This window comes from Callospermophilus lateralis, chromosome 4, assembly GCF_048772815.1.
Source record: "Callospermophilus lateralis isolate mCalLat2 chromosome 4, mCalLat2.hap1, whole genome shotgun sequence".
NCBI classification, from domain to species: domain Eukaryota; kingdom Metazoa; phylum Chordata; class Mammalia; order Rodentia; family Sciuridae; genus Callospermophilus; species Callospermophilus lateralis.
The window spans coordinates 5,333,134-5,404,954 of record NC_135308.1 but is presented as its reverse complement, the minus strand read 5'-3'; the positions used below and the strand labels follow the sequence as shown (position 1 = coordinate 5,404,954).

Sequence of the window (71,821 nt, the reverse complement as noted above, 5' to 3'; positions counted from 1 at the left end):
GTCCCATCCCATGTCTGCACTATGCAGATTCGCCCACAACCTCACCTCTCACCTCCATGGCCTCACACAGACACTAGTGGTCAGCATTGTTAACAGGTGACACAATAGCTGTGCTCCCATCAGCCCACACCTCCTGCTCACCCTGAGTCCAGGAACCTGTCCATAGCCACTCCACAACACCTTCTTTTTTTTTTTTTTTTTTTTTTGCAGTTGTACATGGACACAATGGCTTTATTTTATTTATTTGTTGTGCTGAGGATCGAACCCAGTGCCTCACACATGCTAGGCAAGTGCTCTGCCACTGAGCTAAAGTCCCAAACCACACTCTGAAGTGGATGACAATAACTCGGTTTGGAGCCGGCAACACACTTGGAATTGTTCATAAATGCAACAAACATTGATCACTATGAACTGAGGGCTTGGATCCTGATTATTGGAAGTAGGATGTGGAAAAAAAGAGTAGTCCAAGAAGACTCCTGGTTTTGGTTTTGATTCTAGCTCTTTTGGGAGCTCTGTTTGGTTTTTGCCTGACACAACTTTAACGTCACCATTTAGAGGTGGGGAAGCTGTAGCAAGGCTCCGTTAGAGAAACTCTGGGGATTTAATTTGAAGTGCCCATTAGATACTGACATGAAGATGCACAGAGGACCACCAAATATACACTCTGGAATCGAGAAGGGCCCGGCTGGAGGTATGAGGGGAACCATCAGGGTAGTGGCTGTGTTTAAGGCCGGGAGGCCAGGTGAGCCCACCAAGGGGTGGGAGTGGACAGAGAAGAGCACGCCGATTTCAGTTCTTCTGGATAAATACTGAGCAGTGGGTCCTATGGTGGTTCCCTTCCTAGACTTTTGAGAAACCTCCGTACTTATTTCCATAGTAGTTGTACTAATATGCAGATATTAGAGGAAATTGTTATGTGTATATATGAATATGTCACAATGAACCCCATTACCATCTATGATTATAATTATACTAATATAAATAGCTTTTTAAAATATACATAGATATTACTCAAAAGAAGAAATACAAATTGCCAACAAAGTTATGAAAAAAATTGCTCAATATCATTAGCAGTCAGAATGCAAATAAAACCACAATGAGCATTCACTGCACCCCAATTAGAATGGTGATTATCAAAAAGAAAAACAAGTAGTTTGGGGCTGGGGATGTGGCTCAAGCGGTAGCGCGCTCACCTGGCATGCGTGCGGCCCAGGTTTGATCCTCAGCACCACATACAGACAAAGATGTTGTGTCCACTGAAAAAACTAAAAAATAAATATTAAAAAATTCTCTCTCTCTCTCTCTCTCTCTCTCTCTCTCTAAAAAAAAAAAAAAAAAAAAAGTAGTTCTGGAGAAGATGTACATGTCATGGGGTGGTCTGAACCCTTGCACACTGCAGGGGGAATGTAAATTAGCACAGTCTCCATGGGGAACCGAATAGCTTATGCAAAACCTAAAAATATATCTACCACGTGACCCACTATCCAAGGGAAGTGAACTCTCTGTACCAAAGAGACACCTGCATGCCCCTATGTGTGCTGCACCAGAACCAAGAGTTGAGATATGGGTCCACCTAGGCATCCATCATGGAGGGAGGGATGACATATACATGGGACAGTATTCAGACATAAGGAGGAGCCATATTCTATCATTTGCTGCAAAAGTGGTAGAACTGAGGGGGATGATATGAAGTGAAATAGACACAGCAAGACAACTACCTCATGTTCTCACTCATGTGGGGGCTAAAAACAGTCACTCTGAATGTGAACTAGTGAGTCCTAGAAGTCAGGGAGGGGGAAGAGAAGAGCCAGAGAGAGCTCATGACCAGAGTCCAAGGGCGAAGGCCCGGCTCTGGTGTTCCCAACCAACCAGGCTCAGTCACCCGTCCCCACATGCAATCAAAGAGATGAGCTGTGGTGAAGGGTAGAAAAAGGAGTTTGAGTCAGCATGGCCATGAGGGGGTCGGGGGGATATGGGGATAGTGACCAAAGATCTGTCCTCGGGGGCTGGGGAGCAAAGGCCAGGGCTGGGGCCTGCATGACTGCAGGGCTCGCTCAGGTGGTGGAGTAGGCCAGCCTGGTCAGGCCTGCTCTGGCCGATGGGTATCTCGACACTGGCTCTGTGAAGCTCTGGACAGGCATGGTGGCTTGAGGGGTGATCTGGTTTCCATCCTGAGATCATGGCTCCTCTTTGGGATGCAGCAATTGCTTGGCTCCTGCTTAGGATGGTGATCTTGTCATGGGGTGGTCTGATCTGTGAGGCTCCTGTTGCTTAGGGATATTGTCGGTCCTTGTCCTAAAGATACTTATCAACCAAGCCTGGTTCCTGGAATCCAAGGTGACTGCAGAAGAAAGTGGCTCAGAAGAAAAGAAAAAATTTAAAGAGGCAAGTGGAGTCAGAGAGGGGCAGGATGGAGCTGGTTAGGCCAGCGTGGGAGAGGAGAAATAAGTGTTCGACAGCACAGTGGATCGACCACAGTTCATGACGGCCTATTGTGTATTTTATAGATAACAAGAAGACAGCAGTTTGGGGGCTCCAAAGCCAAAGTAACAATAATGACATGGGGACATCTTTTACCCTGACCTCATCAGTACTGTCTATGCCTGTTGAAATAGCACACTGTGCCTCATAGCTGTGTACAGTTTATACAGCTTTATCCAAGGTTTTACAACTGTTTGAATTAGGAATGTTAACCACCCTGATTTAATCATTACTGTTTTGTACATGTGTCACATTATCCCACTGTACCCCATAAACATGCAGAGTCAGGATGATGGTAACAGTTGGTAGAGTGCCCTGTGAGCATGGTTTCTCCAGGGCCTTGGCCCTGCCTGGCAGGAGGCCGTGGCAACAGGGAGGACTCAGGTGTCTTTGCTTCAGCCTCCTCAGCTGGGGATGGCAGGAGATGGACCCCAGCTGGTGTCGCTTCCCTGACCCCCTGGAGCTTCATGGAGACAGGTCTCACGTGGAGCTAGGGGCTGAGGGAGGGTAGGTGCAGCTCCCAGCCACAGCCACGTCCCGGAGTCAGAGGGAAGAGAAAGTGGCGCCTGTCTCTAGGTGTCTGCCCAGAGCTGCAGCTGACGGTGGCCAGGCTGGACGCAAGAGCAACAGGTGCCCACCCAGCTCCCACACCAGGCACACCTAAGCGCATGACACAGCGCTCTCCTGACCCCCTTCCCAGAGCACTGCCCCTTGCCTTCCCATGGAACCCTTGACCCAGAATCCCTCCTTTCTGCTCCCATATTTCTGTGACCAGACCCTGGCAGTAAGAAGCTAGGGGAAGCTGGTTCCAAGTTCCAACCCTGACCCATAATGTCAGCAGGGGGGTCACCATGGAGAAAGCTCTGCCCCACCTCTCATTTCCTTCTTGACACACAGCCTGGCGAGGTGAGGATGCCACTTCACAAATGAGGCTTGTGAGGTGAAGGAGTTCTGAGCAGGAACCAGGAGGATGGAGTGCCAGCCTGGGACTGACACTGCAGAGGGAGCCTCTCAGTCTCAGAACTGCGGGAAACCCGTCCTTTGAGGAAAGGGAGCATTACTTTGGGAGCCAGTCGACAAAGGGCACCAACCCTGGGAAGCACTTGGTAAGCATCAGGGTGGCTGGAGAGCTGGCCTATTCTGGTGTTTCTGAGAGAGTGTTTCTGAATGAAATCAACGTTTCAATCAGTGGAGTTTGAGCCAGGCAGGTTGTACTACCTAACGAGGGTGGGCCTCACCCAGGCAGTTGACGGTCTGGGTAGAACAAAGACTAACCTTCTCAGCACAAGATGGAATCTGCCAGCAGACGGCCTTGGGACTCTGCAGCTCCTCCCTGGGTCTCCCTGAGTCGACAGCCTCCTCCAGCAGAGTCCTCACGCTCTCACATCACATAGGCCAATTCCCTAAAATAAAGAATTGCTTCTCTTTTCCTGAAGAACCCAAATCTGAGCAGGTGATAAGGAGGACCCACTAAGAGAGGTCTCCAGAGAGCCCCACAGAAGTGGGCTGCAGCTGCCCCGGCTCTGAAGGACTCCCAACCCTTTTGAACAGGCCCCAAGTGAGACAGACCTGGAAACGCTCTTGGCCCCCGACATTCAGCCACGGGTTGTCGCAGAGGATGGGTGCACACAAAGCAGACCACCAAAGCCTGAAACCCTGCCTGTACCTGCCCGGCCACGGACACACAGAGGCAGAAGCACACGGTGAGACCAGGGCTAAGTCCACAAAGCCCTCACTGTAATGAGGACTAAATACCCGAGAAACCTGAAGCAACATGGAAAGCAGGTTTTATTTTTATTTAGGAGGGGACATAGGTAGCAGGCTTCTCCAGAGAGAAGGGGGCCCAGAGCAGGGTGCCCTCAGGAGGGGAGTGTCTTGCTCCTGTATAGACCCCAGAACCTTCCCACCTCTCTTTCCTGTCCAGGTACGTGCCTCAGGGCAGGAAGGAGCAGCCCAGGGGACGGTGGCTTGTGCTGGGAAGTGATCCTGCAGGTATTAGCAACCAGTGATGACCCTCTGCCCTCCAACACTCATTATCTACACAGATGCCTGACCTTCTGCCCCTGCCTCAGTTGGCTGAGGAATGTGACATTTCCTGTCCCCTCAGGCCAGGTGGGGCTGCAGGCAACGAAGGGATGTGGGAGTCAGTACAGTGGGCTCATCCTATAGAATTATCCTCTTAACCTCAGCCCCCACATCCTCATCTATTTTCCCCATACAGAGGTCGGGGGTGGCAGTGGAAGAAGGGACTGGAAGGGACACTCATGAGACAGTGACGGGCAGGAATCACAGTGACTGGAGTAGAGCCCCAGACACCACTTCTGTGGATACCACAGGATGAGTGGCAGGACCCCTGCAGCCTGGCTGGCCAGTGGCCTGCTGAGAGGAAACACCCTCTTTCCATAGAGTGTCCCTCCTGGCTATGGCCGGTGGGTGAAATCCAGAGGATGAATGTGACTTTCCTGGAGCTGGTCTGCCCTGCTGGTGGGGCCTGGCCAAAGGAGACCAGAGGAGCCAAGCGGGCAGGGAAAGCAGCCTGTTGCATAGGGGCCGAGGCCACTCACTGTCCTGGGCAGATTAGGAGAGGACTGAGAACAGTAGGAAAGCAATGCTTAGCAACCAGCCAGGTGTGCACCCTCCAGGGCTGAGCGTAACTGCTTACAAAATCATATCCAAGGTTACAGTGTGTTTGACAAATGAAACCGAGGGGGCTCCTGTCTTTGTTTTACAGGCTTCAAGAAAAACTGGGCCAAATCTTAGCGGACAAAGTTCTGCAGTAAACCCAATGAATGCAAGGCAGGCACCCCTGAGAATCTCTGGGTGGTGGGGAAGAGAACTGTGGGGGTTTGGGGCTGTTCAACAGGGACCCGAGAGCATTAGGGCTGGAGAACAAGGGGGAGAGGAAGGAGACCCTGGCGGGAAGGTGGGAAGGCAGGAGGGCGCTACTCTGCCAGTAGAGAGTCCAGCAGCCCCAGTGTTCCCAGGTCCCCTGGGCAGCAAGGGCTTGCAGAAATGGCTTTTCATGCACCACCCAGGGGTTCTGTTTGCTTATGATAGACCTCACTGAAGAGAAAACACTTCCAGAAAAAAAAAAAAAAAAAACAGGGGGTTGCATTTTGTGCAGGGTGAGAGATAGGGGCTTAATTTCACTTTGCTGCATATGGATTTCCAGTTCTCCTAGCACCATTTTTGAAGAGGCTATCTTTTCTCAAAAGTACATTTTTGGAGCCTTTGTGTAGTATGAGATAACTGTACTTAGGAGGGTTTGTCTCTGTGTCTTCTATTCTGTACCATTGGTCTATTTTCATGCCTAATTTTGTTACTATTTTGTTACTATTGCTCTGTAGTATAGTTTAAGGCCTGGTATAGTGATGCCACCTGCTTCACTCTTCCTGCTAAGGATTGCTTTGGCTCTTCTGGGTCTCTTATTTTTCCAGATGAATTTCATGATTGCTTTTTCTATTTATATGAGGAATGTCATTGGGATTTTGATCAGAATTGCATTAAATCTGTGTAGTGCTTTTAGTGGTATGGTCATTTTGACAATATTAATTCTGCCTATCCAAGAGCAAGGGAGATCTTTGCATCTTCTAAGGTCTTATTTAATTTCCTTCTTTAGCATTCTGTAGTTTTCATTGTAGAGGTCTTTCACCTCTTTCAGTAAGTTGATTCCCAAGTTTTTTTTTTTTAAGGCTATTATAAGTGGGGTGGTTTTCCTCATTTCTCTTTCAGAGGATTTGTCACTGATGTACAGAAGTACCTTGGAGTTTGGGGTGTTGATTTTATATCCTGCTACTTTTGTAGAATTCATTTATTAGTTCTAGAAGTTTTCTGGTGGAATTTTTTTGGATCATCTAGGCATAGAATCATGTCATCATCAAATAGTGATAATTTGAGTTCTTCTTTTCCTATTCATATCCCTTTAACTTCTTTTGTCTGTCTAATTGCTCTGGCTACAGTTTCAAGAACTGTTAAATAGAACTGGTGAAAGAGGGCATCCCTGTCTTGTTCCCTTTTTTAGAGGGAATGCCTTCAATTTTTCTCCATTTAGAATGATGTTGGCCTGGGGCTTAGCATAGATAGCCTTTATGATGTTAAGATATGTTCCTGTTATCCCTAGTTTTTCTAGTGTTTTAAACATAAAGGGTGCTGTATTTTGTTGAATGCTTTTTCTGCATCTAGTAAGATGATCATATGATTCTTATCTTTAAGTCTATTGATGTGATGAATTACATTTATTGATTTCCATATGTTGAACCAAACTTGCATCCCTGGGATGAACTCCACTTGACCATGATGCACTATTTTTTAATAGTTTTTGTATTCAATTTGCCAGAATTTTATTGAGAATTTTGGCATCTATGTTTTCATTACAGATATTGGTCTGAAGTTTTCTTTCTTTGATGTGTCTTTGTCTCGTTTTGGAATCAGGGTGATATTGGCCTCATAGAATGAGTTTGGAAGTGTTTCCTCTTTTTCTATTTTATAAAATAATTTGAGGAGTATTGGTATTAGTTCTTCTTTAAAGGTCTTGTAGAACTCGGCTGTGTATCCATCCGGTCCTGGGCTTTTCTTGGTTGGTAGGCAGAAAAAAAAAAAAAACACAGGGGGATCCATGAACCTTGCAGCACCTACCCCATCTGTCCTGCTGAGTCCCTGGTTCCACAGGCACCTCTGTTCTGCAGAGCAGGCTGGTGCAGCGCACCCTGGGAAGGGCGGTGTTCCTGGCTCCTTTCCTTTCTCTTGCTTTTCTTCATTTCTCTCCCTTCTCCCTTTTGTTCTTTCTGTTTGCTAGGCTATCAACATTTTAAAGGCATATAAATAACTAGTCCTATTTTTACTGTTGCATTCAACAAACATGAATTATGCATGATATAGTCAGAAGAAACATAATTCAGAGAAAAGAAAAATAATCTTTGTTTATGTTGTTTGTGGTGTTCTTTCAAAATATGCTGACAGGCACTACCCAGAGAGTCAGTCCCTACCCTGTTTGTAACTTGCTGTCCCCCTCAGTTTGACTAAACCACTCTTAAGCACTGTTCAGGAAACATATGACATTTTTGACAAGAAAACTGGTGAAGTTATTTTATTATCTGTAACTTAGATCTAAAACTAAGCAGCACAAATTTTATTTCCCTGAGTTAATATTGTTAAACTGTAAGTTTAAAAAGAGATTTGATAAATGTCAAAATGATTATAAAGTAAATTTGTACACTGCAAACTTTTGGACGACATTAAGCTAACCTTAAATGTCATCCTCCTGCCTCTGACTTGCAAACAGATCGTATGACCCTAAAATGGTGGTGATGGACTGGCCTCATCGTGAGCCGGTGAGGAAGAGTTTGCAAGCCACCCTACCATGTGCTGCGCCCAGAGGGCTGGTGTGGGCCAAGCTCCGGTGGGTGCAGGTGGCACCCCTCCTTAGTCACCTTCTTTCTCAGTTTGGTTTCTAGATTCCTCAGCTGGGGCTGCTGTCACAGTGGGTGTCTAAACAGGATCTCATTCCTCACATTTCTGGAGCTGACCGATTCCATTCTCCATGATACAGATGGCACCTTCCCTCTGTGTCCTCACAGGGTGGACAGCAAGAGGGAGCCACTTTTGGGCTGGGGATGTGGCTCAAGCGGTAGCGAGCTCGCCTGGCATGCATGTGGCCTGGGTTCGATCCTCAGTACCACATACAAAGATGTTGTGTCCACCGAAAACTAAAAAATAAATATTAAAAATTTCTCTCTCTCTCTCTCTCTCTGTCTCTCTCTCTCTCTCTCTCTCTCTGTCTCTCTCTCTCAAGAGAGAGAGAGAGACAGAGAGAGAGAGCGCCACCGTCTCTCCTCATAAGGACCCCAAGCCCATCATGGAGTTCCACCCTCAGGTCCTCATCCGTCCTAATCACCTCCCACTGGAATTTGACAATCCCACATTGGTCCTGGCAACGTCACCTCAGTGTGGACTGGCGAGGAAGAGGTCCAACCCACCAGGCTGAGGGCTTCAACGTGGCCATTTGGAGGAGACAGCTCACTCCTCAGCAGAAGCCCTCAGGGTCCCTTCACCAGATCCCACAGAGACCGGGAAAGAAATAAAAGCTTTGTGTCAAATCTGGAGATAAGACAGTGATACTCTCTTCCCTCCTCCGCAGCTACGGATTCAACCCAGGCAGAGTGAAGCTCCCCACATCCGTTCCTCGGCCCCAGGAGGCTCCTGGAGTGTCGGGCCCCTCAGGCAAGGTAATCGTGAACCCCAGTCACCATTTCGTTTCTCTGTCATCTTGCGCAAACTCCTTCTGGCACTTTCTTTTGACGGAGCAAAGGCTTGTGAACCACGCTTCACCTGCTGAGAAGGGTGCCTGCTGAGCTTCCCCCCAGCTCCTAGGGCATATCACAGGCATGGGCTGTTGCATTGAACATTTTTAAAATCCAAAGAAACATCAGAACAAGGTCGGTGTTCCAAAAGTGCACTTGGACTTGTTTCGTCAGGCATGGTGACACACACTGACATAGAAACATGTCATGAAGGAAGATCAACGTTCATTCCCAAAGATCCCTACAAATCGGAGGCAGGAAAAGCCATGCAGGGCCCAGGGGTGGGGGTCCAGCAGGGTCTCTCAGGACAGGGGGAGGCCAAGCACTATCCAGAGGCTTTCCTGGGGTTCAAAGCAGGTAGGGGCAAGTTGGACTTGGATAGTCGACTAACCTGGGCAGGTTCTGGGCTCTAGGGGTAGCTCCTGGTTGTCTGAGACTAGCTCGGGGGTGGTTTAGGACCAATGTAGGAGAGTTTGATGGAGGAGGTACACGGGGTTTGCCTGGGAGGGTTGATTTGCATAGCACAGGTGGGCTCACAGGGCACTTGCTTGCCATCTCTAGGAACCCATGGGAATCTCTAGGGATCCATGGGAAGGAATTCCCTCCAGGATCAAAGGCCCAAATACCAGAGCATGGAACACAGAGAAGGTGAGAAACTATAGTCAACACCGTCTGAGTAGGATATCTTCCTCTGCCGGAAAGCTTCCTGTGGGAGCCGCTGAAGATAGTTTTTACCTTTTCATCCTGTGATTTTGTTAACACCAGGGCATAAAAACGTCATCCCAAACTTCACTGATCAATTCATTTCTTTTCCTCATCATTTACCATCAACATCATTTACCATCCAGACAACGGACCCAGAGCCTGGAATGCAGAAAGATGCTCTATGTTCTCATGAAATGCTGCCCGGTTTCTTTTTTTTTTTTTTTTTCAATTGGAAAAAAAATTCATATTTTGCAAGAACTCACTACATAAAGTGACAGAATTCCAAAATCAAATTGCATGAAAATATACATTGCAATTTCTTTGTACAATAGGTGAGAAAATCTCTAGTATTGAAGAATAGAGACAAAGAAATATGAAGGACTAGGGAGAAGGATATGAGGGCAATAGCATTCCTAATAGCAAACTAGGAAGTAGGAACCTCGTCGTGGTGCATGCTTTATTCATCCAAACTCAACATTAATCAACTGAAGGGCAAAAATAAAACCAAACCAGAATTTTGTATTATTTGGGGTAAATTTCAGTAAGTTGAATTTAGAATCCACTTTTTTTTTTTCTTTTTTAAGTTCTTGAGATAATGTCTAGGTTCAAGAGCTCTCAACAGCCAGAAAATGTCATGCCTTCATCCAATCCAAGAGATGGGTGCAACTAGAATACAAAAAGGGACACAGCACCTGGTGATGACCAGTCCTCTGAGTCATCATTAAAAATCAAGTCATTGCTCATGAAGTATTTCAGTATTCGAACCAAATCACCTGAGAACTTTCTAGCAGATGGAAGAGATAAAAGCAAAGAGGACTGTCAAAGAAGATACAAAAGTTTAGTAAGTGACAAGGGTTAATGGAAGCCTCAGTGGTTTAAAGGAAATTAAATGGAAACTTTTAATCCTAACTGCTTTTCATCTGACATGAAAAGACTTTAAGGAGTCCTTTTAAACTGATAAGAAGCAATGAATAGAGAAAGAAAACCTGCTAAAATCTTTTTAGAATTTACACGATTCTTATTCTGTCTACTATCAGAAAGCAATGTTTGGCACAAGGTGTATTTGTGGATGTACATGAACAGCACACGTATTATCCGGATCATGTTGTGCTATGTACACATCTTTACAATTCTTCCTGAAGGTTTAAACAGTTCGTTAGAATTCAAAATGCGTAATCATCTGTAGGCTGGCACTTGTTAGGCTCTTGTCAGCATTGGCATGTTTTCTTGCAGCCCAGTTCCAGCCAGGGTTTTGCCAACTTGTTACAACAGATATCCAGCAATACAGGTGGGTTGCGTGCAGGAAAAACAGTGCTCTGTTTCTCAATTGAAGACCCTGAAATAAGTGAAATTACCAGCTGCTGAATAAATGTCACTCAAAAGCAGTCTCTTGGCTTTTTCTTGCACAGCGTGCAACTTTCCTTTTAAATTCTCCATTTCTGTCTTCCCTCCATTCTTTCGCAGGTGACTCTCCATTAGGGTCTGCCAGCATGGAAATGACACTAATCATGGTGGTTCCCACAGTGTGGATAGGAAGCCAGCGTTCCTCTGGCTTTTCATAACCACATTTATCCTCCCCAGGCTCATGAAGAATAGAAATGCAATCGTCACCATTTTTATCAACATTTGGATGCCAGATTTCTGTAATGATTTCACTTTAGGAGGCCAGAGGGGATAATCTTTTGGGAAAGTGAGATGAGCCTTAAGAACACCACCTTCATAAAGTGTGTCTGGGGGACCAACAATAAGGACTTCCCATGGATACAGATCATAGTCACCTATTAAACCTGCTGGAAAGTCTTCCACGGGGTTTTTGTTGAGTTCGCCACGTGGGGCCCAGATGCTCCTGCTGCCCCAGGGTCTGGGGGCCTCCACCACACCTGAGCCCCGGGACCATGCTGCCTGGTTTCTTTCAGCTAAGGCAAACAGAAGGGATGTGTTTTTGTGACAATCTGTAATTCTCTTGAGATAGTTAGGCCTTAAGGAGGCACCCACCCCAATAGAGGGCCACCCCACTCCAGTTGGACAAGGCCAGTGGTCTTCTCGTCAAGAAATTGTAGGTCACTTTTCCAAACAAAGGATGTTAACTTGTGTGATTTTAATCTCTTTGCCCTGGGACAGGAGAGCTTACAGGTCTAAGTCATGGCCTCTTCCTCAAAGAGCTGCTGTCCACGGGGAAAATAAGGTGCATTCACCCCAAACAATGGCAAACTAATGCAAGACAGTGCATCACCCAGGGCAAAGCTCTGTGCTGACAACAGGTAAGAGGGGTTTAAAGAATAAATGTGTATAGGAAGGGAGATTTTTTTTCATAGCTAGAATGCACTAATAAAAACACTGTACAAAAACAAAACAGCTAAAAATGGGAAGATTGTAGTGAAACCCTGTAAGATGAATGCAGCTTGGTCAGGCAGAGGTGGAGAGGAAGGAATTTCAAAGCAGGCCCCGTACCTCCTCACAGGGCAGGGTCTAGCTGAGTAAATGAATGTGTTCCTTACGCTTGGCCTCTGTGCCAGACATTCCTCAGAACTGGAGATACAGCGATTGACAAAACAGATAAAACTCCTGAGTGCACCAGGCTCACATTTCACTGGATTGATAATCAGATAAGCAATTAAGAGGTATGTCTGCCCAGGTAGCCAGCCCGTGTCTGGGTCCTGTGACCTGTGCTTCTTCCACATGGCAGCCTGGAGCGTGGCAAACCCTGTCTGCACGGGAGCCATCTTGTGCCTCTTATCACATTTCAGTGACTTGCCTCCTTCACTTAGAATTTCTACTTACCCTCCTTAGGTCCTTACCACAGATCCCAGGAGAAGGGAATTCAGACTCTCAGCGCTGAGTAGGAGAGAAGAGTCCGAGTAGGGGCTGTGTGTTAGCTTTCCATTGCTATGACAAAATACCTGAGAAAGTCAACTTATAAGAAAGAAAGATTCATTTTGGTGCATGTTTTCAGAGATTTCAGTCCATGGCCCTGTTGCCAAAGGCAACATGGTGAGGCAGAGCACCACGGGGGGGAGCATGTGGTGGGAAAGGCCGCTCACATTATGAGAGCCAGGAAGCAAAAGAGAGAGAAGGGAAGAGGCCAATATTCTCCTCACGGCACACCCAGTGGCCTAACATCCTTTCACCAGGCCCACGTCCTAAAGGTTCCACCACCTCCCAATGGCACCCTGGGGGCGACCAAGCCCTTAGTGTGGGGGGGTTTGGCAGACATCTAAGCTCCACACCACCGGGGTGCACGCTCTAGTCTTTGATCCCCTCTTAACTAAACATGGGTTACTTCCTGTGGAGAAACTCAAAGCCTCTACCACCTTCTCAGCCTCCAGGACCCACCAAGGCAGCAGGGTGACCGTGGCTGTCGCAGCTACTCTGACACCCCTGTCCTTTGCAGTCACCTCAAGGCCATAGCCCTTTTGCAGGACTTTCCCGCCTCTCTCCTGGACTTGTGCCGGGCTTGCTCAGGCTGACCGTGTTGCTCTCACTCAGTCTCCTGCTCGGCACACAGTTCAGGTTGAGTCGTCGGCACAGGTCAGTGGGCTGGCATGTCTGTGGATAAGCCTGAACAACAGCTCCTGCCACAGAACGGTCTGCTCCCCTGGGTCTTCCCCTCGTCCCATTCTCTAGTTTAATCATAGTAGGAGTGACGATCCCTAACTCTTAGCGATGCTTCTCGGAGATGGATTTCAGCGGTGGCATACACATGTTCTCCCATCTGTCCTTGGAACAGTTCTACAATGCAGGCACTTGGATGATCTCATTTTACACATAGAAAAAAAAAAAAATCCAGACTCAGAGAAATTTCACGTAAATTGCCCACACTCACATCTTGAAAGTGTTTGAAACTAAACCTGTCTGTTTCCAAGGCCTCGTTGGGTCAGATACAGCCGCGTCTGGGTGTAACCTGCTTAAAACCCGTGGACTTCAAGGATTCCCAGAGCTGAACATAGGTTGAGGCACCTTTTCCAGAAACACTTCCTTCCCCCAAACAGAAAACACACGAGGTCGCCCTTCCTTCCAGGTGATGTTTCCGTACTAACCAGTAGCTCTAGATGAGCTGGTTGGGGAGGGTTCCAGATGACTCCGTCTTCATGTGTGAGAGCAGCAACACCTACACTTCCTGTCTCTGCCTCAGCCAGCCGTCGGCCCAGCAGAGGGCCTCTCCAGCCCTGTCCCCTCAAGTCACAGGAAAGGCAACTCCAACAAGACGTCTGATCAGCAATCTGATGACCACTAGAAGGGCCTCACGTCCCTGCCTCGAAAAGCAGGAATTGAAATGTTGGTTCATTCGCTCTTCACCAAGCATCTTTTTCTGGGTTCTGGAGATAAAACTGTGAAAAATAAAAAAAAATAGGCCTTTTAAAAGCCTGTAATAGACTATAATATTACCAGAGCTGCCTAATGTCTCTCTATATATATCCTCAGCCTGCCCCTCCAACCATTTTCCATACTTATTTTTAAAACAAAATCTAATTGGATTATATCCTTCTCAAAACCTTCAATAGCATCCCAAGGTCCTTAGGAAACATTCCAGACTTCTGAAACGGCTCACGAAGGGCCCCATGAAATGACTCTCAGCCCCCTCCCGTGTCATGTCATGCTGTGCTTCTGGACCACCCTGGGACAGTGCCTTCTCTCTCTTTAATTTATTCCTCTGCCTTCACCTTGGCTCAGCCAGGTCTCTATTGGCCAACACTCACGGAGCCCTGTGGATGTCACCCTCGATATTGGAGGACAGAGGAACGTAGTAACCTCGGAGGCCTACTTCCTCCCTACAAATACGTGACTCTCACTGTGGATTGCCTGCCGTGATCTCTGCAGACCCCTCATGCCTGCTCTCGACTGTGCAGTCCTGAGAACTTCAGAGATTAAGTGTGCTCAACCACTGCTGCTTGTAAGTTGTCCCCAACAAGTCCTAGCATATGTCTGGACCACACAAAGAACACGGTGCGTGCATGCAACTCTGCTCCACAGTATTCCCCAGCACTTGTTTAAATCTTCCAGCCCCAAGTGGCTCTAACCTCCGTCAGCACCGGGGACTTGGACTTGCTCACTGCAGTCCCCAAGTCTAGCACAGGGTCTGGCATTAATGAGAATCCGTCAGTGTCTCCCAGATGAAGAATCCTCCTGCAACAACTTCAGAGACACTCTAGAACAGCACGTTCTACCACAGTTGTTCTTGTGTCTTTTCCTGCAGCTAGACTAAGTGCTGGAATGGCCCAGATGCAGTTTTCAACCACTTGGCATTGTTAACAAGGCCAGCGAAGAAAGTGGTTTTTAAACTATGTTCCATAGAGTTTCTCTGGTGGGGAGAAATGAAGTAGAGGTTTCCTAAAAGGTTATGTTTAAACACAGGTTTCTGCAGCCACGGTCGATACATAGATAAATAGATAGATGATGATAGCCCTTTTAAAAATCAACCATTGTTCTGAAATAGTAGTGGGACTGTGCACTTTTCCCTGACAGACACCATATTTCACAGTATTACAATGCCGCTGATAGATTGTAGGCCTCATAATATTTTTTTCCTTAATTTGGTCACTTCTCAGATTTTCATTCAATTTTTTAATTTAAAAAACTTTGAATGTTTTTGTTGTCCGGGTTTGTGAGTGCCCTAAGAGGTTGCTTGAGCTAACCAGAGGCAGAAGCAGGAGCCAGTCTAATAGTCCCTACAGGAGGCTGTGTATGTCCATCTCCTGATGACAGTGTGGAGGCCACATCTGCTCATCTCCAAATCCCCGTGGTATCTAGTAGAGAACTCAGTAACTAGGAGTTTAGTAAAAAATCATGAGACAGCCAGGCATGGTGGTGCACACCTATAATCCCAGCAGCAAGACACTAAGCAACTCAGTGACACCCTGTCTCTAAATAAAATATAAATTAGGGCTGGGGTGTGGCTCCGTGATCCAGTGCCCCTGAGTTCAACCCCTGGTACCAAAAAGAAAGAAAGAAAGAATTCACTTGGCCAAAGTGATAGGGTGGTTTTCAGCAGAAATTGCAGAACCAAGATGGCTCAGGCAGAGAGGGTGTTGTTTTACAGTTGGAGAAAACCTGACTAGGCACCCAGCTATACGCTTAAGTCCCAGGTATCCACGCAGCATGGGGAACTCACTCTGCTGGACACGCAGGCCCAGGATTCCTGTGCTGCCATGGCCCTGGGCCTGTCCGAAGGGATGGAGACCTCAGACGTGGCCGGGCCTTAGCTCATGGGTCTGCACAGCACCCCAGTGAGGCCTCTGCCACCCTCATTCACCTGGGGAGCCACAGACATAGGCCTCCTGCTCCCTTCTGCAGGCCCTCCACTCACCCCCTTGGGCTGGAATTCACCAAGAGCTGTGCCCTCCCTGTCAGGAAGGGCGGAGGAGGCTTTATATTTGTGGGAATTTCAGCCAGTGTCCAGCAGTGTCCAGGACAGCTGGAGGACATGCAGGAGTGGCCGTCCTTGGAGCCACGGCTTGGCCTCATGCTTTAACCTACCCTGGTCCTTAGATGCCCGCTGTGACTGCTTAGCGGGAGGGCGTGCTGGGCCAGGGAGAACCATGGGCTCCGTCGGGCCCTCCCTCCTCCCCCTTGGGCCTGTGCGTCCACTGCACTCCTTTCCAAGCCCCCGCCTCATCTCAGGATGCGTCCTCTAGGCCCATCTGTAGCAACTGGCCCAGACCTTGTCCCCTGCCTCCCCAGGGTCCCGTCCTGAGCACCTTGCTAGGTCCCCTGGGTGGAGGACAGGCACCAGTGAAGCCTAATGCTGGGACCAAGCTGAGGACAAAAGGAAGTGGCAGCCATGCTGGTGTGCGCCTGTGTGTGCACACCCATGCACACTCAGAGAGTGTGTTCACGTGGGCACAGGTGTCTTGTGTGCATGCGTGTGTGCCTGTGTGCTGTTGCTCTGGGGCTGATCTTCAAGCTCTCCCCTCAGCCCCCCGAACTCCCTCCCCGTTCTGTCAAGGATCTGCTCAGCCCCTGCTCCGAGATGCACGCGACCATCCCCCCTCCACACCAGGCCCCCTCCTCTTGTCCTGCTTATGTTTTCCACATACTTTCCCTGCCAGATACCATATTTCACATACACGCACGCACGCAGGGTTTGTGGGTTCTTCCACCCCATCTCTCCCTTTATGTTCATCTTATCTGATACAACAAAGGCTCAGGGGGAAGGGCCCTGTTCATTCTGAGGTGCTCAGACCCTGTGAGAGGAAGCAGAGCAGAGGCCCTGGGGTTGTGGCCAGGAAGCTGAGCTGGTGCAAAGGGGAGGCCTGGAGGGCTGTCCTCAGGGCTGCGGCCCTGCATCCCAGAAGTCACCCCCTCAGGGACCTACAGCCAGCGTGGCGGAGGCCAAGCCCACAAGGGAGGCTGAGAAACCTCCGCTCACTTCACTAACGCTCTCCACGTCTCTCAAGAGTCCCTCACATTGGCAAACTCCAGGCGCACACCAGAGAGGAGTAAGAAATGGCACTGGGGACCTCCTGCTGATCCCGCAGCCAGGAGGGGCAACCAGTCAGTGCCTCTGAACGAATGGACAAATGAACGAGGAATCGTGGATATCTAAACTGGGTGAAATGATCTGCAAATCCTAAAGGCGATGATTCCAGCAACTCAGGAGGCTGAGGCAGAAGGATGACATGTTTGAGGCCAGCTTTGGCAACTTAGCACCTGCCACAAAATAAAACTCTCAAAAGGGCTGGGCTGCACAGCTCCGTAGCACACAGCATATTCGTGTAAACACGAGGGCACTGTTACCAGCTCACACAGCCTCCCAAGCAGCACAGCCCATGTAAATACTGTGACTTGTCATCCATTTTATTTGTGAAACTTGGTTGATGTGCTTAGCTTCTGAAGGAGGGCAGAGCATTGTGCACAGAGCCTCCACCTGCCCTTATCTCCCTCTGTGGTGGGCAGGCCTTTGTTTACCCTCAGGGCCATCTGTAGGTTCATTTCCATTCATCTCTAAAACCCACAAGCACAGCCAGGCACAGGGCAGAGGCTCGGCAGCTGTTTGCCAAATGAGTAAAAGGAAAGAGATCTGTGCAGCCGGCTCCATTATCATCATTGTGATAAGATTGAGCCTACGAGAAATCCCATTGTTCTGCCCAGTGACACACTGAGGACGTTCTGCCAGAACCGAGGCACAGGTGGCAGCTTACGTGGTCGAGACCCCCATTGAAATGGGGTCATAAAGTGTATCAAACCAAAATGCACAACCTGCCTTCTCTCCCAGGCTTCTCAACCTCTGCTCTACTGACACTTGGGCAGAGAATTCTTGGTCACGGGAGGCTGTCCTGCATCCGAGTGTGACTAGCAGCATCCCTGAGCCCCACCCAACAGAAGTTAGTACATCTCCCCACCAGTAAGGCAGCCAACGTCTGCAGACACTGCCAGGTGCTCCCTGGGAGGCAGCACTGACCCCAGCTAACAGCACTGTTCTGACTCAGTGCAGGAAGCCGGGGGCAGCAGGCTGGGAGGGGAGAGAGTCAAAAGGTACAAAATTTCAGTTCCGGGGACAGGGCTCAGGAGATCTATGGTGCAATGTGGTGACAGAGTTACTAACAATGTGCTATGTGCTTGAAAATTGCTTAAAGAGTAGATTTCAAGTGCTCTCACCACGAAACAATGGTAAGTATCTGACTTAATGCACCTGCTAATTAGCTGGAGTTCACCATCTCACCAGGTACACCTATTTCAAAATGCCATGCGGCATCCTAAGTGTGTAAGATTACTTGTCAATTTAAGAAATGATATTTTAAGAATAAGTTCAGTTAAATCTGTTACAAACAAGATTTTTAATGCCCATTAAGCAGGATATATTGGATAGCAACTTTCCGTTTCCCAGAGCGGGGTCTTAGCCCCACTCATTGAGCACTGAGCCCTCCCTATAAACTATTCTGAGGGTTTTTTCTGCATTAACTCGTTACTCTGTCCTCCACCCCATAACCTCAGCCCTGTCACTACTTCTCTTCAGAGAGAAGAGCCTGAGGACAAACAGTCCCTGGGAAGTGGACCAGCAAGCCGAGGAGTGAGGCCACCTTGCACAGCCAGCGCATGGAGCACTGTGTTAGATGAGATACCCGGTCTAAGTCGTCAGGACCCACGTACTTTACATTTATGACCAACTTAGAGCCCATTGATCACTTGGGGACGTGTGCGTGTATTGTTTTTAGAATGGACGGGTTGGGTACTTTGGAGTCAGAAGCCTCAGCTCAGGGGACATTGCTGGGAGCCCAGTGTGGGCCATACTATGTACAGGTAGGAGGAATCCAAAGTTGTCTCAGATGAAACGCCACCTTCAAGGAGGCTGAGGGGCTGGACAGGGACGTAGTGTCCCTCCAGCAGCACTGCTTAACAGCATTCAGTCCTCATGCGTCTCCCCCAGGAGGTGCTCTTCTTGCCACCGCTTCACACACGCTAGGCCGGGTGATGGGGAGTTAAGTGACCGGCCCAAAGCCACCAAATTCCTCGGGGAAAGTAACAGGGCCTTCGGCCCCCAAGTCTGGAGGCCCATTCTGCTGAACAGAGCTGCCACACCCCATGCCCCAAGTCAGGATGGGTAGCAATTCCAGGATGCTTGACACTCTCTTTCCTGGATCTTAGATGCAAATGCAGAGCAGGTAAAGACACAGGAATGACTCGGTGCCAACCCATCTCTTGATAAACGAGCCCAGGAAAGGCCCTCATTAGAGACTGGAGCCCAGTCCTCTAGCATGGCTGTGAGTGCCCAGCAGCACGTGACACTTGCATAGGCAGCACCGATGTCACCATGACTAGAAAGCCTGGCCCACAGCCAGCATGTTTGCTGCAAAGACTTTCCAAGCTCCCAGGGACCCTGGACCCAGCCTGGCCTGCTGAGGCCAGCAGGCAGGGCACAGCCCACTGGGGTGGGGCTGGCTTGAGGAAGTGCAGAGGACTTGGGAGAGACTGTGCACCCCTTTTTCCTGCTACAAGAGCTGTTTCATTGCCATTTTAAAATGCTTCACTCTCAATATTCAAAAAAACAAAACCCATTTTGATTCTGAACATGTATAATGGAAGTGATAAACCTGAGGCTCTCCTCACTCTCTCCCGAAGTAGAACCTTCTTCTTGAGGGGCCAATACCAGTTTCTTTTTTCCACCTGGACATGTAGTCTCAGCATTTTCCAACTGTGACTCCCCAGAGCATGAACCTCCAGCTTGAACCCGAGACCTGTAGTTTTTTTAAGTCTGTAGGTGGAGGCTGGACAGGATTCTGTGCAGATTTGGGGCAAGGCCTGCCTCCTGCCTGCTCGAGGTGCTCAGCTCAGAGGACCTGTCCTGGCCAGGGCCTGGCCGGCACTCAGCCTTCAAGTCGACAGCCTGACTGAGCTCCAGGAGCAGCATTTCGGACACAAAGGCCACCACTTCCCCCTGTGAGGGTCCTTCTCCCCCCACCCCCTTCCTACCCTGCTACTCCTCACCTTTTCCTCCTCTCCTCCCCACACTTGTGGAAATACCCTGGGGCCAAAAGCCAGAGATGCAGCATCCACACTGCAGAACCATGAGGCCCCAGGCAAATCAGTCCACACTGCTGAACTGTTTCCCCATCTGTCAATGGAGAAGTGGGACCCTGGATCACCTTCAGTGGCCACAGGAGAGCTTGGCCTACAGAGCTTACACAGGCTGAGCAAACAAGCCGGGCTGGTGGCCACAACAGGCGGCTGTTAGAGGACACCGCTCAAGAAACAAGGGGCACCTGAGGACGATTTTTCCAAGCTGCAGTCAGCGGAACATCTTGTTCATTGCTGGAACATTACACCTAGCAGGAGACCTGGCACGGACCCCCACAACCAGCTCCTCATCCTGTGAGTAAGACTGGGACCCGTGAAGACAGGTGTCTCTGAAGTCACAAGTAGCTGCCAAGCTTTGGTTTTGTGCCAACTATCCTCACAGGTTTAGTTTGTAAGAAATCCAAAGAATACCTCACCTTCCTGTTCCAGGACAAAGGTAATAAGAAAGGAGTTCCTATAATCCAAAGCCGAAGAGAAGTTCAAAATACAATAAAGATTCAAAAGGAGGAAAATGTCATGTCCGTGGGGAGTCAGGAAGGTTCACAGACCTTGACAGACAGAGTTTCACCTGAGAGATGAGGACAGGGCCTCCAAGCCAGGGGGCAGAGTGCCCAAAGGTGGAAAGACAGGGAGGTAGCAGTGGGACCATGCCAGGAGGGGTTTGAGATTTCCTCTAGAACAGCAAAGAGTTTTCCAGGCTCTGGTTGGTTGACTGATGCCTTTTCCAGGAAGAGCCAGCCATCACGTACAGTTCCAATTCATGATTCCCAACCAAACACAGCTTACAAACCACCTGGTGCAAACACTCTCCCATTGGAGGCAGTCATTCACCTCTCAAACCAACGTGTCACTGGGCATTAAGTGGGATTAACAGTACCCAGCTCACAGAGTAGTTCTGGGAATTGACTGTGACAATAGCTGTTCAAGTGTTTGGCCGAGAATGGTCTCTTTACCTGAAGATGACAACAGTCTTCTCCAGTAGAGACTTTTTTGCAATATAGACACACCTGCAACGAGGAAGTACATTCCAGAATTATCTAGCTGAAGACAACTCCATGTCACAGGTTAGAAATTTCAGGGGTGAAAAACAGTAGCTTGCCAGAGCTATAAGGCCTGTCCTCGAAGCTGAGCCAAGAGCCCAGGTCTCCTGGTCTCAGGCATCCTCCCTCCTGCCACTGACTTCTCTAACACCAGAAGGTGACTAAATGTATCTGAAATAGACATTTCTTCTCTGCAGCAGATGTTGGCCCTTCTTGCTATGCCCCAATGTTACTGCAGTCCTAGGCCACAGGACTGACTCTGGGGGTCCCAACAAGTCAGAGTTGGCCACTCACCCCAAACAACAAATAGAAAAGTAATGTAACGTGCAGGAAAGGAATTTCAATCAATAAAGGCCTATTGGAAGGGCAGAGTGAAATCAAGCATCTCAGTTATTTCTCTGGGGTGTTGATATGAGCTCTAGGTTTAAACAGAGGAAGAACTGGGGCTTGGGGCGAGAGATATCCATAATCAAATTATCTTGGCCAGGTTGTGGGCCTGCCGATCGTTATCTCATTGCGGGTTCTGCCAGGTGCCCCTGAGGATGTCCTCATGTGGCTGCAGGGTAGTCTCTGTTTGCTGCTCAGGATATTCATCTATCAGGCCTGTGATCCTGGAAGAGGGCAATTTGGTTCCCATGGGAAGATGCTACTACTAAGGAGCCATCTATTCATGGGACTATCTGCCACTTTGGGGGGGGAGTCTCAGAATGGGTGATCTGCCTGCAAGGCTCCACTGTTTCCTGAAGGTATAAGGCAATGACTGGAGACTTCTAGGTGCCAGTTTAGGGTCTGGAGTGAGACTTTTAAAAGCTGGTGTTAGGCATCCCTGAAAACAATGAGACTATCTTAGTTGCTCTTATCTTGGTGTTCTCAGGTCTTGAAAGGAGATGAAATTGGGAAAATTTAGGGCTATTACACCTTGTATTACCAGTTTTCACATGAACAATTTTAAATGGTTAACATGCTCTGTGCTGAGTTAGCTAGAATCTGAAGACAGAAACAAGATGAAGGCAGAGATGCCAAGCTTTATTCTGCTTTTAGTTACCTACCAGACATCCACAGGACCAGTGCTTTTAGCAAAGGCATCCTCTCTGAGTCCTGTGACATGGATCCCCCATCCTTAAGAGTTCTGGGCACAAAAGTTGGAGGTGATGTCCGCCAAGTCCTCAAGCTCCTTTGCTGCTGAATTGCCATAGAACAGGGAGAACACAGGCACAACCCCGGGGGGAGAAGGTCACGATGTGTGGACAGGACCTTGCCTGGTCTCTGGCAGTCATTCGCCAACTCCCCACCACCACCACCGAATGCACAACTAGTATGAGCTGTTGGGTGTCATTTGAGCATCTATGTATCAATGTGGAGATTAGGAAATAAAGGCTCAGAGAAGTTGGACAGCGGACCAAGAGCATGTAGCGGGGAACCTGCGGTCTCGGTTTCTGCAGTTCCTCCACCCACCCTGCTCTCGTGAATGTCCACACCCCGCACCCACTGGAGTAAGCTCTGAGGTGCTAATGTCTGTGAGCACTCTTCTGCCCACACCCCCATCCCATGGAACACGTTTTTGCCAAAGTGCTTGTTCCCCCGTCAGCTTTCACAGCACCACGCTGCTCTGGTTGGGCCCTCCTGGTGTCACCACGCTGACATTGCAGCCACTCGGGTATTCTTTGGCCCTCTGGCTTTTCACTGTGCACCCTGGCTCTGGGGAGCTTCCTGCACCCCTTGACCCTCCTCAGGACTGGAAACTGTCCCCTCTGAGCCTCCAGCTTAGCCTTGAGCTCCAGGTTTACATGTCCCTGCCCAGGTGGCCCGTGCACTTCTCAGGCTCCACCCAGCCAAGGTTCCACTTGTCTCTGGGAAACGGCAGCCTGGTCCACCTGGAAGACCCTCGCCCACTCCTCTCCCTCCATCACCCTCCACACCAGAGGCAACTCTTTTATTCCTTCCAGGATGGAGCTGGGCAAGCTTCCACCTCCCCCGCTCACCTCCAGCTGGCCTCCTGTGGTAGACGCAGGCAGTTACCTCCTACCTGGGCTCCCCACTTCTCCTGACATCTCTTCCAAATCCGTCTCCACAGTGCAACCAGGGATCTTTCCAAAACATGAGTGGGACTGTGTTACTCTCTTTCTTAAACCCTTGCCATAGCTGTCCAAGTGGATGACTGGATGAACCAAATGTGGTGTGTATGGTGGGTGAAATACAATTCAACCTTCAAAGGACAGAGACTCAGCTACATTCTGTGACACAGATAAACCCTCTAGACCTCATGCTAAGTGAAAGAAGCCAATCACAAAAGGACAAATACTGTATGATTCAGAAAGCAGACTAGAGGTTTCTAGGGGCTGGGGAAGGAGGAACAGGCAGTTAGTGCTCAGTGGGCACAGAGCTTCAGTTTGGGAAGAGGAAAAATGATCTCAGACGGAGGGTGGAGGTGTTTGCACAGTAATGTGAACTATTTACTTGATGCCATTAAACAGTGCACCTAAAAATGGTTAGCATGGTGGATTTTTTGTTGTTATTTTGCCATAATATTAGGCAATGATTTCCCATCATCCCTGGAGGAAAGCCCCAAATCCTAGATAGAGCTTCCGAGGCCCTGCTGCTGAGGCCCCCATTTATTGCCTCTCTCCCCAGCAGCTCCTTTATCTTGCAGCTCTCACTAGGACCCCCTGCGTCTGCTCCTGCAATGGAGTGCCACTGGGGCTCTGCCCACCGCTTAAAACACACACAGCCTCCTTCCCTGCACTCTCTGTGGCTGAACTGCTTCTGCTCATCTTCCAAACCTCAGCTCCAGAACCCCAATTCTGAGGGAACTTGTCTCACACAAGAGAGGATGGTGGCTCTTGCCTGGTACAGATGCTGTGTGTGTTCGTCCTCCAAAGGATTAGCCCTCGAAAGCCGTCCAGTGTGCACCCTGTGCTAAGAATAGAGCTGTGTCTGCTCTGCCATGTGTAGGGCCAGCCGTGGCACTGACAAATGTCCCCAGCATGTTTGCTGGACAAATACAGTGGCAGCCTGGGCTTACACCCCAGAGCCCAAGTCTGCTCTCTACAGGACATTGACCCTCAGGTGACAACATTCAGTTGGGATACAGAGAAAAGCAGGCCAAGGGAAGGAGGGTGAGGTGGATCCATCCTGCTCACCCCAAAGAACCTACAGAATGTTGTAACCCAAAGAGTGATCACAGGGCAGCTTCCCACCACCAGCCTCTCCACCTACTCTGGACCCGTGTAGGGTCAGGCCATTTGGCTCTTCCTTCCCACGAGATAATTTCCATCCTGAGTTCTACCCAATTCCAAAGAGGCTTGGGCATCAACCTATGCTCGCTCTTGGCCAATATCATCTTACCTCATGCCCAAAGTAGTCTTCCATTCTTCACAGGAGGAAGGAGACTCAAGAGGCTCAGCACCTGTGTGGACTCCCACTCAGCCTCCACAGCTCCCTCTGAACCCTGCTGCCTCCACAAAGCCTTTCCCAGTCAAGTGGCCTAATCCCTCCTCCCCCACGGCTCCCAGAGGGCTTCTAGAGCCAGAGTTTGGTCCAGCCATGGCTGTGGCTGGCTGCTCCTTTCTACAATGCCCCACAAACCTATGAGCTCCTGAGGTCCCAACCCTTCTCTGCAACCCCCCAAATCTAGTCCAGACCTTTCATATGGAAGATACTCTTGATGGCATTAGTTGAATAAATAGATTAAGGGCCAATATGCCTGGCCACTCGAGCCAGCCTATCTTTGTTCTGTGAAGAATGGTAAATAACTCACATGTTGCCCACTGGGAAATTGCTATCAAGTTGGTGATGAGATGAAGTGTTTCCTTAATTTAAGAATACCACGGAGTGCAAGATGCCCAGCTTGTTACGCATTTTGAGGGGGAGGATAGTGGCGAGCGAGAACACAGCAATCATTTACAGCGATCGTGAGACCCACTTGACTTCAAAATGACAACATTGAAAAAGTGTGCGTTTTCCATATTGGAAATGCACAAAGGCACGTGAAAGCACACAAGGACATTGCGACTGTTGTGGTCACTGGAGGAAAGTGGTGAAGGATGGGTGCTGGTCCCCTGCTGGGGTAATTCCCGCCCAAGGGCTGTTTTGTGTTTTGTGCAGGTGCAGCAGAGGGTTCTCACGGGCTGCCCGGGGTGGAGACTGGGCCCTAAGAGACATAAAATTCCCCCTCTTCTTTTAAAAGGGAGGAAACCGTGGATGTCTGGTGGCCCATAACCTGTCCATGCCCAGGCTAAGTTCTACCCAAGCCCGGCTCAGGGTTGGCCTCCTCCCTCTTCATCCAGCAGCTTCCCATCAGACCCACAGGCTCCTGCCAGGGCTCCTGCTTGGGCCCTCCCCAGTGCTGATGACCATGGCTTCTAGCGTCACTGGTTTTTCTCATTTCTGGAAATCCAGTGAACAAACTGTGGGTAGGAAAGAGCTGGTTACAGCAAGAAGTAAGTAGGTTCTGGTGGAGCTGGGGGTCACACACACAACACTGGCTTCGCTGCCTGGAGGGCTCACAGGCCTTTTACTTCCCATCCGGAATAAACCAAATGAGTGTATCCCTTGAGCTTCTGAAAGGCTTCCAGCTGCCCTTGGTTTCAACAATGTCACCACTAAAAACACTCAGAGGACTGGGCTGCGGCTTACTGGTAGAGTGTGTACTTGGCAGGCACCAGGCCCTGGGTTCCATCCCCAGCATCCAAATACATGGAGGGTAGATGGATCGATACATAGATAGATAACAGATACATACTTACATACATACACAGTCTCCCCTGGCAGGCATTGAGCAAAGGGCAATAATAGTTTAATGTGATTTACAAAAAAAAAAAAGTGTGTATCCCCACAAACCAAAGGCTTGAAGGACCCTACGTGTGCTCAGGTCCTGAGACCCCAACAAATAAGGACCAAGCCCAAAGGTGAAGAGTGACTTCAGGATTCTCCAGGCAGCACCATCCAACCCAGCCTGGGTGGAGCGACCCAATCCCAGTGCCAGGACAGGTGAGTCACTGTCTGTTTACCTGGGAGCTCAGTGAAACCTCCCCTTGTCCCCTTTTGGGTTCATGCTGTGACTTTGAAGAGATCTGCTTCACTCCCCGCCATCATTTTGGGACCTGTAAGACATCTGAGGATGTGTATGTGGAGATTCCTTTGGCTTTTCCTTGGCCACAGAGAAGCGTATTCAGAAGGCCTGACACCAGCGACGAGTGTGTGTATAGCTCTTCAGGTTGAAGCAAGGTCACAGCTTTGGCTGGTGCTTGGCAGAACCCCTGAGTCCCCACAGAAAACAGAAACTCTGGGCAGCCCCTGGTCGAATACCTTCCAGCTCAGCTACTATGAGGCTGTGCCTCTGGTTGGCAGTGAGTGACAATTATGGGCGTAACCAACCATACAAAGTCGACACTCACACTGGAGGGCCGCTTCCCAGCAGGACTCTCTCCTTACAGCTACCTGCAGAGAACAGATGGATCCTGTTGTATAAATGCTACACTTTACCAGATGTTTACATGCCAGTGAGGGACACTGTCCAACACTCTGTTCTGGTAAAGAAACTAGGGACTGTGACACACACTAGGGGGTACTGGGGAGAAGAGGTGCAAGCTAAAAGCACCCATCCACCTCTTTGCTGTCTCTAAGGCTGACCCCATTAAGTAGAGGAAGAGGATGTGAGTGCAGAAAAGAGAGCAAGGCCACCAGTCAGAGCGTCCCTGAATTGGATCACTACCAACCTTAGGTTGCTTCAAAGTGCGTTGCATGCTTATGCAATTTGCTTCCGTGAATCAGTCAGAATGAACTGTAGGAGTATATCATTTTCTGTTTTGTATTTCAGAAAGGATTTGAAATGGAATATTCAATGTCTCCGAATGGAATTTGTTTCTCAAGAAATCTTCGATGGCATTTGAAAGCACCAGGATTCTGGAGAGTCACAGCGCGAGTCTGAGCTATCTGCATCACATCTGTGGGGTACACGTTTAGCACACACTCCTGTATCTGAAGTATGGCCCCGAAAGCAACCATGAATGCCAGGATTCCATCGCTGGCTGGCTCTGCATCCTTCTTCCTCAGGGTGACATCCCTTGGGCCACATGCCTATTCTTGGACCCATCGTCTGTGACTGGAGGAGGGAGGACCATGATTGATGGGGCTGTGGCTGCACTGGGAAATCACCCTCAGACCAGACGCTCCTTCCCAGGGAGATGGAGCCTGTGGTTCCAGGCAGCACTCATTAGACTCCCTTGATTGCAGACAAGCTTGACCGTGGCAGTGAGGGGAGGGGACAACAGAGAGCATGGCAGAAGACCAAGGGTAACCACCCTCCACACTCTGAACACTAAGCTCTGAGAGGCAGGAGCAGCCTCTGCCTCATTCACAGCTGCATCCTCCAATCCCGACACTCACGTAAAAGTTTGCTAATAGAGAACCCTTCTCCGTAAGCTATTGTCATTTTCACTTTATAAATTAGAAAACTGAGTCTGAGAGCAGTTTGCCTAAGTTCACCCAACCAACTAGGACAGAACCGGGAGCCAAAGCAGGCCCAGACGTTTTTGTGCACGATGTGCCATGAGCCACTCTGAGATAGCGGCCACTTCTTGCCAGTGGTGGAAAGAGAGAGCTGGACCACAGGGTTCCTGGGTTCCTGGGTTCCTGGGAGTTGGAGCATGCTGGCAAGTGATAATGGCAAATGTGTCACCTTCCTGAGGAATCTGATGGCTTTTGGTTAATGCAACCCAAAGATCAAGATTCTTTTCCAATATCATTATTCTTTCTGTTTGTTATAAAGGTAATATATGTTCACTGTCAAAAAAATGTTTAAAAAGACAGTATACAGAGCAGAAATTGAGAGTCTTTCCACAAGATAACCTGAGAGATAATGCATATATGCCCATATTTTTAACATAAGTGGGTTCAACTAATATATGTGAATTTATAATCTGGTTTTGTACTTGTGTAGAGACTCACCTGCTAGCAGAACTGGAGCTCATTCTTTCTGCTTGCACATTTCTTTGGCTCTTGAGGGCATAACTCAGAGTCCAAAAGTCAGAAAGGAATGGATTCTAATTTTGCCCTGAGAAATAGGTCAGAGCGCATAAGGGCCCATGTCTTCCACCTTTCAAACCTGAACGCGGGAAGCAGGGCAGGATGCTTTTGCTGGTGCGTCTGCATCCTGGGTCTAGATACTGGGGCAGCACGCTGCATGCAGGCTGATTCATAGCTTCCTGCTGGGTGGCTAAAGGCTTCTCCTGGTCCAGAATTCCTGGCCCTAATTTCTTACCAAAGACCAGGTAGGTGTCCTCAGCACCTTAGTAACTGACTGTCTCAGCTGATGCGTGGAGCCAACAAAGAGGAGAGTGGGGAGACACATGAGGAGATCGGCAGGGACAGGAGCCTGCACCTGACCAGGAGTTGGTGCTCAGAGACCATCCTTAGTGAGGGGAGTCCCTGAGAATCTGGATACAGAAGTGACAGACCCCAGGGTGAGTAGAACCAGCAAAATGGGTTCACCCCTTGGAAGCCAGGGTAGCCCCATGGCCCTAGATAGAAGGACCACATAACTTAGTCCGATCGGTAGTAGTGACTTTGTTAGGATTAAACCAACCAGAGTCCTTCTAGGGAAGACATTGCAGAAAATCATACACAGCACGTAAGATGTTAAAGCTCAAGGTTCCCAGGAGGCTCAACCCCAGACCTCATTCTTTAGACAACTGAAACCCTGAGAAAGGAGGGGCTTGTTCAAGGTCCCAGAACTACATCCTAAAGCCAAGACAAAGCTCCGGGATTCAGCCTTTGACTGAATGCTCACTCTCAAGTGTCAGAAGAAGTCACTTGGGCAATGGTGCTCTGAACCTTAGACTTCCTCCCCATCCACCTGTGTGAAGAATTAGTCCTGAATTAAAGCAAATGGTTTTTGCACTATAAAGGGAAGACAGAATATGAATAGTCCTAAGACACTGAAGAGAAAGTTCAAGGAGAAGGTTCAAAAGCAAGTTCAAGATAAAACAATGTCCCTCAAAACTGAGCACTGGGGAGCAGAGGGCAACGGTCCCTGAGAGATGGGAATGCAAGCAGCAAATCCCTTCAACTACCCCAGCTTACTGCCACAGACAGCATCCATCCTGCAGCACTCCTAGACACACCTGCAGAGCTCCCTGAGTCAGGAGATGGAGATGAGCATCCAGGGAGACCAACAGGGTCAGAGAGCTGTGACGGAGCACTGTGGAGAGGAAGCAACTCAGATCCGCTGTCTGAACAGCCCAGGGATTTATGTGAGGGATCAATCCAGGACCAGAGACCACCAGAAGGAGAAATTGTGCCCTCATCAAGGAAATATTCACAATGTATGGCCTCTAATCTAAAATTGGCATATGAAGAAGAAAAAAAAATGACCCAGGATAAGGAGAAAAATCAACCAATTAAAAGTGACCCAAAATAGACACAGGTTTTAAAAAAGAAACAATGTGTGATAGGAGGATAATGGATGGAAGAAGTCTTTCTAAGTATTAAAAGGAAAGCAGAAGGCAAAAAGGAAGAGCTGAAAGTATTTCTATTATAGTAAGCAATTCTATCCTGTAGACCAAACACAGAGCACAATCCAGGCCAACAGAACCAGGAGGAAACATCTACATGCCTGACAGAGAGGCTCTGAGTGCAAAGAACAAAAACTTCTACAAAACCATAAAACTAATGGCCTCATGCAAAAATTGATCAAGAAAGTGAAAAAGCACATGAAATGGCAAAGAATCCATGAGGTGCACATTCCCTCTGGACCTGGGTCACTGTCCCTGTTCTGCTTCACATTTCCACAGCTGCTGTCTGCTACCATGGCCACAGGCCCAGGTATAGGAAACCTTCCCTCCCACCGCAGTGTGTGACAATGACAATATTGCCTGCTGCTAAGACACACCTGTCCTCAGTGCCCATGCTCCGTGTTCATATCCATTTTCTTATCTAGTAATCAAAAGCTACAGAAGACGAAGATGATGGAGAATGGAGTGACCTGTCATGGATAATCTAGGATTTGATCCTAGGGATGTCCGACTGTCAGGTTTTTGCTCTTTCCTTTTCCTAGGTTTCTTTACCTTGGCATGACTGACATTTGAGGCCAGATAATGACTAAACAAATTCTGACCAGTATTAATGGCAATATGGAGAAATGAGTGCAAGTCTGTATTTTTTTTTTTTTGCATGTAATTGTAAATTAGTACAACCGTTTGAAGGACAAGTGAGCAGAATTTATTAAAATTTTAGATGTGGAACTCCTTTAACCTTTCAACTAGCAAATCCAGCCTAGCAGTTCATGCAAAAAGTCAGTATCACCTCTGCATGAAAGCCTTTCATGAGTTGTCCCAGCCAAGATATTCACACTGCCAGCACTCGGTAATTCCCCTTTGTGATATTCATCATCATAGTCAAATAGGCTTACCATCTCTTCTCCTTAAGAGCAGACTGGGCACTTACCAAATTACTAATATTTGTTTGTTATATAAGTTAGTACAGTCTTTTAATAGCAATGGATATTATACTGATTATTTTGCCACCATCACAATAGGTAAAAGAAAAAAATCTAACATCCATTAGTAGGAATATAGTTTAAAAGTACTCTCCTGGTCACCTGTGAATCTTCTTTGGAAAAATGTCTATTTATCAGCTTTTGAATCCAGTTTCTGCTGTGTTTGAATTCTTTATATGTTCTGGATACGACTCCCTGAGATTTGCAAATAATTCCTCCCACTCTGTTCACTGCATGTTTTTTCTCTATTGACATTTGATGACATTTGATGACATTTGATGTGCAAAAGGGAGGTTTTTTAATGTTGATGAAGTTAGATTTGTCTATTTTTTTTTTCTTTTGTTGCCTGTGCCTTTGGTATTGTATCCAAGAAACCATTTGGACCCAGGCTGTAACCTGAATGGACCTCAACTTAATAAGACTCCAGTCACAAAAGGACAAGTATCCGACAATCCCTTTCACATAAGGAACTTTTAAAAAGATCCAACTGCTAGAGACAGAAAGTGGAACGGTGGTTGCCAGAAGCTGGAGAGAGGCGGAATAAGGAACTTCTGTTTAATGGGGGCAGAGTTTTTCAATGTCTTGTTGGCTGCAATATGGAGCTCGGGGAGCTGATTAATGGTGGCAGCAGGTTGTTCACTGTTTGTCAGTATTTTTATTGTGACTGAAATTACTCATGGGAACAGGACACAATAATTATTGCTAGCACAATGGAGAGCAGAAATGATAAGAAGTAGAATTTAATTAGACCTTTGTGATTTGAGGTTGTAGTGGGAGCTGTGGTATGGAGATTAGCAGTTAGTTTTAGGATTGTCTTTTCTACTCAGATTAAGTCTGGGAGGGCAGACGCTAACTTTTGGCTTGTGGTAAGGTTTAGATGAGGATATAGACAATGTATAGTGGTTGGGAAATAACCTAATAGGTTTGAGAATTTAGATTTATTGGAGTAAAATTTAGTTTTTAGGATTAGGGTGAGTTAATTTAGTTCTATAGCAATTGTGAATCCTAGAATGGTAATTAGTACTGCTGTAATTTTTAGGTGCAGAGGTATCATTAAGATTGGTGTATTTGTGGAAGGAATGTTGTAATGTCATGTCACGTAAAAAGTCTGTAGGTGGATGGTGGTGGTGAAGGTACACCTGGAAGTTTACTTACTGCCATGGCACTGCCCACTAAAATGGACAAAACGGAAAGTGATCATGTGTTATGGACATCCTATCTGAATTCAAAATTTGTATTTTTAATTGACACATAGTAATTGTACATATTTATGGCATACAGTGTGATATTTCAATACATGTATCCATCTGTCCAACCCAGGGGCTGGCTTGATTCCCTCAGACATGGCCTGTCCTTGTGCCGAGGACGAGATGCATTCATCGCAGCATCGTACCTGGCCCAGGGAGCTGCTTGGTCAGGCTAAGCCCTTCATTTTTCTTCCTTCCAGCCCTGAGAAACCAATTCCAAAATAAAGAGCTTAGACTCTCTGAAGTGCATCTGAGTTGGGACAGAAGCCACTCAACCCCACAGTGAAAGGACTGGGACCTGTTTAATCTTTAACAGGCAGGGCCCCAAGGCAGCTGCTGCCCTGCACAGCCCCTACCCAACCCAGCTTCCCTCCCTTCTGCACACCCAGGTCTCATGCCCCACAGGTATGACAATACCAAACACCTACAGTTCTGCTCCAAGCAGCACTGGCAGTGTGGCATGTGGGACTCGTCCTCGTGACTAGCAACCAAGGACATGACATTGCCTATGGTCAAAGCCAGCTGTGGGTGAGGGAGCAGGGGGCCAGGTTGCATGACGTGCCCGCTGTTCCTGGGATCTGTACAGTCTCAAAACAAAAAGAAACGTCCATCATTTAAAAATGTGCCTTTTCTCCCTGAAAAAGAGCAGTGCATATATTTGGGCCACAATAATGATTACAGTTCTCCAAGAATCAATAAGGAGTGTGTGGAGAGTGTGGGCTACGTGTAGCTCCAAACCGTAAATATGAAGCCTGGAGTCTGTTTACAGACATGGTAGGGTGAGACTTGCTGTTGATTGTCAAACTCTGGAGAGGGGCATCAGACAGGGCGCAGGAAGGAGCAGGTGGGGGGACAGGAGGTTGGGCTGCTGGGAAGGGTCACCCAGAAGTGCAGATGCACTTGGATGAGTCTGTCCTGCTCCTGTAACAAACAGGCCAGAGGCTTAGTCCACAGTTCTGGAGGCTGCAAGCCCAAGATCAAGCTGAGGCGTACTGGGTTCCAGGGACAGCCCTCTTCTGAGCACAGCCACACTGGGGACGAGGGCTTTGACAAGGGGCGGACAGGAGGGTGCACTCAGTCTGCAGCAGCACTCTTCTGTGCATTCATTTCTCCCCAAACTGGACAAAGCCCAGGGCTCACACCTCAGCTGGCGCCCTGGCACCACGCACAGCTTCCTCAGGCCCTGGACTCTCCCTGCCACGTACCCACAGGAGCTCAGGCTCTTCTCTGTCCCCAGCCTTGGAGCCCACCTCTTTTCTCCTGCAGTTAGCAAGTGACCTCGTCTCACACTTGAGAAGAGATGGGTGACCCAGAGAGGAGCATGGACTGTGCCTCTAGGCCCCATCTCCCCACTGCCGGGCATTGGGGGTGCCCCTCCTCCCTCCATCACGGCCCCACCTGTGAGTGCCCTGCCAGGTTCTAGCCCCAGGCTCACTCAGAGTCTTGGCTTCCCACTGAAGCAGAGGTTGTGTTCAGGGTGCATGTGGCCCTCTGGGCACAGTGCTGGGTGGCCTCCCATCCATTTGCCTTGCCCTGGGCATGTCAGCTGTCAGGGATAGCTGAGCTCCTCAGTCTTCTCCAGGGTCCAGGGAAGAGCCTCTGATCCCTGCATATCTACCATTGAAGGATTGGGGTCAGGCTCCCACTCCAGAGTTCAAGTAGCCAACTGAGAGTCAACTGGCAAATTAATCACAGCATCGTTGACATTCTGTGGACATAGCCTAAAAATGTCTCCAGGTTCACAGCAGTAAAGTCGATCCTGAAAATCAGGTTCATATTTCCTGCATACCGATTCCATTCACTCCCTGGACATCTAGGCACACCCTGAGCACATGCTGTGACCACCAGTAGCATCCTGAGACTTTATGCTTCATTATCCAGCTTACCCCACAATATTATCACCTAACTAGGTAATGTTGACCCCATTTTGCAGGAGAAAAACATGAGGGTGCAGAAACTGAATCCAATAGGCCAAAGCCAACAGGTAGTAAATGGAACACCTGGGGCCATCGCCTGGAGCACCTAGTTCTCTAAGCTCAGTGCAACTGCCTCTCTGGGTGCCACAGTATCCAAGAGAGTGCGAAGAAAGGAAGGAAGAGAAGGAGAGAAGAGGGGAGGCCCCACAAGAAGGGCCTCCTCACTACTCCAACCTGAGACTCGCTCACCCTCCCCACCTTTTGCTTCAGGAACCTTGTGTTCCTCGGGCAGCTCTTTAAAGTTCCTGCCTTCACCCCCATGGACTCCCTCTGAATTGGCCAGCAGGACCCCACATACACAGCCAGGTGCAGGCCAAGCCCTGGGGCCAGAGCACTCCTGACGTCCTGGGAATAAGTCACCTCCAACCACCTGCCAGCAGGCTCCCTGTGTGCCCTCCAGAGCCCCTGCCCAGCTTCCTCCCAACTCCCTCTGCTCACCTGCCTCCCAGGCAGCCTCTCCGGGGAAGCCACAAGCAGGTGATCTCACTGCACCCCTAGTCTATGGCACAGAACAGACATTGGTCTTGGAGGCTGAGCCTCAGCCTGAGCTGAGACCCAGCAATGATTCTCTGAGCTGATCAATGGCCTCTTGATAAGCTCCTCTCTTGCTTAACCAGCCAGAGCCTGTTCTACGACTCACAAATTAGACCCCTAATGAGACACCAGGAAAGCTACTCCCAAAATTGAAATGAAGACCAATGAGAAATAAAATGTTTTCTAAAACTTCACATCCCTGAGCAGTAGAGGCTGCTTGGAGACTGGGAACACCACACCCCTACCCTGACAGGCACAGCTCCTGGGGTCTATGCACTGCCCTCTAGGGCCAAGATGGGGGATCACACCAGAGAAGCCACAGTTGCAAATCCTGGGAACCCAAGTCCAGATGGAAAGTCCAAGTGGGTATTGGCCCCTCAAGGAGACCTTCTATATCAAAAGAGAGATGAGAAGCAACTTCAGACTGAGGAGGAATTTTTATCCTTGCAACCAGATCATCTGCTGTCCTAAAAGGTTGAAGCCAGAAGCCACTCTGGAGGCACGCCATTAAACCCCAGGGACAAACAACAGCACGGAGCCCACAGCCATCAGCTTGGGCTTCGGGTCTCCGGGGCTCCCTGAGCCTTGTACTCCCCACAGGGAGTGTGAGCTGCCTTGCTGAGGACCCCCAGGATTCCTATGCTGAAGAGCAAACAGGCTGGCAGGAGGCCCCGACTCCAGGTTTCAAGGTTGAGAGTAAAATCCAGCCACAGCTGGACAGAGAAAATGAGCTCACATGACTTGCATTCTACTGAGGGCAAATGAGAGGAAGGTTAGTGATTAGAACTTCACTCTGGCAACACCTCCCTCAGGTCATCTATGAGGTTGTGCAATCCCATAGCCCTATATATACAGCTCAAATGCAGGCATCGGAGCCTCTCGCTCAGCCTCCAAGGAGTCTCAGGTCTTGTGCTGCACACGGGCCCAGCCATGAGGTTCCACTACATCTTGGTGCTGATTTTGTCTTTCCTCTTCTCACAGATCAACCCAGGTAAGACTTGGAATCTTCTGGAAAACCTTGCTAAGGTATGGGGAGCATAGGAATCACAGAAATGAAGACAGCTGCATCCATGTCATGAAGGGCAGCAGGCAAGAGAAAACCCAGGCTGAGGGTCTGCAGTGGGCAGCTGGAGGCTCTGCAGCTGTCCTGGGCAGCAGGGGAAGGGGGCCCTATGGTCTCAGGGCTACTCAGACACAGTCCCCACGTCTCCCAACCCCATCACTGTCCTGGGCATCTGGGGAATGCCCTGTGTGGAAGGGATTTCTGCTTCCCTTCACCAGGCTCCTCACACTGAGGGGCCAGCTTCCTATCCAGGGAGACGCAGCTGCCGTGCTCACCTCAGGTCACTGGGTGAGGCTGCCCCAGTGCCCTGCTACAGGCAAAGTGCCACCACCCCTCCCACCAGGACAGCTCAGCCAGTGCCTGTGACTCACCTACTGTGCAGACAGCAGGAAGAACAGGTGACTTTCCTCCTTCCCTAAGAAGGCCTGCCTTCCCCAGGCTACATCTCCCCCATGAACAAGGGGACGCTTCCAGGCAGCCAGAAGTTGCTGGCTTCTCTGGGACAATGCCCAATGTCCTTGAGGTGAGAAAGGAGACCCTCAGGAGGAATCAAGGACTCAGGATCACCCCTGTCCTGTCCCAGGGTTGTGAGCAAGACACACTGCTGAGGTCAGTTCCATTACTTACAAATGGATCCTAGGACAGAGAGAAGTGCTGGACGCTCTCCAGGAGCCCTATCACACAGGCCAGGCCTTTATTCTAGATAGAAGACTATTAGGGCCAATTAGGCCTTCATTTCCCATCTGAAGCTGGGCATCAACGCATTCTAAAGGCAGTTTACTGTGCTGCCAGCAGAGACCCTCAGAGAGACACAGAATCGATTTAGAGAGTGGAAACCTGTTTTCCTTTAAAGACTGGAAAATACCAGAATATACCAGGTCCCAGGAGGACCTGCTGGTTCAACCTTCTCCTTCAGCCAGGTGTGAGGGTGGTTTTACTGATTAACAAGGAGACATTCTTTCTCACATTCCAAACTCAAAACAGTTTAAAGCAGATTTTTTACCAGAAGAGTTTTATGCTCATCTTCCCATCTGAACAGGATCATGAGCACCTCATTCAAGGCACAGGGCTGAGCGGGCACAGGGCTGAGCGGGCACAGGGCTGAGCGGGCACAGGGCTGAGCGGGCACAGGGGGCAGTCCTGACCTCTCTGTAACAAGGCAGCTGGCAGAAAGGACCACACAGAGGACGCTCAGGGACTCCCCTGCCAGGCCCCTCTGCACTGGGCCTAAACCACCCAGGACTCCTGTGCACAGCCTGGCAGGAAAGGAGTTCTCAGCTCACCTTCTACAAGGAGCAAAGAGCAGAGCCACCCCCCTCCAGGCAGGAGCCAGGGAGGATCCGAGGCCCTGGGGGACCCACAGGCCCAGCGCTGCCTCTAAGGAGCCGCAGCTGTCCCCACAATCCCATTTGGCCGCAGGAAAGGACACTGCTTAGGGCTCTGAGCTTTGTCCTCGGGAGGGGTATGGAGAGGGGGAAGAGCTACTCCCCTGTCTGCTCTGCACATTATCATGCAGGTTCCCCTCCTGTCCCTGGGTCACTCTGCAGGCAGCGCTTAACCAGGCTTTGCTTCTCACTGTGGGCACAGGCTTCAGGATTTTACTTGAGATAGATAGATAGATAGATAGATAGATAGATAGATAGATAGATAGATAGATAGATAGAGATATATGATATATCTATCATATGCATATTTGTAGTGTAGGACATGAACTTTGGGTCCATTTGGTTCACTTTTTGAATCCAGGCACTGTGATGGGTGAAATCAGCTGGCTCACAAGTCCAGCACCTTACACACGAGGGTTAATGTTGCCAGTTCTGTGGTCCTTGCTCCACGCCCACTGTCCCCAGGCTTGTGCTGCCTGCCCAGCTTGGAGTTCAGTGCAGAGACTTAGGTGCCCCACCACAAGGTGCTGATGCTCTGTCTCAAGCCATGGCCCCGCTGAGCTCACACAGTAGATCCTGTTTCTGGAAGAGTCCTTACTAAGAGTCCTTAAGAGTCCTTAGAGCTAGCCTGGTGCGCCAGGGGCTTTTCACACTGGGGAAACCAAGGCCCATTGACCCCACGGGTGCAGAAGTCCAAGACTTGTGTCCACTTTAACACTGCTCCTCTCTACCAGAAAGAGACAACCTTGCCCACTTTCACCTTCTGCCAATGGTCTTTCCGTGAACACAGCATGAGGTCAGGATGACAAGACTCCCAGCCAGGCTTTGGAAATCAAGAGAGCTTGAGGCTTGCCGGGCTGACTGAGCCAGACTTAGCCAACAAGGACCGTGTGCAGGCACAGCCCTGGGAGTGGGGAAGGGCAAGGAAAGCACAGGCCCTCCAGGTCGGCACCCTCCATTCTGGAAGCACAGGAGGCATGGAAAAGCAATCATATGTGTAGTTTTCCTGTCGTAAATACACTTTGGAAGTCTGCTGAGCACAGTGGTCAGAAAACACAGAACCAGGAGCTGAGCTGGTCCCCTGGTATCAGCAAAGGCTTGTCTGAGGAGGCTGAGATGAGGAGGAGTAAGAGAAGCAATTTTGCTGAGCGTGCTGTTTCAAATTTTAATTCCCTTTCAACATTTAGAAACCAAGACCTGTGACATAACCCTTAGACTGTTATCTGCCCGCTATACACAAATCCGGGGCCATATTTCTTCCTGACAACAGTGAACTGCAGCTGAACAGGGGCTTCAGGTCCAGATAGCACCCCCATGTCCCCCCAGACCCACCATGCCCTGCGGCCTTCCCTGCCTACTCGACGCCAGCAGTGATCTCCCTGGCTGGATGAAGTGCACCAGAAAGGTCAGAGGGCAGGGGTGGAAAGAGTAGGTGCAAAAGCCCCACGAAGACCACCAGTCGACTTAGCCCTGTAGTGCCCCGTGGGAACAAGCCACCAGCCCCCAACCGGGGGGAAAGAACGTGGTCTCTGCCCCATGCCTGGGGGTCAGCAGCTCAAGGGCTCGAACCCAGGCTACCAGCCTCCAAGGGACTCCTCAGGGTCTCTGCAGGTTCCAGGTACACTGCGTGCTGAGAGGGACCCATGAGGTAGGGACAGGAATCCCAGGACCAAGTCCTGAGATGGCCTGGGGACAGGCCCAGTGAGGCCTCGGGTGCTGGCTGGACCCTAAAGGGTCTCCACTGGGGAAAGGGCAAGTTATAAATGGCATTTTAGAGATTGGTGGTCTGCAGTGACTAGAGGCCAATGGAGCAAGCTAGAGTGGGGGCAGGCTGGCTGTAGGACCTTCTGTCGTCACTGAGTCGGTTTCCCTAGCGACTTCTGACTTCTTCAGAGGCCACCGCTGTTGGCCCTTTCCCCACCTCCTCCTGCCTTTGCCTGCAGGCTCCACACTCTGCCTGCTGCCTTGGGTACATTTCCTACCTTTAAAAAGGCAATACCCCCAGGCCTCAGCCTTCGGGGGCTCCCATCTCCACCCTTCCCTGCCTGCACTTGACAGTCTCCTCCCAGAACCTCCACCGCCTACTCCTTCTCCCTCTCCCATTTCTGGAAACTGTTCTGGGAATCCTCCTGCTGAGGCCTAGGGATCCCATCTAGAAAACACAAGCCAGTTGTATGGCTTCCCACGGGGGCCCTGTGTCCCCAGGACAGGCCAAGATAAGGGCCTGCGCAGCCACAGGCACTGCAAAGCCACCAGCCAGGACAGAGCCATGGAAGGCACTTCATAGCTGAGGAAAGCTACTCCAGGAACGTCGTGTCCCTTAATGTCCCAGATCCTCTGCCACATGGGGCCTGCTCTCATGCCTGTTCATAGACCTTTGCAAGCCAACCCTCAGAGAGGTCCACTTTCCAGTAACCAGCCAGCAAAGGACCTGGGCTCCCGACTCTACATTCTGTCCACGGCTTCCCAAAGACCTCTGCATGAGTCACCAAGCTCACTGACCTCTCTCAAGAGCAGTCTAGGTGGGAAGGCCATTGAAGCTTCCACGAGTCAGAAGGTGTTGCCAATGATCGGCAGATGCCTTGGGTTCTTGTTGTGGGGTCTTCCTCGGCTACCTGATTTCAGAAGTGGGCTATCTTTGGAATTTTGTGAGTTGTTTGGTGGAGTGTTAGATGAATTTATCCCCAGATAGCCTAAAAACTTTCTTAGAAACGAACTCCAATCCTCTTGGGCCACCACTGACTGTGTCTCTGCCTACACCCCACCCCTTTACCCTAAGTGCCCTCAGCCTTTATTTTCATACCCTAACAGGATGAGCCCACTTGCTCCTGGGCCCTTCCAAGTATACCCACCACTGCTCAGGAGGTTGCTGTGAAGGAGATCCATTTTATCCTGACCTGGGAAAGGGTTTGGGCTAGTTTACAACCCCAGAGGTTCTGAGAAGCTAATTCCAGCCTATGCCTGGTTGGGTTTCTGGTCCACTGCCCATGTATTCATCTCCAGAGGTGTGAAATTTGTGGCCACTGTTGGGCAAATCTAGATTGTATACCCACATCAAGGTGTGCACTTCCATGTCCCAAATTGGCCGCTCCCCTGTGCCTCTCAGTCCTGAGGGCTGAGCAGGGTGGAACCTTACTAGCTGGTCTGCTGCAGTCCCAGGTGAGAGAGAAGGGTGGGGTTTGAGCCTCCCTTTCCCCAAATACTTGTCCTTTTGCAATTCATTCCACCCCAGCTGGATGGTTTTTGTGTCAATGATTCTCAAACTGTATCTTTAACATTGTCCCACGTGCTGTCATTGAGCTGCAGGGGCATCATACAATCTTAGAACCCCTCGCCAGGGACCTTGGGTGGGTGGAAAACAAACCACCCAGGACCAGAAGTCCCAGCACCAGGCGCTCGAGCAGCACTCTGCCATTCTCACCTTCTCCCCCTCGCTGTCTCTCAGTCTCCAAAAACCTGCTTAAGAAATTGTGCTTTTCTGGTTCTTTAACACTAAGACCACAGATCCCCTCTGTGTTGACAATCTCCTTCATGGCAGCCTGCTAAGCAGTCTTCCTCGGCCACCAGCATGGGCCCTGCCAGGGCCACAGAGGGCTTGTGCAGTCTTCCTTACGCCATTCTCTGCCTGCTGAAGCCCTGACACCCCGGCCTGTGCGGGCTCATTGCCACACCCCTTCTCTCCGTCTCCTGCTCCCAGGACCCACGGGCACGTTTCCTGACCCATTTCCTCTCTGTAACCTCGCTGGCTCTTCATTCAACCAGAGAGGCTGCAGAACAGCGGCTGCTCCTGGGCAGGGCGGCTGGCTCTCCCGCTGCAGCTGCCTACTGTGTGGAAGGACTCCCTCTCAGCACAGCTGGAACTGGACAGGCTGCCCTCTGCACCCTCCACCCACACTCCTCCTCCTCCTTCTTCCTACCCACCAGGGAGTCTTCTCTGTTTCTTGGCAGCCCAGAGGCCAATGAGAACACGTCAGCTTGTCCTTCTCCATCCAGCTTGGTGGGGACCAGGACAAGAAGAGCCCCCAGTGCAGGGGGGGGGTCACCTTCCCTGGGGAAAGTGAGGTATCCCAGGTGCTTCCAGGGTCACTGGACAGAAGTGGGCCCGTGAGTGAGGACAGAGGGACCCCAGGCCCCATGACACAGGAGGTCCCCAGCTCAGGGACATAGAAATGACCTCTTCAGATCACCTCCTTTACTGGGTTCGTTTTAAATTGTAAAAGTCCATGAATCAGGGCAGACAGCCCAGTGAACACCACACAGCAGGCTGCACAACCCCAAGCTGCCCCCGAGAGGCCCTCCTCCGGCCTTCCCAGTCACAGCCCCCTCCCCCGGGTCACCATGAATGAACTTGGTGGTAGCAGCCCCCTGTGTCCTGTGCCTTTACCCCATGAACAGCTTGGTCTCCGCCTGTGTTCCTAGGGGACCGCGAGCCTTCATGGCTGTTTCTATGTGCTGGGGGGTGGCATTGCTGGACCATAGGATATATGTATATTCAATTTTAATAGAAACGCCCAACTCTTTTCTAAAAATTTCCACACTCATTTACATTCCCAAGATTTGTGAATGGGAATTCCTGCTACTCCGTATTCTTGTTGCACTAGATAATGTTCATTCAAATTTTAGCCTCTGGTCAGTTCAGTGCCATGACTTCATTTCCTTGATAAATAGTGAACTCAGACTTTTGCATGTAGTTAGTGGTCCTTGGGCATCTTTTTGGAAATGCTGTTAGCCTTTTGCCCATATTTCCTAACAGATTGTCTGTCTTTCCTTATTGATTTGTAGCAGCTCTTTATATGTTCTACATACAAAACCCTTTATCAGTTATGTACATTGGAAATTTCCTCAGCCTTCTCCTTTGGTTATTGGCTCTCTTCATAAGTACTTTTCTTAAGAGATTTTAATTGGTATTTCAATGTGGTTAGAAGTTCAAATATTTTCCTTTGGGGTGTGTGCTCCTTGTTTCTTCACCTTGAAACATGAAGATAGTTTCCAGTATTGTCTTTTAAAGCTTATTGTATTTTCTTTCACATTTAGGCTATGGTCTGTCTGGCAATGTGCGTTCTTGTTGTTGTTTTTTTTTTTTTTTTTTGTCTTTTTAAAAATCAGTTTTATTGAGGTGTAATTTAATTATAATAAGATGAATTAATTTTAAGTGTACAGTACAATGAATACTAAAAAATGTTTACAGTTTTGTGATCATAACCATAATCATGACATAAAACATTTCCCTCATTCAGAAACTTTCTTTGTGCCCTTTTGCAGTTGGTCTGCTCTCTGGCAGTGGTTTTTAGAGTGTGTCTCTGTGTGTGCGTGCATCTGTGGGGGGTGTGCGTGTCTGTGTGTGTCTGTGTGTCTTGTGTAGGTGACTCTGTGTCTGTGAGTGTGTGTCCCTGTGTGTATCAGGGTGTGCATGTCACTGTGTAAGGTCAAGCTGCTCCCTGCAGCATGGACTGTCAGTTCTCAGAACTGAGGACTCCCCTCTGCTCTGCTGGGCCACTGTTGCTCCACGTGCACTCTCCTTACTCCCAGGGATCTCTTTCCACCTCTCATTCGGTTCCACTTCTCCATGTGCCTGTCCCTTCTCAGGAGCACCCTAACTTAATTAGAGCAGCTCCGTAATTAGTACACATCCAGTAAAACCAGTTTTGCCACCTCCTCCTCCAGCCTGGGTCTTGGCCATTCTTGGCCCTTGGAATTTCTAAATAGATTTTCCGATCAGCTTGTCAAGTTTCACTGACAGGACAGGGATTCTTATGGTACTGGGTTCAAACTGAAGATTAACTTGTAGAGAATTAATGTATTTTAAGTCTTCTGCAAATGCTTGAAAATGGCATTTCCATTTTTTAGGTATTCTTTAATTGATTTCAAATAGTCATTTTTTTTTGGGGGGGGGGAAGAAGTGCTACACATATTTCCTTAGATCTGTAACTGAGCACTGGATGTGGTAGGCTACTCCAACGGGTGCATTTCTTCAAAATTCACATTTGTTGTGGGTTGCTAATAAAATTTAAATTCATTATTTTTCTTTCTTTTTTTTTTTTGGATATTGAATTTGCTACTCTGGTTCACTTAATTCCTTCTGAGCAGCATATCATCATAGTATTTGTCAATAGCAACAATTTTATTTCTTCCTCCCCAACCCTTATACCTTTGGTATTCTTTTTTTTTTTTCTTTTTTTTCTTTTTTTTTTTTTTTGTGTGTGTGTGTGTGTGTGCCTTTTCTTAACTTCCTCCCCTGCCTAGGTCCTCAAAAATGCTGTCAAATGGCACAGTGATCTTATTTATCCTGATCTTATTGCCAGTGTCTAAAGGAAAGATTTTAATATCCAACTCTGATGAGTACTGTTAAAGTTCCCTTGAGTTCCTAAGCTTGTTAATAAGTCTTATCATAAATCAGTGTTGAATTTCTTCAAGTGTTTTCTTGGCATATATTAAAATGGTATGATTTTTTTTCTTTTATCACTAACAACATTGAGAAATTTTCAATACTTAATGAATTCTTGTGTTTTTTTAAGTAAACTGAAATTGTTGATTTAGAATATTTGCCTCTATGTTGATCAAGGAGATTTGGCTATCATTCTTTGTACATTTTTATACTGATCTTGTTAGACACAGTTTTTATCACAATGTTGACTTCAAAACATGAATTGCAAGCATTCTCTCTTTTTCTGATCTGGTAAACAGTCTGTCATTTGGACAATCCTATTGCTTCAAAGAATTTGCTGATTTTGGAGGGAGATGGGTCACTGAAGATTGAACCCAGGGGTGCTTTACCCCTGAGCTACATTCCCAGCCCTTATTATTTATTTTTAATTTTGAGACAGTTTCATTAAGTGGCTTAAGGCCTCACTAAGGCTTAAGCAGCTTAAGCAGAGGCTGGCCTCTAACTTGCAATCCTCCTACCTCACCCTGCCAAGTCTCTTGGGATCATAGGTGTGCACCACTCTACCCAGAAAATGCGCTGATAGCTCTGACTTGAATATGAGGTGTCGCCCATCCTGTGTTAAGGCAGTTATGTTCAGAGGTGAAATGGTTGGACTGTGAGGGCTACAACCTAGTCAGTCCATCCAGGTTTGAATGGCCCAAGTGGGGGCCTGGCGGGAGGAGGCAGGTTGGGGGGAAGGGCATGCCCTGGAAGGGTGTGTCTTCCGTGGGGCTCCTCCCCTCTTCCTGCTTCCCAGCTGCTACTGATGGAGCAGACCTCCTCCACCACACCTTCCACCGCGATGGACTAAGCTTCTGGAACTGTGAGCCCCAAAAACCCTTTCCTTTCAAGTAGTTCTTATTCACTGTCATGGACACAGTGACAAAAATGTGACTGACACACAGATGAAGATAACATGACTAGGATTTTATTCATGGACTCAACGTCTTTAAAATCATGAGACTATCTTGTGTTTATTTAGTAAATTGTGTTTTTCCAAGTGTTGTCTTATTTCAAATAACTTTCCAAGTTTATGGCTATAGATTTATAATAGTCTTTTTTAAGTGTGTGTAGTAGGTGATGCCCCTACTTCCACTGTCTTACCCCAAATATTGACCTAGGAAGTCCTTAGTTCTCTTACACTAGCAGGAGCATGTGCCATGGCCTGTGTACATGCATCCTGGGTGCCTCAACTGTCCTCCGGCTCTTATTGGAAGCCAAAGGCCTTCAGAAGCCCTTCAATGCTCCAAACCCCTGGTCCCAGTCAAGCATGGTATCTTCTCTAGGAAAGCATGGCATCTGCTGGGGATACCACTTGTGACAGTAAGATCTGGCACAGGGAATGTCACGAGTAGAGCTCGTCAGACCAGGTGCAGGATGAGAAGTGCCTGACTGTTCTAGGAGAACCTGCATGTTCTAGAAGAAACTCCTCCAAGTGCAGCCTCTAAACCGGCAGCTTCAGGGTCACCTGGCAGCTTGCTGGAAATGCAAGTTCTAAGTCCCAATCCAGAGCCTTGGATTCAGAAACGGACAGAGGGCAGGGGATGGTATGCTTAACAAACCTTCCAGGAGATTTGCATCCACAGTAAAACTAGGAATCCAGTGACCCAGCTGTTCTCAATTCTCGTCCGCACTTTAGATTCAACTGAGTTTTATGTTGATGCAAACATATGGAGCCCATCCCAGAACACATGTTAAGAGGCTCTCAGCTGATTCTGATGACTCCCAGTCTCCCAGGAGCTGCCATGCTACACAGCACAGCTCCTGGGGAACAGAACAGAGGAACAAAGCCACTTGGCTCCTAGTGGCCAAGACACACCCCAGCTGCTCTGTATTCACTCCTGGCCTTGAATTTAGGAAGTCCCTGGTGCTGATGAGCACAGGCAGATGAGAATGCTCTGGAGGGCCTGACGCTGGGCAAGGGAAAGAGCATGAAAGGTGAAGGGCTGAAGACGGGCGGCCTTCGGAAGCCATGGTTAGACTTGGCTGCAAAGGCAGGAGAACAGCCCTGGAGGGCAGTTTCCTCAGGATGAAACCCGCTTCCCAGCGAGGGCCACGGGCCTCTGCAGCACACTGTCTCCTAGGGCGCCAGGGCCGGGGGCACGGTCTGCTGGGCTGCCCTCACCGCGCCCACACCCTAGGCCCTTCAGCGACTGAAAGGCGTCAGCTGGCACTTCTGGGGGCGGCTGGTCTAGACCCAGGTGGCAGCAGGTGGGGCTCAGAGAGGGCACCTCCGCCTGTCCTCACCTGCTTTCCTCTGTGTGTGTCTCTGCCTAACCTCTCTGAGGACCATGCCTCTCATACTGGATCCTGGCCCATCCTATGGACCTCGTTTAACCTTGATCACCTCTGTGGGGTCCCTAAGTCCACGTACAGTCGCGTTTTGAGGTTTCAGGAGTCAGGCATCAACATGAGGATTTTGAGATGACAAGAGTTGTCCTGTATCACCCACTAAAGGAGGCTGGCCAAACACTGGCCCAAGGTAGTGTGGAGGGTAGCCCTGAGTGGCGTCCTTCTCTATTGGAAACACGGGGTCTAGGTCAGGGTTCCTTCTAGTTAGGAGATTCCAAGATACCAGCTGTAGGCACAATACACTCCACCTGGGGAAACCTATTAGATCTTTACAGAGTACACATCAACTCAGTCTGACAGTAAAGGATGCTCATTTTCCACAGAAATGGTCTTTGAAAAGAGGAGATTGGGGACTTAAGTCAAAGTAAGCAGTGTAACTGAAGTCAGAGGGATGTTTTCATAAGGTGACCTTGACGTTAGCATTGACAGTAGAGGATTGAGTTTGTGGTCAGTGAAGTGGACCATAGCATTCAATTTGAGGAATAACTTGCATTCCCTATGCCCCTCTGCTAGGTTCATCTTTGATGGGTTAGCTCCCCACCTGTCTAGTTTCATGAACAGTCCCAAAGATCCACTATGTGCAATCTTCAATCATGTGCTTTTGCAGAGTGACCTGTCCTGCCTTCGTCAAATGTTCTATTGTCAGTGTGGTCACAAGCCAAGAGTCTAAGTGTGTCTGTTCCCTCTTTTCAGGTGCTGGTCTCCTCACAGGTCTTGGCCACAGATCAGATCACTACATGTGCGTCAAGAATGGAGGATTCTGTCTCTATTCGTCCTGCCCTGTGGATACCAAAATTACTGGCACCTGTTACCACGGACGCGCAAAATGCTGTAGCTGAACTGAGAGTGACTTGGAGAAAGATCACAGAAGCCAAAGGAATCATTTCTAATCATTGTTTCAATAAAGAAATTTTTTTTTCCTTGACCACATCTTCATCAGACCAAAATAAATCTTATTGCTCAATGGAAGCATTTAAGAAAATGTGGGGTTAGGCTGACAGCCTGGGAACGAGAGTCATGCCAGTCCAGAAAGAACACCTCTTCAGAGGAATAAAGGCCAGGGCTAGACACTTTCACTTTCAGCTGATCATATTGCCGTACAGATGAGGGATGCAGAGAGCCCAGGAGAGGTCAGCAGTACACGTGGCGAGGAGAGGCAGCTCCAGGCCTCCTGGGGCCAGGAGAGGCTGACCTCGAATTCCAGTGTTCTGGTCAACAGTGGAGTGAGATGGCCCATCTCCAGAGCCAAGGCTGCAGCCTCTGCTCCCCACCCTGCTGGCAGCGGGGTGATGAACCCCAGCAGTGCAGCCCTCCTTGGTGACCACGAAAGCAGTCCCAGAGTTTCATCCTCAGGCCTCATATCTGTGTCCTAAGGACTCACACATCTGCATTTCAGGCCAGCCTCGCCCCTAGGCCTTTAGACACCAACAGGGAAGGAGAGCAGTTCCCCTTCCTTTCTCCACGAACTTCTCAATGCTCTGAATGATTCACATTATGCTGTCACCTCCTTAATCTATCACAAATTCTCCACCTTCCACTTGATCAATTTCAGGAACAATGAAAACCCTCCATGATAAAATCATTTGCTTCCCCCTTCCCAGCAACAGTCTTCTGGGCATCACCCCTCTTCCACCAGGGAGCCTCACAGAGCAACATGCTGGCTTCTGGGGACGACAAGGACTGGGCTTGGGAGTTCTTGGTGACAAACATAAGACGTGTTAATGACACACATCTGGGCACTTCCTCAACTTGAAGCCCAGAAACATTATACTTTCACCTCAGATCTCACGTGGCAGAAGTAGGCACCACGACAATTAGGCCACTTCCCCTGGGACTTGTGGTGGCCTTCACTGCCTGATCAGGCCTACCACATCCACACTGCTGCCACTGCAGATGAGCAACCCTCGGCAGTCCGACTTCATGGCCCAGTGGGTCAGGTAACAGCCAGTTCATGAGGGACAGCTAAGGACACATGGGAACATGGTGGCCATGGTCCAGGGAGAAAGATGAGCAGTGTGATTTTCAGTAGTGGCCTGAGGTCCTTCCTCAGGCATTCTAGATCTCAAATGTGGCTTAAGTCAGGTGATTGATGGAAGTACCTCAGCCTTCTGTTTAATTGATTCAACTTGGACTTTTCATATGACTTAGAAATTTTCTACTTATTCCAGTGTCAACATAAACAAAATGAGACAGAGAGAGAGAGAGAGAGAGAGAGAGAGAGAGTCCCCCAAAAACACTATAATGGCAAGGTGCATGCCAGAGCACACTGTGGGCATATTCAAGGTGGTGGAGGCCAGGGAATGTTTATTAAGACAAATGTAAGAGGATTACACCAGATATTGGAAACAATAACCCTTGTTAACAATGATTTATAACAAGTGTGGCATCCATCCAAGGCTGAGCAGACAGCACCTGGGCAGATGTCCTGGTAGAAATGCCTTTTGTGTCAGGTTGTGGTGGTCTCTGCACCTCTTCTGGTTTTAGCAAAGCCTTTCTTTAACAGATGCAACCTAGAAAAGCTTTAGAAAGTTGTCAGCAAAGCTGAATGGGCAATTCTAGTCAGAGCTCAAAAGACTAAAATGTCAATAGGACAATGGACAGTAAAGACTGGGATCATAAGGTTTTAGAAGATAAGGAGGACTCTATTGGAAATTGGACCAGAGGCCATTCATGCTATATTCTGGGGGAAAATATCTACATTTTTCTCATATCCTGACACTTTCTGTGAGACCAAATTTAAAGGCAATGGACTAATGAATCTGCCAGAGGAAATTTTGAATCAGCGCAGCATTTAGGCAGTGGCATGTATGTAGTTACTTGCTTTTAGTCAACTGTATTGTGATAATCAGGAACAGAAAGCAGAGCAGAAAGATTTTAAAAACTTGCAGTTTGGCCATAAAAATGAAAGTAAAACTGAGGCTAAGGAAGTTATGATTGCTAAAAGACTAACAGCCACTAAGAAAATGCTAAATACTTTACCTAGAAACAACAGAAAAAAGTGGCTTGAGGGTATCTCAGGAATTGGCAAGACCACAGCCATGCTTGCATGCCAGGGAGAGAAAGCTGAGCACTAGGAAGTTTTTTTCACATTGGCCACCCATCTTAGCCACCCAGGAATTCAGAGGCTAGGGTTCTAGGAAGTTTGGCTACTGCTCAAGATGTTGGTAGACCTTGGTATCAACTATATGGTGGTTGTTCTGTAGGAATGCAGGATGCATTAGTTGTGTACTGGATACTTCCACTGAAATTTCAAAGGAAAGCCTGCAAGGCCAGGTAAATTGTAGCAGAGCTGGAGTCCCTGCGGATTATCCATGTGAGGGTGTTACATGAACATGTGAGGAGAAAGCCAAAGCAGCTATGGAGATCCCCAAGATTAAGGTGCCAGAAAAGGGGGATGTTAGCCAAGGAAAACTGAAGAGCAACAAGCCGAGAGAGAGGCCAGGTGGGCTGTAGCCAGCAAGGCCATAGGGCTGGAGGAAAACAAGCTCTTGAGAAAGAACAGCATAATGTCATGTGCTCCTATATGGGAGGTGGATCTACAAAACTTGACTGCCCAGCTGGATTTCAGTCTTGCTTTGGTCTTTCTTTCTGTACCTCAATTTTGCCCTTGTGGAATGGAATTGTTCACTCTGTATCATTAAATATTGGATACATATAACTCGATTTTGATCTTTACTCTCACATCTAAGAGTATGCCTTAAGACTCAGATGAGATTTTGAACTTTAAACTTTGGGGAAATTCTGGAAGAATTAAGACCAGGAGACTCTTGAAAATGGACTAACTGTATTTTGCATTTTGAGGTTTGCATGCACTTTGGGGGGCCAGGGGTGGAATGTTACAATTTAGATATGAGATATTCTCCAAAAGTTCATGTGTAAAATAATGCCAAAAATTTCAGAGATAAAATGATTAGGTTATAGGAAGTCTGACCTAATCAGTGGGTTAATCCACTGGTATGGATTAACTGGGTGGTAACTCTAAGCAGGTAGGAGTGTGATTAGAGGAAGTAGGTCAGTAGGGGTGCGACATTGGGGATGTATTTTGTCCCTGGTAAGCAGAATGCTCTCTCTCTCTCTCTCTCTCTCTCTCTCTCTCTCTCTCTCTCTCTCGATCTCTCTCTCGATCTCTCCCCCCCCACCCCTCTCTCCTTCCTGGTTGCCATGTCCTGAGCTGCTTTCCTCCTCCACAGTCTTCCAACTTCATGCCCAAAGCAATGAAATAGGCCATCTGTAGACTAAGACTTCTGGAATCATAAGCCAAAATAAACTTTTCCTCCTGTGTGTTGTTCTTGCCAGGTCTTTAGGTAACAGTGTCAAAAACGCTGAGTAAAGCACTTCCCACCTCTTTTACTCTTTGAACCTTCACAATGGTCTGCCAATGCCACAGGTCACCATGAGCAGGGCTCTTCTTTATCTCTGACTCTCTGTCCATCACAGTAATCATATGGACCTGACCTGCTAACCTAGGGCCCCAATTATTCCCATTGCATTTAGGTTCCAGAATTTAGTGGAGAGAATTCCCATCATAAAGTCCTGACCCAAACAAAAGATATCATATTGATCTCCTACGGTACTGCGCTTCCTTCAAAAATTCATTTCTCAAAGTCATGGTAAGAGGAAGGACCTGTCCCAGTGTTTATCCCAGTGAAGTGAGCAGAGTGCTGGAGAGGGACAAACACTCTCCCAGGCCAGTCACACAAAGCTTTTGATGGCCTCCCTCCCTTAGTTATCTCATTTGAATATTAGACACACTGGGAATTCAATTCATATTAAATCCACCTTCACAAGATGTATTTCCAGGTTTAGTTGGCAACAATCTCATCTCCTTATCTCCTACCACATACGTGGTGAACTCCAGATGGGCTAACGTTTGAAATGTAAAACTTAAAACCATGAGATAGCTGGAAGAAAATCTGTACAAATTGGTCTCCACAATGATTAACTAGATATGAACTCAAAAGCAGAGATCAAAATTTAAAAACTCCCAAATTGGATAATACCAAAAAAATAAACTTGTGCACAGCAAAGGAAACACTAAATTAAAGAGAAAACCCAAGGTCTAGGGAAAAATATTTGTAAATCATACGTCTATGAGGGGTTTAGAACCAAAAAGATAAAAGGAACGACAACTTAATAAAAAAAAAATAATAACCCAGTGAAAATGGGCAAAGGACCCAAACAGATACTCCCAAAAGCAGACATGCAAATGGATGATAGTTCTGTAATAAAATGCTCAAACTCACTGGCCACTGGGAAGATTCAAGTCATAAAGTGCAATGAGATATCACTCCAAAGTTGTTAGAATGGCTATAATCCAAAAACTGAAAGATAGTCAGTGTCTGAGAGGATGTGAAAAAATGGAATTTTGTGCAATGTGGTGGGAACATACATTAATACAGCTATTACAGAAAACCACATGTTTTCACAAAAAAGCCAGAGAGCAATGCCACAAATGTGGCAGTGGTCCCCCTCCTGGGTGTGTGTGTGTGTGTGTGTGTGTGTATAAATTGAAATCAGTACTCCAATAACATTTCTCCACTCAAATGTCCATTACTGCATTGTTCACAAAATGAGAATATGGTCTCAATCTAAATGTGCCCCAGAGGATGAATGAATAAAGAAAACATGGCCAATGCCCAATGAGAGCACATTAAGCCATAAAAGAGGAATGAAGACCACTATCCACGATGACATACATGAAAACAGAGGAAACCATGTTACGTGAAATAAGCCTGGCACAGAGAGACAAGAACTGAATGATCTCACTATTATACAGAAGGTAAAAAGAGCCAAAAGAGAATAAAAGACAATTACTAGGGCTCAGGAGGAGGGCAGGAATGAGAACTTGCTTGCTGAAAGGGCTACATCACTTCAGTTAGGAAGAGTAACTCCTGAGATCTGCGGCACAGCAGGGTGACATGAGTAACAACAAGGTATATTTCAAACGGACTAATCGTTAATTTGAGAGATTCACTCCAAGTAAAAACTTAAGAAGGTCAAGTCTTAATCAACACAGATTGAAACCTGTACCAGATCGTTGCTCTGTGCCTCATAGATGTACATAAGGAAGAGCTGTGCAAGAAAAATAATACTTATGATTTTTAAAAAGAGCCCTCAGCTCGTGGCTGCTGCAGAGAACAATCCCTCTCAGGGCAGACACTGGGGCTCTCAGCCACTGAGGCAGCTCAGAGCTGGGAGCAGACTGACCCTGAGCACCCTCTTCCTCCATAATCCCTTCTCTGATGCCAGTATCAGCTCCTCAGAGTTCTCCAGAGCACCAGAAGGTCCACGCACAGGAAGGGAGACCCTCCTTCAAGGGACTGCTCCACAGCCTGGGGAGGCTGCTGAATGGACCCTGCAGGGAGGGGCCCTGGCAGGCTGCAGGCACAGGGAGGACTGCAGCCTGAGTCAGAGGCCAGCAGCTGGAGAATTCCTCCTCTCTTCCAGGAGGTCAGGTTCCCCTCCCTCAGGGCCATCAGCCGATGGCATGAGGCGCGTCCACACTATGCAGGGTCGTCAGCTGGGCTCCACAGGCTACACTGAGAACGTGGCCTTCTACATAAGATGATGTTTGCACCTTGTCAATGCCAGGACCAGAGCAGCTTTCTGGCTGTGGGGAAAGGGCCCCTCCAGGGCCAGCCAGAGCTTGGAACCACAGGGTGCCTCCAGGAGCATGCCTGACATGCACACTGCCTGGCCCAGACCCATCCTCCTCTGCCTGGCCCACACCCCAGGAGACAGCACTGCTCTGCCTCAGACAGGCCAGGGCCAGGAGACAGGCATCCAGGGGCCACCACAGAGCCCAACACACACACAACTTATCCAAACCAGCCCAGCCAATGTGTGCCCCAGTGCACAGCCCTCGACTGTGAAGCCCCAACGCGGCCTCTGGCCCCAACACCATGGGTGCTATCTTCTGCCCCCCATCTCAGGGCTTCCCCAGTGGCCTGTGTGGCCGGTGGTCCCTCCTGACCCTGACACCTGTGGGCATATTGAACCTCGCTCTCCTGACACTCTCCTGGGTCCTCTTGCCCATAACACCTGGCTGACCTTCACAGAAAACAACACATAAACAATGGGAATCTCATCCAGAACACACTCTCAGAAACATCCAGAACAACATATGATAAAATCTGGACACCAGGACCCAGCCAGACACATAATAAACAGAACCCTGAGAGCATCTTCAGTGCATCTGACAGGCACATTCTGCTGGCAGGCTCCACCCCCCGCGTCTTAAACAGAACTTAGCTCACCAGCATGGCGTACCCACGTCAAAGTTCCCAGGGGCTTTTCCCTGGCAAAGAAAAGCTCTTCAGGGAAAGCGACCCTCCAGCAGAGCAGTGAGGAAGCACAGCCTGCCTGCTACAGCACAGCTGGCTCTTCATCCTGGACAGTATGCACACACCAGGATCCAGAGGACCCCAAGGGAGCAGCACCGAGGGAGACACCAGTTCACAAAGCCAACCCGCCTCTGGGGCGCTGTGTACAGAGGACAGCAATAAAATGCTCTGTGGAGAGTTTAGGAGGAAGAACAAAGCCTTAGCCATTTAAGAGTTATTTGCAAAGTAAATATTTTAATATAAATCCAGAGAATTGACTTTGTGCAAAGAAAACTATGTTGGAAGTAATGAGATAAAATGAGATGTACATGGATAAACACTCAAGAAATTGTCTCATTAAATAAATTACAGAAAGAGAGGACAGTGAGATTTCAGGTGAAAGAATGATTAATGAAATAGGAAAAAAAATTTCCCCAGAGATAAGCAAAGAGCCCATCCAATGACAAGTATGTATTTCAAAGAAAAAAACCTAATATCTAGGCACATTTTGATAGACTTTCAAAAAACACGAAAAAGGGAAGACCCTACCTTTCCAAGAGGGAAAGAAAACATCTGGTCTCCTGCATAAAGTGTGCATTACTTGTGTAAAATAATACAGAGAGAGAAATACAGATTTTGAAAGCACAAGACATTTTTAATGAGATCAAACCATCTGAAAGTATTGTGATAATGTCACTTCTCAGATAAATTTTTAAAAAACTGTATGAATGCTTTGGTCTGAGGATGGCAACTGCCCTGCAGGTCTCTGGGAGAATGCCTCCTTCTTAGGAGATAGAGGCTGAACTCTTCAGGGCAGAAGCGCCAAAATGCTCACAACAATAAAAGCAAAAAGAGGCCACAAAGGGACTCCAGGATCTATGGGAGATATGCAAACTCCCTTTGCATTGGTTTGCAATAGGTCTGAAATTTCAAAAAAAAAAAAAACAGCAAAATATAATAATGACATGCCATAAGACTTTATATAAGAAAACTTCAGATGAAATCAAAAGATGACATTAAAGTCCTGTTCGTGGTGAACTGGAACTCTCTCTACAACTCCAGGACCTATCCTTCTCTAAGGTGTGGATTCCTGAGCCTTGGCCCATCGGAAGGGACTAGCAGCCCAGTAACAGTGAGCACCCCTGTGCTCACCTATGGTGGCTAAATGACTTAGAGAGTCAGCAGATCCAGGTCAGAGCAGAAGATGAACCAGAAGACCCTGGGGTATTTCCTTCTGCTAGCAAGAAAGGAAGCCATCCCAGACTGATGGATCACATCAAAAGAACACCAGCTCCACACTGAAGAGGGCCCCACAGGGCAGGGTTTTGCAAAGAAGAGTGGCCTCACTGAGCGACACAGTGTATAAAACTTATGGTTCCCTTATGATTCTTACAAGCAACACTGCTTATACTCGACCTGGTGAAGACACCCGCCTGTCACTTTGGAAATGGGAAAATGGGAGGAAGACATAAATAACACACAACACACTATTGGAACAAAATTGCTTAACACACTACTTTTTCAACTGTTCACCTGTTTTCCCCACACGCTGCTCCACCCTTTGTTGCATAGTAACTTTTTCCCCTGAATGTTGCACTCGGGCTACAGGTTCTGAGCCCCTGATTCCAGCTACACTTTCTGTTCCCACAGTGCACTCAGTACTTGTTTCCTCCACCACCATCCTCCAACTAAGGCACGGTCCTGCATCCACCCCAATCAGCCTGGAGAAGCAGGAAGTGCCCCCTCTCTCCCCAGCCAGCCCCACCTGGCCTCAGGGTGAGGAACCACAGAGATCAAGGGGATGCCCAGCACCCCTAAGAGTCCTGGATGGGATCTGGAACTGCTGGCAGATGCTACTGCAGACCAGGCCTGTCTGAGGAGAGACAGCGAGGACTGGGATCCTGGTGGGAGGGGTCCCAAAGGGAAAGCTTTCCATATGGTGCAGCCCTAGCTGGGGACACATCCAAACTGCCTGCTGGCTTCAACCTAGCTTCTCTGACCAGAAGAAAACACACAGCCCCTAAGAACCTGGGCTATAGGCCTGGCAGCCCTGTACTGTAGACCCTGAACAGTGGATGGTTTTAACCAGCTGTAGCAGACTGATGGCCTCCTTGCCCCAAAGGCTGACTGCAGACCTTCATGACTCAGTCCCCATGGCACATGCCAGCCCTCCCTGACCTGGTGACCCACCTTCCCCTACATGAACAACCTCCATGGAAAACCTAGGCAAGAGTCATCAGGACCCCACATACACAGCCAGGTGCAGGCCAAGCCCTGGGGCCAGAGCACTCCTGACCTCCTGGGAATAAGTCACCTCCAACCACCTGCCAGCAGGCTCCCCGCGTGCCACTCCAGAGCCCCTGCCCAGCTTCCTCCCAACTCCCTCTGCTCACCTGCCTCCCAGGCAGCCTCTCCGGGGAAGCCACAAGCAGGTGATGTCACTGCACCCTGTCTCACTCAAGACTGCCAGGCACACCATGGGGTCCTCGTACCTGGCCTGGACCAGGGAATAACAGAATGAAGATGAGTGTGATAAACGCTTATCAGGGTTCGCGTCCACCCAGCAGCCTACATCCTCTGATTGTCTGGGGACTTCTCCTTTCTCAGCTTTGTGAGAAACTACTACAACCCCCAGGGTGTGGACTGCATGCCCAGACATCTTTTTTCCCAGACTCCCTTGCACCTGTGAGCAAGGCTCTGCCAGCCATGCGTAGGATCCAGACTTGGACCTGGCTAGGGGGAGAGTGTAGTCAGAAGTAAGGACAGGTAGGAAAGGGTCCTCTCTGTATGTACATATATGTCTTATTATCTCTCTTTTTCTCTCTAGATATTTGTGTCTGCTTAAATCTCTCCATCTCTAGAAGTCTCTATGTGTCTATCTCTCCTTCTATGTCTGTCTGTCTCTCTCTCTCTCTCTCTCTCTCTCTCTCTCTCTCTCTCTCTCTCACACACACACACACACACACACACATTCTGCCTCTCTCTGTGTCTGGCAGGGAAGCAGTCAAGGTGTCTACAAGGTGCTTGACCTGGAGCGGGTCGCTCTCTGTGGAGCTGCTGGCAACTAATAGCGCATCTCTTCTGGATGTGCCATGCTTGGTGGCTGTGCCCAGGAATCCTCATGGCACCAGTTCTGTGGCAGGGGATAGACATGGCTCCTGGAAGCTGAGACGCAGGTTGAGGGCTCCTACAAGCCAATAATATTCTGAGCTGCTCCATGGCCTCATAATAAGTTTGTCTCTTTTTTAACGGCTCAGAGCCAGGTTCGTTGCTTGACAATTGGAGCCAGGGTGAGTCACTAGGAATCCACTGCTCCAGGAATTGCTGTGGAGACCAACAACAAATGGCATGCTATTGAAACCTTTGGGATCACTGAGCACCGTAGGCTCCTTGAACAGGATTCATCACACCCATGGGACCCCAGGGGTAGCTCCATGGTTCATACCTGCCTGTCCTTGGGACCAAGATGGGGGGCTCACACCCTGAGATGTCATAGTTGGAATATCCTTAGAACACAAGTCCAGATGTGTTCTTAGATGTGTTCTTAGATGTGTTCTTAGATGTGGTCTTAGATGTGGTCTTAGATGTGTTCTTAGATGTGTTCTTAGATGTGGTCTTAGATGTGGTCTTAGATGTGGTCTTAGAAGTGTTCTTAGATGTGGTCTTAGATGTGTTCTTAGATGTGGTCTTAGATGTGTTCTTAGATGTGGTCTTAGATGTGTTCTTAGATGTGGTCTTAGATGTGGTCTTAGATGTGGTCTTAGATGTGGTCTTAGATGTGTTGTGCAAGAACCTTGCCACCTCCCCTCCCACCAGGACAGCTCAGCTAGTGCCTTCGATGTGTTCTTGTGTTCTAGAACACAAGACCAGCTGGAATTGGCCCCCAAAGAGACAGTTCTACATTGGGAGAGATTAGAGGAGCCTCAGAATGAAGAGGAACTTTCACCCCTGCCTCCTGCTCAGCTTTAGCACTGGGAGAGGGTGAAACCCTGAGCCACCTGTTAGGACCCAGGAACATAAAAGGGACCAATACCAGCATGGAGCCAGGCCCCACCAGGAGACCAGCTGGCTCCTCTCACGGGATCTCTACATCTTCATAACATGAGGGATCCTAGTGAGAGCTGCCTGGCCAGGAACCTCCCTAATCCACAAACATGGAAAGATAGGGGCTGGCAGGAGCTCAGGACAGCAGGATTTCAGGCTAAGCAAAACCCAGCCACAGCCCAACACAGACCAAAAGCCCACAGGACGTAGGGCCATTCAGGGCAAATGCCAGGATGGGCAGTTGGTAGAACTTCTCTCTGGACTGCCACGCCTCTCTCAGCCCTAGGAGGTTGTGAGTCCTGCAGCCCTATAAATACTGCCCAGCTCTGGCCACTGGCACTCTCACTCAGCCTGCTAGGGAGGGTCTCCTCCTCTCCTGCTCCCTGGGCCCTGCCTGCCTGACACAATGAGGCCACACTGCATTTTGCTGCTGACTCTCTGCTTCCTCTTCTCACAGATAGACCCAGGTAAGCAGCAGGATCTGCTGAAGCACTTGACCCAGGGCTGAGGACGAGGGACCAAGAAGAGGTGCTCTGTATCCTAAGGGGGAGACTCAGGGGACACCTGAGGTGGAGGGTCTGCAGAGGGCTCTGCAGCTGTCCCTGGGCAGCAGGGGAAGGGGGCCCTATGGTCTCAGGGCTACTCAGGCATGGGTCCCGCATCTCCCAGCCCCATCATCGTCGGGCATCTAGAGCATGCCCTGTGTAGTGGGGATTTCTGCTTCCCCTACACTGGCTCTTCACACTGAGGGCCAGCTTCCTATCCAGAGAGACGCAACTGCTGTGCGCACCTCGGGTCACTGGTCGGGGGAGGGACACATGATTATCCCTGCCCTGTCACTCACAGTGACTTTGAGCAAGTCACACATTTCTGAGTTTTAACTTCCTCTCTTGCCAACTGGGGCCCTGTGCAGAAAGCACTACTTGGCGACTGTGGTAGTCCTCAAGCATTTTCTCCAGGCCAGGGCTTTACCTCCAGGAATGCCTGGCTACTCCAGCTGTGCCTCCAGATGCCCGTGTGAATTGGGAGCAAGGCATCTGATGCAGGTTCTTAATAGTGCACTAGAGCATTTACAGAGGGAGAGAAATCAACTCAAGAGCAACAGCATATATTTCCTTAAATACTGGAAAATACCAGAATATACCAGGTCCCAGGAGGACCAGCTAGTTCCACCTTCTCCTTCAGCCAGGGGTGAGGGTGGTTTTACTGATTAACAAGGAGACATTCTTTCTGACATTCCAAACTCAAAACAGTTTATAGCAGATTTTTAACCAGAAGAGTTTTATGCTCTTCCCATCTGAACAGGATCATGAGCACCTCATTCAAAGCACAGGGCTGAGCAGGCACAGGGCTGAGCAGGCACAGGGCTGAGCGGGCACAGGGCTGAGCGGGCACAGGGCTGAGCAGGCACAGGGGGCAGTCCTGACCTCTCTGTAACAAGGCAGCTGGCAGAAAGGACCACACAGAGGACGCTCAGGGACTCCCCTGCCAGGCCCCTCTGCACTGGGCCTGGACCACCCAGGACTCCTGTGCACAGCCTGGCAGGAAAGGAGTTCTCAGCTCACCTTCTAGAAGGAGCAGAGAGCAGAGCCACCTCCCTCCAGGCAGGAGCCAGGGAGGATCGGAGGCCCTGGGGGACCCACAGGCCCAGTGCTGCCTCTAAGGAGCCGCAGCTGTCCCCACAATCCCATTTGGCCGCAGGGAAGGACACTGCTTAGGGCTCTGAGCTTTGTCCCCGGGAGGGGTATGGAGGGGGAGGAAGAGCTGCTCCCCTGTCTCCTCTGCACATTGTCACGCAGGTTCCCCTCCTGTCCCTGGGTCACTCTGCAGGCAGCGCTTCTAAAGGCCGAGCTTCAAGTTTGGGGCACCGGCTTTGGGGTTTTTTTGTTGTTGTTTTGTTAATTTTAAACAAAGGTATGGATAACAGAAAAATTCTAGCCATTGCAGTGTAGGATATGATGCTATGGTGAACCCCAACACAGTGACAGGTGAAATCAGCCCATGACAATCCTGCATCAATAGGAATCCACATGGTGCACAGGAGAACATGAACTGCAGATCAGCAGACTGTGCTTCCTGAGAGCAACCAGGGGCCCTGAAGAGATATGCCTCTCTCATGTGCATTGAGATGGTACAACCACAACCTCCCTGGATTCCCCCATCTCCGTACAGCACAATGCCATAGAGCCTTCTGCAGGGGGGGAAATGCTCCAGAGGGGCTCTATCGGCTTCTGCAACCACCAGCCCATGGGTCCACCAAGCACTGTCCTTGAGTCTCGTGGACTCCAGCCACCTCCCTGTGAATAGCCATGTCTCCCAGGGGCTGCCATGCTAACAGCACAGCTCCCGGGGAACAGAACAGAGGAACAAAGCCACTTGGCTCCTAGTGGCCAAGACACACCCCAGCTGCTCTGTATTCACTCCTGGCCTTGAATTTAGGAAGTCCCTGGTGCTGATGAGCACAGGCAGATGAGAATGCTCTGGAGGGCCAGGCGCTGGGCAATGGGGAAACCCCATGAAAGGTGAAGGGCTGAAGATGGGCGGCCTTCGGAAGCCATGGTTAGACTTGGCTGCAAAGGCAGGAGAACAGCCCTGGAGGGCAGTTTCCTCAGGATGAAACCCGCTTCCCAGCGAGGGCCACGGGCCTCTGCAGCACACTGTTTCCTAGGGCACCAGGGCCGGGGGCACGGTCTGCTGGGCTGCCCTCACCGCGCCCACACACTAGGCCCTTCAGCGACTGAAAGGCGTCAGCTGGCACTTCTGGGGGCGGCTGGTCTAGACCCAGGTGGCAGCAGGTGGGGCTCAGAGATGGCACCTCCGCCTGTCCTCACCTGCTTTCTCTGTGTGTGTCTCTGCCTAACCTCTCTGAGGACCATGCCTCTCATACTGGATCCTGGCCCATCCTATGGTTTAACCTTGATCACCTCTGTGGGGTCCCTGAGTCCACGTACAGTCGCGTTTTGAGGTTTCAGGAGTCAGGCATCAACATGAGGATTTTGAGGTGACAAGAGTTGTCCTGTATCACCCACTAAAGGAGGCTGGCCAAACACTGGCCCAAGGTAGTGTCGGAGGGTAGCCCTGAGTGGCGTCCTTCTCTATTGGAAACACAGGGGTCTAGGTCAGGGTTCCTTCTAGTTAGGAGATTCCGAGATACCAGCTGTAGGCACAATACACTCCACCTGGGGAAAACTATTAGATCTTTACAGAGTACACATCAACTCAGTCTGACAGTAAATGAATGATTATAGGTTTCAGGCAAAATGATGCTTTTGAAGATGTTGAATAGGGATTCAAATTAGAGGAACAAGTCTACCTAAAGTCATGGAGATGAGTACACCTAAAGCCAGAGGGATAAGTACATAAAGTAAGAAGGTTCAGTACACTGAATCCAGAGGGATGGGGACAACTGATAAACCAGAGAAAAGAATGCATGTAAAGTTGAAGGGGGGAGTATACTAAGGCCTGAGGGACGCGTGTGACTCCTCGGTGAGCAGGAAAATTCATGGTCTGCCCCTTGTACATAACCCATGTTTAGAATTACAAGAATGCAGTGGGTGAGTGCCAGAGACAGTAAGATGTGCTTAAAAATATATTTGGGGTGTCTCTTTCTTATGTCTCTTGAATGACGGGCAGAGGAAATCCCCACTGGGAACACCTTGCTCATCCTTGGAAGGGAGATATGCACCTTGTTATTTCAGGAGCAGCCCAAGGATCAAACATGCAGACCACATGGAGGAGCAAACCATCCCATGTGCATCCCAGAGTCGCTGCTCAGCCTTACCCAATGACCAGAAGGCACTGAGGCCATAAGCACAAGGTCTAAGGATTTGTGTTTCCTCCCTGCAGGTGTCGGTCACCCCAGTACTTATGCCCGCTGGGCTGAAGATATACGGTGCACAAGATATAAAGGGCAATGTTACATGTACAGGTGCCCTCCTGAAACTGAATTTTTAGCAGTATGTTCCAAGGAGCTGCAAGTGTGTTGCAGGAAGACTGAGCAAAGTTGGCTGCAAGAAAGGACTGGCACCAAGTGAAGAATTTGTAACCATTATTTCAATAAAGGAAAAATATGTGAAGCATATTTTCAGAACCAAGTGAGTCTGGGTTTCTACTTGAAAGAGGTGAAGACATGCACTGAGTTGGATGAGTCTGTGGGACATTGGGCTACATGGAAAAGGCTGGCACACAACCTCACTCACAGGTGGACACCAAGAAAGGCCAACCCATCAACACAGAGAAAGACAGAGGTTCCCGGAGGCTGGGGATAGAAAGGAGGGATCTGGGGGGCGGGGGGGTAGATGCCACATATTTCAATTAAGAAGACACCTGGAGTGGGAGTGGAAGTCAGGTGATGCTAGGAGGTATCTCTAAGATGCATGTTGCAAAAGAGCTAAGGCAGTAAATGTCCAAGGTCCTACCAGAAAAAAAGGTGACTCAGTGAGGGACAGTATAGAAATGCTATTGAAGCACACTATGAACACCTGAACCAGATCATGGCCCTGTGCCCCACAGATGCACATAAAGATGAGCTGTGTGAGAAAAAAAAATGATACTTATAATTTTTTAAAAGAGCCCTCATCTGTGACTGCTGGAGAGAACAACCACTCTCAGGACAGACACTGGGGCTCTCGGCCACCGAGGCACCTTGGAGCTGGGAGTGGAAGGCCTGGGCCATCCAGCTCTTTCCTGTGGTGTCCTGCACATGAGCAGCAGCCTCCACTACCATCTCACCTGACAGCTTGACAACAGTGTCCCCAGGTTCCACCCAAATCGCCATCGTCCCTCCTCATCACCTGTCTGAATGGCCCATCTGTGGTGACGATCCGCATGTCTCTATGGCCACGTCACACAAGGGCTCTCAGTCTTCTCTTTGCTACTAGAAATGGAGTCATTAGAGTCTTGAATCCATCAGAGAAGGACACATTTCAGAAATCCCAGCCCCAACTCAGAGAACTGACCCTGAGCACCCTCTTCCTCCATAATCACCCCCTTTGATGTCAGTATCAGCTCCTCAGAGTTCTCCAGAGCACCAGAAGGTCCACGCACTCCTTTAACGGACTGCTCCATAGCCTGGGGAGGCTGCTGACTGAACCCTGCAGGGAGGGGCCCTGGCAGGCTGCAGGCACAGGGAGGACTGCAGCCTGAGTCAGAGGCCAGCAGCTGGAGAATTCCTCCTCTCTTCCAGGAGGTCAGGTTCCCCTCCCTCAGGGCCATCAGCCGATGGCATGAGGCGTGTCCACACTATGTAGGGCCATCAGCTGGGCTCCACAGGCAACACTGAGAACGTGGCCTTCTACATAAGATGATGTTTGCACCTTGTCAATGGCAGGACCAGAGCAGCTTTCTGGCTGTGGGGAGAGGGCCCCTCCAGGGCCAGCCAGAGCTTGGAACCACAGGGTGCCTCCAGGAGCATGCCTGACATGCACACTGCCTGGCCCAGACCCATCCTCCTCTGCCTGGCCCACACCCCAGGAGACAGCACTGCTCTGCCTCAGACAGGCCAGGGCCAGGAGACAGGCATCCAGGGGCCACCACAGAGCCCAACACACACACAACTTATCCAAACCAGCCCGGCCTATGTGTGCCCCGGTGCACAGCCCTCGACTGTGAAGCCCCAACGCGGCCTCTGGCCCCAACACCATGGGTGCTATCTTCTGCCTCCCCATCTCAGGGCTTCCCCAGTGGCCTGTGTGGCCGGTGGTCCCTCCTGACCCTGACACCTGTGGGCATATTGAACCTCGCTCTCCTGACACTCTCCTGGGTCCTCTTGCCCATAACACCTGGCTGACCTTTACGGAAAACAACACATAAACAATGGGAATCTCATCCAGAACACACTCTCAGAAACATCCAGAACAACACATGATAAAATCTGGACACCAGGACCCAGCCAGGCACATAATAAACAGAACCCTGAGAGCATCTTCAGTGCATCTGACAGGCACATCCTGCTGGCAGGGTCCACCCCCCGCGTCTTACACAGAACTTAGCTCACCAGCATGGCGTACCCACGTCAAAGTTCCCAGGGGCTTCTCCCTGGCAAAGAAAGGCTCTTCAGGGAAAGCCACCCTCCAGCAGAGCAGTGAGGAAGCACAGCCTGCCTGCTACAGCACAGCTGGCTCTTCATCCTGGACAGTATGCACACACCAGGATCCAGAGGACCCCAAGGGAGCAGCACCGAGGGAGACACCAGTTCACAAAGCCAACCCGCCTCTGGGGCGCTGTGTCAACTGTGCTGAGTTTGGAATCCACCTCACAGGCGTAGAAACCCAAGGTCCCCTGTTTTTTAACACAGTAGGGCTGGACATGAGTCTTTCTGCATATCTTCTCCAAGGACATGCCCAGAGGGTGTCCATTCACCAAGCTGATGGGGACGTTTTAAAGAGAAGGCATGGTGTGGCAAACGCAGCCACCTGGCCCTTCACAGTGCAGAAATTGTCCTTGGGGGTGGTCAGCAGTGACTGGGCAGCCTCTGGATTCCTGCTGTGAAGTCCCTGCTAGAAGACCACGGGCGGCGGTGAAGGCGTCTTTCCCAGTGAGCTGTCTCAGCTCTCTGCTGTGCTGGGCTTGGAAGAAGAGTTCCCTAAGATGTAGGAGATGGAGGAACCTGGGACAGAAGACACCTGACAGATAAGCAGGAATATGAAGGGAAAGGTCCCCAAGACATCAGAATCATCCCGAGTGTGTTATGATTTTTTAAGAAAACCACCTCTGGTGAAAATCATCCTACAATGAGGGTTCATTTGCTCTCACAGCTACAGCGTTCCTGTTAGATATGGGACCTATAAGGAGCTCTAACCCCAGGTTGACAGAGTGAGATCCCCTTCAGAAACGGCACAGACCTGAGGAATTCACAGAACAAACTGAAGCAAGAGGTCAGAGCTGAGGATTTTTTATCTTTGAACTCAAATGTGAGTCAAAAACACTAGACAACAAAAAAATAGCATCTATACTGAACATGTATATAGACACTATTCTCCTTGTCCTAATCCCCTAAGAAACACAGCATAATAACCATTTGCAAAGCTTTTACACTGTGCCAGGTGTTGTAAGTCATCTAGAGATGATCTAAAGGAGGAAGTGCAGAATTTTTATGCAAATACTGGGCCACTTTCTACAAAGCACTTGAGGATCCATGGATTTTGGTATCTGTGGGGGTCCTGAATTCAAGCCCCTGGGAACACCAAAGAATGTCTCTACTTGGGGATGAGAAGAATTCCATGCATTAGGTTGTCATCGAACACCTGGGCCCATCTCACAAAATAATAATTGCCGCAGTCTGGCTGGGCACAAAATCACGAGCCACTCACAGCCTTGTAGATTCAAACAGCAACTCTTTATTCCCGAATTCACACCGGCACTCTACACACATGTTCTGGGGAAATCCACCGGCCCTCTACACGCACGTTCTGGGCAAAATCCACACTTCCACTGGGCTCTGCATCCCAAAATACTCTCTGAATCCCGCGAGAACTCAAGGGGAACTCAAGGAGCGGGCACGCCTGAGGCAGCAGGATACGCCCTATTCCCAGCAGGGTACACCTTAAACCTGGAACCGCCCTAAACTCCCTAATCCCAGCAGGATACACCCTAAACCTGGATCCGCCCTGGTCCTTGAGCAAAGTCACCTTTCATGCATTGTCACTGCAAATGACCTGGGTCATGCCATGCGTCATACCTACTTGGCAATGGCTCTCAGCATCTCCCCCCTTCTGATTAATTAAACGACAAGCAGTGTGGCTTAAGGACCGTGCCTGGTAGGTTGTCCAGTTAAACATATGGTTCTTACCCATCATGGGAAAAACTGATCTCTAGGCGTCAGCCTCCTGTCTTAGGTTGATACCACTGCAATTGGATCATACCCGTCACTGACCACCGGTCCAGCATACAGCCATACTTGTGGATAGGCCTATGCACTAGTGGGGGGGTGAGGTTCTTTGCCTCACCTCTGTTGGCCCCCAAATTTGGCCTCGGTGCCAGTGGGGGGGTGAGGTTCTTTGCCTCACCTCTGTTGGCCCCCAAATTTTAGACCATCACTAGCAGAAGGGAGGAGGATACAGAAATGCCACAACACCAAGCCAATTGACGGCTTCTTTGGAAAAATTGCATCACTGGTGACACCGTCAGCAAAGATATGCCAGCACTACCACAATTCGCTGCACCAAACGATAGTTCACAATGTATACAAGTGATACATAGTCCAGGCAAGTTCTGCAAGCAGTTTAAAGTGGAGGAGTCTATCAATATGTCCGTTTCCTCCCAAAGTAAGTCGACTCCTTGATTGAGCATTACTTGTTGAGTTATATTCATTGATGCATCAGTTTATACAGTTTACTGTGATAGCTATCATAGAAGCTGTAGTTTAGTTTTATCTTTGTCTTCACCGGCACTGGGATGAAGATAGGAATTCTGGCAATGATGCTAAAGCGACATTATCCTGAAAAGAATTATTAAATATAATGAAAAGGAAAGGTGAAAGTAAACAAACAGATCTGTTAACCTCCTTTAAAAACAATCCTTAACAGCTGTTTACCTAATTTAAATTAAACCATTTAAATCACGTGAATAAAAAAAATTCAGATCCATTTTTACATGAGCGCTCCTCATATATGAAATATGGACATACACACACACAGACATACAACACAAAACACAAGAGTGCACACAAACGTTCAACACATAAGACAATAGTAAAGGCCTTGTAGCTTTACCTAGGTGAAATCTCCATTGCAATGTTTAAAAACTCCACAGTCAAAAAATAAAACTGATCAGAAAAACATTAACCTAGGTTTGTATGAGCTCAAAAAATAAAATAGAACTTTATGATGTGGGAAAAGGCAATAATAAAATAGATATTGAAAAAAGCATCCTGGTTAATCACTGTCACAGGTGTAAGAATAGCCAAGCTGGAGCTCTGGATATCAGCTGTTATGGATTTGAGTCAAATCATCTTCTTTTTGGTCTGTAGAAATCGCTTTGGTTAGTCTCTCTGGAATCCAAATCGGTTGCTGTTCTCCCTGTGGAAACACACAAACAGAACCCCGACTCCAGACAATCACTGGGTCAGGACCTTTCCATTGTCCTGTTAGAATATCTTTCCAAATTACCTTAGGCTTATGTACATTTTTTGGTACATATGTCTTTCCGCAGCACTAAGCCCTGATGAATCAAAATTTTAAAAGTTTAGAGTAAAAAGCGTTATTTTAAGTTTATCTTTGGGGGATATATACCCCTTTTCAATTTCCTCTTTTTGTTTTAATGAGCATGTTAGTTGCTTTTTTTTTTCCTAGTTTTTATTTTTTCCTATTTTGTGGGTTTAAAATTCTTGTCTTCCTACATCTTTTTTATCTTTCTACACCTTCTCCATCTTTTTTTAACCTTTCTGTATTTTGTCTTCAAAGTTTTTCACTTCAAATTTTTAATATTCTTTCTCCAAATTGCTTTTATCCTATTATCTTCCCATTTTCATGGTTTTTTTTTTTAAGTAATGCTTTTAAGATTAACTAGACTTCAAATGACGCAATCTTTCCTCTGTCATGAAGGCATCTTAACCACCTTCAATTTAACCTTTTAAAGCCTTTTGCAACGTACTTAGACATTTTACAACTTTTTTACTTTATCACACAAAGATTTTCTCATCTAAAAACATTTCTTTTTCTTATAACCTTCCATATTAAAATATATTTCCAAATCTTGAATCTTTTTATATCTCTTTTTTTTTCCGCCATGAAGGTATCTCAACCATCTTCAATTTAACCTTTTAAAGTCTTCCAATTATCATCTATACTGTACTTTTAAATGTACTTTTCACCACCTACAGCTTCACTCTTTTAAACGAGGCTTAGATTCTGTTTAAATCGCTTAAATGTTAGTTTACATGGCTGCCCTTCAACCAAAGGCTTTTTTTTAACTCCATTAAGAAGCTTTGTCTCAATCTGCCATGTACAAATACCTTTTTCTTCTTTCTTCCTTTCTCAAGCTTTTAAAGTAAGTCCAGTTTCCTCAAAATCTTTTTAAATGGCATTTTATAACTTTTTACTTTACCAAACAGAGATTATCTCATCTAGAAACATTTCTTTTTCTTTTAACCTTCCATATTAAAATATATTTTCACATCTTCAATCTTTTAATATCTCTTTTCTAGCTGTTAACCCTTTATAAATTCACATTCTGAAACAACTCTTATAAAATTTGTGATTTAGACAAATTACTCCACTTTTATAAGATGAAATATAATTTTCATGTTTTTTATGGTACTATAATACTATAATTGAAACCCAACTGAAACTTCTTATACTCTTTGTATATAAATTACACCTGATAGAATCTTAACTCTTAGTAACCTTGTTTCAGCAAAGACACAGACCAAAGCAATATTAAATCTTTTTTCCATTTACCAATTTATGAAAACACACATAATGTTTAAATATATTACCTTATGGAACTTAATAAGTAAAGAGTACTTGATTTTATATTTAGTGGTTGATATTTTAACACTTTAGCTTTGTAAATTAATCAGATGTCTGTAAAAACTAAGATCTTAGACAAGTATAGTAAACAGAATTAGCCATCTTTTTCTTGTTGAAGAAAAATCCTTCTATAGGATACCATGATGGTCCCATTGATATACTTAATAACTCGTCTTTAAAAAGCCATGGGCTATAATATCCAGAATATACAAAGAACTAAAAAAATTAGACAATAAGATAACAAATAACCCAATCAACAAATGGGCCAAGGACCTGAACAGACATTTCTCAGAGGAGGACATACAATCAATCAACAAGTACATGAAAAAATGCTCACCATCTCTAGCAGTAAGAGAAATGCAAATCAAAACCACCCTAAGATACCATCTCACTCCAGTAAAATTGGCAGCCATTAGGAAGTCAAACAACAACAAGTGCTGGCGAGGATGTGGGGAAAAGGGTACTCTTGTACATTGCTGGTGGGACTGCAAATTGGTGTGGCCAATTTGGAAAGCAGTATGGAGATTTCTTGGAAAGCTCGGAATGGAACCACCATTTGATCCAGCTATTCCCCTACTCGGTCTATTCCCTAAAGACCTAAAAAGAACACACTATAGGGACACTGCTACATTCATGTTCATAGCAGCACAATTCACAATAGCAAGACTGTGGAACCAACCTAGATGCCCTTCAATAGACGAATGGATTAAAAAAATGTGGCATTTATACACAATGGAGTATTACTCTGCTTTAAAAAATGACAAAATCATAGAATTTGGAGGGAAATGGATGGCATTAGAGCAGATTATGCTAAGTGAAGCTAGCCAATCCCTTAAAAACAAATGCCAAATGTCTTCTTTGATATAAGGAGAGTAATTAAGAACAGAGTAGGGACGAAGAGCATGAGAAGAAGATGAACATTAAACAGGGATGAGAGGTGGGAGGGAAAGGGAGAGAGAAGGGAAATTGCATGTAAATGGAAGGAGACCCTCAGGGGTATACAAAATTACATACAAGAGGAAGTGAGGGGAAAGGGGGAAAAATATAAGGGGGAGAAATGAATTACAGTAGAGGGGGTAGAGAGAGAAGAGGGGAGGGGAGGGGGGGAGGGGGGATAGTAGAGGATAGGAAAGGCAGCAGAATACAACAGACACCAGAATGGCAATATGTAAATCAATGGTTGTGCAACTGATGTGATTCTGCAATCTGTATACGGGGTAAAAATGGGAGTTCATATCCCACTTGAATCAAAGTGTGAAATATGATATATCAAGAACTATGTAATGTTTTGAACAACCAACAATAAAAATTAATTTAAAAAAAAATAATAAAAAAAATAAAATCCATTGTGAACTGAATATGAAAAAAAAAAAAAAAAAGCCATGGGCTACATTTTTGTATTGTATCAACATATGCCCTAAGTGTTCTTGATCTTATTGGGGTGCCTCTTTTCTCTAACAATTTCTCTTCCTTGGAGGTGAACAACTTCAAACCTTGAGTCAACCATTTTCCCCAGTTTGCCTGAGAAAATTCTAGGGTCAGGCAACTTGAAATAAAAACAAAATAAATCAAAATAAGAACACATTGTTTTTTGAAATGGTCACCCATTCTTTCACTCTCCTTCAGGGGCGAATAATTTCACTTACCTCCAAGCTTTAGACGTTCCCCGTACGGGCCACCAAATGCCGCAGTCTGGCTGGGCACAAAATCACGAGCCACTCACAGCCTTGTAGATTCAAACAGCAATTCTTTATTCCCGAACTCACACCGGCACTCTACAAACACGTTCTGGGGAAATCCACGTTCTGGGCAAAATCCACACTTCCACTGGGCTCTGCATCCCAAAATAATCTCTGAATCCCGTGAGAACTCAAGGGGAACTCAAGGAGCGGGCACGCCTGAGGCAGCAGGATACGCTCTATTCCCAGCAGGGTACAACTTAAACCTGGAACCGCCCTAAACCCAAGGAGCGGGATACTCCCTAATCCCAGCAGGATACACCCTAAACCTGGATCCGCCCTGGTCCTTCAGCAAGGTCACCTTTCATGCAATGTCACTGCAAATGACCTGGGTCATGCCATGCATCATACCTACTTGGCAATGGCTCTCAGCAAATAATGAAATACAAAAGCTTGTGGAAAGCATCCCAATGACAATACTGTTGGAAACATAAACTCACGCCTTACTTTTTAAGGTTAACAATAAACCATCTCAATGCACAAGTGTCTTTATGGCTACAGACTGGAATATAATTGTTAATGGCCTGGCACTATCAAGCATAACAGACAGCAGGCAGAAGGGAGACAGGAAGGGGAGATGCAGGCAGGGGTGGGGGTAGTATCTTTTCATGACAGCTCAGTAATCCAGGTTCTTTTCTGAAGCCACAGCATAAGAAATAGATGTGAAAGTAAGTCACATGCACATCACAACATTCTGGTGAACCACAGACAGCAGACATGGTGTGATCCCCTCAGATTGTATCACGTAGTGTGTGGCGACCATCTCAGCTTGTTTAAGTTCACTCTATGAAGTCTGCACAATGAAATCCCGCAGTGATGTATTTCTTACATGTGTCTCCTTGGTTAAGCAACACCTGACTGGATTTTACTTAGAAGTGTAAGTGAAGGCACGAAATAGTTTAAAAGTGATAATATACCTACTACATTTGGATGCAGGAGGGGAAGGAGGTTGGATCACATCTTAGTCTCTTTGGGCCACTACAACAAACAAAACAAACAAAAAGCCTGAAGAGACCTTAACCACAGGTGTTGCCAGGCCCGGTGGCACACACCTGTAATCCCAGCACTCGGAGACTGAGGCAGAAGGATTGCGAGTTCAAAGCCAGCCTCAGCAAATTAGTGAGGCCCTAAGCAACTCAGTGAGACCCTGTCTCTAAATATAATTCCAAAAAGGGCTGGGGATGTGGCTCAGTGGTTAAGCCCCCCTTGGTCCAATTCCCACCACCAAAAAAAAAAAAAAGTACTACAGCTCTGGAGTCAAGAAGTGCCTCTCATCCCTTGAAATCTGGGAACGGAAGCACCATTTGACCCAGCTATCCCTCTCCTTGGTCTATATCTAAAGGACTTAAAAACAGCATACTACAGGGACACAGCCACATCAATGTTTATAGCAGCACAATTCACAATGGCTAAACTGTGGAGCCAACCTAGATGCCCTTCAGTGGATGAGTGGATAAAGAAAATAACATTCAATGGAATGTTATTGAGCATTAAAAGAGAATAAAATCATGGCATTTGGAGGTAAATGGATGGAATTGGAGAATATAGTGTTAAGTGAAGTTAGCCAATCCCCAAAACTCAAATGCCGTATATTTTTCTCTGATATAAGGAGGCTGATTCATAGTGGGGTTGGGAGGGGGAGGATGGGAGGATTAGAGAAACTCTAGATAGGACAGAGGGCTGAGAGGGGAGGGAGGGAGGGGTTATGGCGGTAGGAAAGATGGTGGAATGAGATGGACATCATTACCCTAAGTACATGTATGAAGACACACATGGCATGAATACACTTGTGTACAATCAGAGATATGAAAAATTGTGCTCTATATGTGTAATATGAGTTGTTATTCATTCTGCTATCATATATAACAAAGTAAAATAAAAAATAAGTTTAAAAAAAAAAGAAGTGCCTCTCAGTGTCTGCCCAGGGCCGGCTTCCCCCTTCACACACAGCGGGCTTCTGTCTGTCCTGATTGGACCCCATATTGTCCTTCAAAGACACAAGACAAAGGAGCTCCCTAGGGTCTCTTTCTCAGAGAGCTCCTGCCACCCACACTCCTTGTAAAGCTAAGGACTCAGGATTTGAGGTGCATGATCCCCCTTCAGAGAAGGGGCAGAGCTGAAAGCAGGAGCTGGTGGGGGTGGGGACCACTGCTCCTGGTTCCACTTATTTCGATTTTCATCTTCATAAACTATATGCATCACTTGGGTCAAATTTTGCAGAGTGAGGAATATAGATTTTGAAAGCACAAGACGTCTTGATTCAGATCAAAGCCATCTATATTGTGACAGTGTCCCCTCTCTGAGCAATTTTTAAAAAAATATATCACTGCTTTTTTCTGAGTGACAACTGCCTTGCAGTCCTCTGGGAAGATGTCCTAGGAGACACAGGCTGAAGTCCATAGGGCAGAAGTGTCCAGATGCTCCCAACTTCCTCTCCCACGATCAAAGCAAATGAGGTCACAAAACATGTTCCAGGCTTTCCTGGATATCTTCTAGCCCAGATATTCAAATATTTGTTTACATTCTCCCCAACATCTACCCAGGCATCACTGTCCAGTTAGGAGCCTCCGTGAACTCCATCTCCCAGGTCTCAAAGAGCTGGCTTTTCTGCTACTAGGGATCCAAGAGCCTCTTGCTGTGGCCCAAGTCTGACTCAGGCATGAATCAGAACATCAGTGCAGGCAGGTGAATCATGTGCCTCTGGAGACTCCAGAGACTTCAGAGTTGGAAAGG

The 71,821-nt window shown here is 48.2% G+C and overlaps 1 protein-coding gene and 1 pseudogene across 1 annotated transcript; one reads left to right on the top strand and one right to left on the bottom strand.

The window, feature by feature from the left end:
• Positions 1-10,857: 10,857 nt before the first annotated feature.
• On the bottom strand, positions 10,858-12,208 carry LOC143397382 (ubiquitin-conjugating enzyme E2 G1 pseudogene; annotated as a pseudogene).
• A 22,940-nt stretch (positions 12,209-35,148) lies between these two features.
• Positions 35,149-46,444, top strand: Defb1 (defensin beta 1). The gene is made up of 2 exons (XM_076852242.2): positions 35,149-35,281; positions 46,208-46,444. The coding sequence occupies exons 1-2, from the start codon at positions 35,221-35,223 to the stop codon at positions 46,351-46,353; spliced, it is 207 nt and encodes a 68-aa protein (XP_076708357.2). The 5' UTR covers positions 35,149-35,220; the 3' UTR covers positions 46,354-46,444.
• The last annotated feature ends 25,377 nt before the right edge of the window (positions 46,445-71,821 follow it).

Coding starts and splice junctions, on each gene's coding strand:
- Defb1 (XM_076852242.2), top strand. CDS start 35,221: ATGAGGTTCCACTACATCTTGGTGCTGATTTTGTCTTTCCTCTTCTCA. Junction 35,282..46,207: donor CTTCTCACAGATCAACCCAG/GTAAGACTTGGA, acceptor CCCTCTTTTCAG/GTGCTGGTCTCCTCACAGGT.